Source organism: Scomber scombrus, chromosome 18 (assembly GCF_963691925.1).
Source record: "Scomber scombrus chromosome 18, fScoSco1.1, whole genome shotgun sequence".
NCBI classification, from domain to species: Eukaryota; Metazoa; Chordata; class Actinopteri; order Scombriformes; family Scombridae; genus Scomber; species Scomber scombrus.
In genome coordinates, this window is record NC_084987.1 from 8,092,344 (window position 1) to 8,157,343 (window position 65,000).

General features: G+C 40.6%; 4 protein-coding genes across 5 annotated transcripts; all 4 read right to left on the minus strand.

Moving 5' to 3' along the window:
* Nucleotides 1–11,449: 11,449 nt before the first annotated feature.
* tcap (titin-cap (telethonin)) lies at nt 11,450–12,575 on the minus strand. Its single transcript, XM_062439514.1, has 2 exons — nt 12,312–12,575; nt 11,450–12,008 (listed from the first exon to the last, which is right to left on the minus strand). The coding sequence occupies exons 1-2, from the start codon at nt 12,461–12,463 to the stop codon at nt 11,618–11,620; spliced, it is 543 nt and encodes a 180-aa protein (XP_062295498.1). The 5' UTR covers nt 12,464–12,575; the 3' UTR covers nt 11,450–11,617.
* Nucleotides 12,576–15,885: 3,310 nt separating this feature from the next.
* On the minus strand, nt 15,886–17,879 carry mreg (melanoregulin). The gene is made up of 5 exons (XM_062438510.1): nt 17,785–17,879; nt 17,432–17,594; nt 17,193–17,283; nt 16,947–17,110; nt 15,886–16,098 (listed from the first exon to the last, which is right to left on the minus strand). The coding sequence occupies exons 1-5, from the start codon at nt 17,877–17,879 to the stop codon at nt 15,886–15,888; spliced, it is 726 nt and encodes a 241-aa protein (XP_062294494.1).
* Nucleotides 17,880–20,017: 2,138 nt separating this feature from the next.
* Nucleotides 20,018–30,253, minus strand: stard3 (StAR related lipid transfer domain containing 3). Its single transcript, XM_062439222.1, has 15 exons — nt 30,111–30,253; nt 27,933–28,172; nt 27,717–27,794; nt 27,336–27,413; nt 27,174–27,227; nt 26,281–26,398; nt 25,715–25,816; nt 25,571–25,626; nt 25,364–25,456; nt 24,380–24,442; nt 23,310–23,405; nt 23,132–23,211; nt 22,861–22,965; nt 22,621–22,714; nt 20,018–22,336 (listed from the first exon to the last, which is right to left on the minus strand). Exons 2-15 carry the CDS (start codon nt 28,143–28,145, stop codon nt 22,214–22,216), a joined length of 1,353 nt encoding a protein of 450 aa, XP_062295206.1. The 5' UTR covers nt 28,146–28,172; nt 30,111–30,253; the 3' UTR covers nt 20,018–22,213.
* A 2,486-nt stretch (nt 30,254–32,739) lies between these two features.
* ppp1r1b (protein phosphatase 1, regulatory (inhibitor) subunit 1B) lies at nt 32,740–54,286 on the minus strand. 2 transcript variants are annotated; one of them, XM_062439577.1, is made up of 5 exons: nt 53,627–54,286; nt 40,941–41,030; nt 38,855–38,930; nt 37,263–37,400; nt 32,740–34,906 (listed from the first exon to the last, which is right to left on the minus strand). In XM_062439577.1, exons 1-5 carry the CDS (start codon nt 53,738–53,740, stop codon nt 34,746–34,748), a joined length of 579 nt encoding a protein of 192 aa, XP_062295561.1. In that variant the 5' UTR covers nt 53,741–54,286; the 3' UTR covers nt 32,740–34,745. The 2 variants fall into 2 exon arrangements, with proteins under 2 accessions (XP_062295561.1, XP_062295562.1); XM_062439578.1 differs by having other exon boundaries at nt 40,947–41,030; nt 53,627–54,263.
* Between the last annotated feature and the right edge of the window lie 10,714 nt (nt 54,287–65,000).

The following is a 65,000-nucleotide window of genomic DNA, read 5'->3' on the forward strand; positions in this document are numbered from 1 at the left end:
ATACCATAAGTGAGTGTACATCATGACCTTGTGTCCTTGTGGCCTTGGCTAAAAAACAACTGTTCTATTAATGATGTTAATCTGTATTTTTTCTAATCTGACACATGATGTAATAGGATTAGCAATGTGCAAACTCACATAAAATAATACAACTGGTGTTACATGAAACTTTTATACATTACGTGAGGAAAAAATCTTCACGTGTAAAATGTGTGTCAAAATAAAACATGATGATTCCAGTGATTGGTGATTAATGGTGATATTTAACTATTGTCCAACCTTACCTACTATTGTTAATGATAATTTTATGTGAATATTACTTCAATTGAGATGTGAATTACATTTCTCGGGTGCCACGTGTGCTGCACTTTTCTCTCTTTACTTTTGTGTTGCTATATTTAAAAAAAACCCGAAAAAACAATCAGTTATTCCAAAGCAGTTGATGTGAGGTGCGTAGGCTGTGCTGGATAACAAGATGAGAATTATCTTTATGCCACTCTTGCCAATTAAATATAGTTTATTAGTTTCTTCATCTCTCACAGACTTGGTCCACCTGCTGCTGCGGTTTTTCCTATCCCCCCCTCCGTCTTCCTTCCTCCTCCTCTTTCACCGCTTGATGCTTCCCTTTGTGTCACTTTGCCCACACGATGACAGGGGGCTTTTAAAAATAGAGATGATCCACCCAGATTACAGCGTTTTAATTACAGAGCTGGAGATGCGATGGGGGTGTAGAGGCCCCTTCCACTGACAGGGAGCAGGGAGGGTCGAGGAGGGAGGGAGAGTTGGAAGGCAGAGTGGTACAGTGAATGTAAACTGTGCCCTAATTAGTATAGTCTGCCATAGTGAAGCTCTCTCACTATAACTGTCTATTACACATGCATTGTGGGCTGTGTGGCATTCTGAGCTCTCCATAAATACACACCTGTGGCCACATCACAGTTATTTTAAATATTAATTCAAAAACAAATCACCTGTTGGGAGCCTGTTAACTGTATCAAATTCCTCTCATGTACGCAAAACTCAAAGCTTCAGCGATGACTGATTCTGGGTCTACATGTGCTTGGAGATGTGCTCTGTCCTCCTCAGAAAAACAGCTTGAGGTATGAAAGTTACCTTACAGAGAAGCACATGTTGTTGTTTTTTAAACCTGTTACCTTTATTTCTGCAAGGACGGAGGCCATTGAGAGTATTCTCTCTTTTCGAGGGCCGCTCTGAATACAGAACATACAGAAGAGAAAAATAATATTCACACTATACGAATTCAAAGTAACAAACAACAAGATTCACAGCCGACATATGAGCAGAAACAACATTCAAAGACATTGAACCAAAGACATTCATAGAAAACACGTGTATTCACACTGTACCAAATCTGTACCACAAGATGATTAAAATAAATGTAGGGCATCAGCTCTGAACATTTTAGCAAATTGTTCCACTTGTGTGGAGCGAAAAATGTAAAAGCCAATTCTCCAACCTCAATACTAACCTGATGTTCTTCAAGGACCAAATAATGGTGTGAAAAGGGATCTAAAATTGAGAAGACATGAGATATATGTTCGAATTTTTAATACAATATAACACATTTGGGTTTTGAGTATCTAATTCAATAAAAACTACTCTAGGAATTGCTTACTATTATTTTGGTTTTGTGCAATATTAAGTGATACATCTATAAAATTAATTTTCTATGGAGATTATTCAAATTGTTTATAATTTGGTTAGTTAGTTAGTGAGTGAGTGAGTGAGTGAGTTACTGTGTTAGTTAGTTAGTTAGTTAGTTAGTTAATTAGTTAGTTAGTTAGTTAGTTAGTTAGTTAGTTAGTCAGTCACCAAAATACAGTTGCAGTGGCAGAGAACACAACTTTTTACATTACATTTCAAACAAAAAACTACAAAAACACCTTTTTGAAACACAGCTCAAGTTTTCATGCCTCCAGGGAATTTAATCAGTAGTTGAGAATATTTGACTAAATAGTGTGGTTGTTTTATAATGAGCTATAAATTCATCCTCAGTCTCACCTAAATCACACAGCAAAGAGTATTTTCCTCTCAAGGAGACTTGCCTGTTTCTACAGCTGATGGTGATGAACTGTACCTGAACATAACTGCACACAGAGATCTTTGACTTGTGGATAAATTCTGCTTCACATAAGGTTCCCCACTTTAACAGTTTGTTCTGGCCATCATGAGTATTACACTGCAATCTGCTTTGGACAGTAATAAGAGAATCAATTATGCAAAAGAAGGATTTCACCTCATTAATCCAGGGATGTCCATGCACAATGTCCTAATTAAAAGTCTCTCTAGTGAGCCGCTGTTCAGAATCTGTTTCAAAGTCAAATCATTTCACATTTGTCTCACAATTGGTGACTCCCATCGCATATCCTCAACTTTTTTTATTGGCATTTAAATAGAGTAGTTTAGATTACAGCTATGTTGCATCCATGCATCCATGAACTGGTAAGACACCAGTTGTAAAAGCTTTGTATAAGGAGTTATAGTTGTTAATAGATACACTAATGAGCACCTAATTAGCACCTAATTACTTACATTTGTCTGCTTAAGACAACATTGAAGTGTGTTCTAAAATATGTATGAATTGTTCATGATGATGCTTATAAATGCAAAATGGGAGGGAGGTGAAATAAAGTGTTACATTCATTATATGTTAAAGATTTCAATCTGATTAAATATGTCTTTTATCTCTTATCCCTGTGTTGTTAAATAAGGATGCGGTCCATGTTATCGCATCTTGTAATACTGTAGCCATTGAGCAGCTTATCAATAATTGATCATATTCCTGAGCCACCTGGCCAAATGTAAGCACCGACTCTGTCTGTGATCAGATACTTTCCTGCATATTATTTGATTTAAAAGTTTATACAAAATAAAAAGCACTATATACATGTTCTGTCCTGTTTCCCAGCAGCACGCTACATGTCAGTGCTGGACAAATTACAAATGTGTACATATATGCTTATGTGTATGTATTCATGTGTGTGTTGATCTACACTAATACTTCCAGTCCACATTTTTTTACTTACTGCCAGAATAGTCCACTGTTAATGTCATTAAATAGTCAAAATGTATATTTTATAGTACTAGTAATTAATTGGGACTGTCATTAAAAAAATGTGCCTAAAGTTTAAGGCTTGTTAATCAAATTCAACATAAAAAACTCTAATATGATGCAGTATCATCCTTAAACAATGCTACACAATACTACAATCTCTCTATCTTTAAATATAAGATGTATTTATAACCTTTTTTCCAGCATGTTAAGAGAAAGCGGTGTGATAGATCTTATTACATGTTAATGGATAAACATCTCATTAGCACAATAAAGACGAAGAGCTTATTAGTAATACATTTGAGCAAATTAAGTCTCATTTCAAGCTATTAATATCCAGAAGATGTACCTCCTGCAGTTTTTCATTTAAATGGAATTGTAGGGATGTTTTTTTTACTTTGACATTTAAGATTTTCATTTGCTCACTATCATAAAAATCTTATTACACTGGATTTAATATAGAGAAGTCTAAACGTGGGTGGATTCTTTTTATGGGCAATGTATTATAGTTTTAGTTTTTTGAGTTACCAGCTGCTCTGCTGTTGGCGTTTAAAGTGAATTTACTAATTACACCAGCCTGCACGCATACTGTAGGTCAATGTAGTGATCACAGACGGAGGGTGAGTGTGTGTGTACAATGTATGTGTGTATGTGTTGTGTGTGTGTGTGTGCAGACTGTTTCTTGTGTTTTGGCATCTTGGCAACCTGTTACTGTGTGCCTCTGCACTTCAGCAAACAGGTTAGAAATACATACTGAGTATCTTGTAAATAATATCAGCTGAAGCTCTCACATATGGCGTGGACAGAAGATATTTATCCACACTTTCAGCCGTATGATCCACACGCTTTTCAGATACTTCCAGTAAGTGTTCGTTAATTCAGCCTCTTCTTTGGCAGGTTATTAGAGTGTCAGCTAAAGCTCTTTATCTTCCCGACAATGAACAGATTGCTCTTTGTGTAGCTCAAACGCAAAACCCATCACTGATCCTGAGTCTTGCGTCATAATTCAATGATTTCTAGTATCAGAAGGAGTGATGTTTTTAATATTGTTTGGGTTTGGGAAGATAATCCTCCGATTTTTCCTCCTTCTGTGGAGTGGAGCTTCACCGCCTGTGTATGTAGATACTCCATTTTATTCTCAGCCACTGTGCCTCTAGGCAGAGAGCCTCATTACAGTCCCATCTCCCCTCTCCAGGCTCCTCTGCAGCCCACCATTATCCTGCAGCAGCTCCCAGCACCCATGATGCCTCCCGGCTCCACGCCTTCCATTAGACCTGGTGGTCATGTCAAAAAGGGTATGGCAGGCTGTCACCACACACAAACTGAATCTCAGGATTTCACACTCAGAGCTGTTCTTGCCTGTCTGTCACATTACCAGCTTCTCTGAAAGGACTCAGATATTTTATTTATGGTCTACTCTTCATCTTGGACAATTGTATGAAATGTGATTGTCATAGTTATGAAGGAAAGATGGGTCCAAATGCAGAAGCAACAGGCAAGGAATAGAAACTAAAGAAAAAATGTCTTACCAGATGAAAGCAATAGAACTAGCTGGCTTGAAACACAAGAAGCATAACGTAACATATCAACTGCAAACACTGGGATACATTGACCGAAACAGAACAGGCAGATATAAATACACAAGGAGGTAATCAACGAACAAGACAAAGCTGGAGTGGGGCAGTCACCGGAAAAGGAAGGGAATATAAGGATTAGTGAACAATGAGGACAATGTGGGTGTGGCAAACCATAAACAAGACTAATGACACTTAACAATGAACAGGACTGCTACGGAGGAAGAAAAAACCCAGAAAACACTCAGTCCTCTTCATAATTAACCAACATACCTAAACCTGACTAAGAATAAACATGAATGTTACCTAAATACACAGGTACAATATCACCTGCAAACTCTTATTCACAATTAAATAATGATGCAGTTTAAATGTAGCACACAAAATCTGTAAATGCACATTACTCAAATCTACAAAAACAAATATTAAACTCCTAATCACATTTCACCACTAGTGTGAATGCAAACTTCAGTGTTCTGTACAAGGGTCTTCTCCCACTGAGTCCAGTATAACAAACAAGCAAAACAAGACTGAGGGCCTCTGGAGAACCAGAGATGGCAGCTGGGGACACTGAGTCAGACTGTGAACAGAGAGCAATAACAGTGTGTGCATGAGTTAGAGTGTTGTGAATTCATGTAATCCAGTAGCCTTTAGTTTAGAGACTCAAAGGTTAAAATGGTTTCCCAGTTGCTTTTAGTTGTGGCAAACATCTAATAAACAAGTACACAGTCCCCAAAGTGGATATATATTTTGGGACATATGGTTACCAAAGTCCAATTACATCATCACTTAGAGTTTAGCTCAGTTCATAAACAATTTTGCTCTGACTCAAACTCAGTTAATTAAAAGCCAAGCTGGTGGTTTAGCATGTATCGTAAACTGAACGTGGCACAAGGTTTGAAAAATGGCACATAAAAATGAAGTAATTTGATGGTTTTCCATTGGACTGCATATATCTCAAACTTAAATCTTGTCTACTCAGAATAGTAGAATAAGTGGATGGTTAAAAAAATCCAGGTGCATTACGGTGCTGCTGGAGGAGACATTGCATTCAGATCTGCAGAGTCTCTGCTGCACCCTGATAGATTCAGACTGATAGCCAGTATAATTGAGCCTATTGTAGCTTTTAACACGATTTTTGCTGCCAGTGTTACCGCCGCACTGGCAGGTGTGTGAATTTGTTTATTTCATTTACTTTCATTTGTTGAATTAAAATTCTAGGCTATTAATATGGATCTGTCACTCTGAGCATGTGCTGAATATCAACGGCACAATCAGTTATATTTCTGTGAAGCAGGTGAAAGACAAGAGAAAATAACTGGATGTTATTTCTTCGGAAATCTGTCTGAATTACCATACAGATGTGCCCATGTTCCAGGTTGTAATCCAGTCTAACCAGCCTTCACATGTTTCAGTGATTCACATGTCCTCAGCTGCACAGATACTTTAAAGACTCACATTAGCTCATCGCTATATTATTTATAAAATTGATTCCTTCAAGGCAGAGAAAGTTTTTCAAGTTGCTAAATGTTGCATCACTGTGTTAACAAATACCAGATGACATCGTTCCTTTTGCTCAGAAAACATTTAATTATTCATCACCAGGGTGACATATTATTTGAAGCTTCTGTATGGTCAGCCATGTATACAGAAATGATCATTCTGGTATGGTGGATTTATAAGAACTTGAATAGACTTTCCCAAATGTTCTGCCTGAAACCTTAGTCAAGAAAACGTATTTATATTGCTGGGGAGGAATTAAATAATTTAGTGGGGTGAGTCATTGCCAAACAAATATTGAGTGACAAGGGAGTAAGAAAATTGAGCTTGGCACCTCACATACACCACCTCGGTTTGACACAAAGTGGGTTAATCACAGAGTCACCCAGAGGGAGGAGGACAGAATAGCAGGTTGATGAAATAGATAAGACAATCCTCAGATAGTGGATGAATAAGAGTGTGAGTGTGTGTGTGTGTGTGTGTGTGTGTGTGTGTGTGTGTGTGTGTGTGTGTGTGTGTGTGTGTGTGTGTGTGTGTGTGTGTGTGTGTGTGTGTGTGTGTGTGTGTGTGTGTGTGTGTGTGCGTGTGTGTGTAATGTTCTCAGTATGGAGAGCTTGTGGAGCTGATGATGGTCCAGAACGCCCAGATGCACCCGATCATCATGAACAACATGACCATGCCAACCCTCAGGTCTTTCGGATACTCTGGCTCTCAGCCGGGTTCAGAGATAGTCAGCATCGGTTAAGTTTATGAATCGATTCAAATTTGATTAAAATGAGTTTGGAATGAAAAATGACACCGAAAATGAATGTTATCATAATGAAAATGAGTTTGATCTTGATTCTGATTGCCATTTATCTTTATATACTGAAGAAAAAAGGTGAATTTTATTCTTCTAAGCTTCAAACCAGAATCACGTTCTTCCACTCCATGCATCCAAAATTCACTTCCAGCTCACTGAGTTCAGGGCTGATAGTTTAATCTAATTGTTGCACATTAATGAAGAAAAAGACTACCTATCAGGAGAAATAACTTTAATCTCGCTAGACATTTACCATATTGTTTTATTTAAAAATATAGTCTTTTTTATTTTCATTTCTTACAGTGAGATTATGGTTACTAAATCAAAACTTTCACAAACAGTAATAACTCAGTAATGATCTTAGCCTTGCCCTTACTAATGAAGCCGGGTTGTTTTTCTCCTTCACTTTGTCAGGCGCCCAGACATTTGGTTATGATTCAAGAAAATGAGGCTGACCCGGAGAAATGCCACCACTGTTACCAGCCTGCCCCGTACTTTTCCTACCCTTCATGTCTCCTGCCTCTGGCCACACAGGTCTACCGAGAACCCAACAAACCCACCTCTGCTCCTCCACTTGGAGACAGGGGATCATAGCCCCTGCTTGTCCATTAAATTTCATATGGCACCTCATTACTGCTGGTGCAGACAATCAACTGTCAGATATAGTCAAAAGTCAAATCTCTCATTGTAAAAGAGCAAGAATAATCCTGAAAAGTAATCAGATTTATTTTCCTTCAGGAGGCAGTTTGTATCAAATCATCACCTGCCGGCAGACTGAGAAGTTTTTATAACAGGCGCAAAAATCTAATTTAGACGGACGGAGCAAATCTATGAGATGCTGATTAAAAGAGAAGGGACATTTTCTGTGCAGGATCCCTACTGTGTCAGGCAGTGTATTCTCCCATGAAAATCACACCTAGCACAGCTTCAACTCGTGCTTTGATAACAGCTGCATGTGTGGCAGGGCCGTACTTTAAATGAGGATGTGTGTGATGTTATTTTTTTTATATGAGTTTTTCATAATAATAGAGTGCAAAAATCTATTTTCTATCTACATTTTACATCACTCAAGCATCCAGAGTCACTAATTTAACAATTTGATGAACCTGTGATCAGCAACCGCTTCATTTTCACAAGAATTTGCTGAGAAGATGGATTTTTAGAAAGAATGATATTATCCTTTCCATTAATAACGTAGCGGTTGCAGCTCATGTAAAGTATAGCATGCATTCACAATACGGTCATGACCACACATCTGTAGATTGTGTGTATACATGTAAGCCTATATCAAAGCTCTTTTCATCATTTGATTATGTTTCTTCATATCAGAAAGATAAAAAATACACTAATGCATGACTGTTTTTGGGTGTATGATGTATGATCAGGCCTGCTGTCCCTCCTCCTCTCCCGCCAAGTGCCACCACCGGGTCTGTGTGAGCCTCCGTTGCCCCTGCAGCAGGTACAAAGCGAAGCACAGCAACACCCAGACAACAGCCAATTAACGTGGCCTGCTCCTGTGATGTCACAAGGGCCTCTGAAATGAGGTGATAGAGTAAAAGGTGACTACAGAGAGCGTCGCAGTGTAATTGGGATTAGAAGGGCACTCATTGGGGATGCTGTTAGTGGTTACGGTGCTGTTGATCGTGAATATCTGAAGAAAAGAGTTCATCAGATGTTTTAGATCTGTAAAACGTTTTATCTTCTTTTTTTGTGTGTAGAGTACAACAGAGCTGCCGGGGGGTGGATAGCAGAAGCAGAGAAGAAAGGAGTGGATCAAATAGGTTTCTTCAAAAAAAAACAATCATTATCATTATTCGACACATTTTCTTACTCATCACAATAAATCTCTGTTTTGTCATTTCAACACTGCATTACCAAAGTTATCCAGTTGGGAGCAGCAACAGATGTTTAAGTAGGAGGACCTCTGCTGTGCAAATGAATGTAGGCCACAAGCAAGTATTTCTCTATTGACAAGCATTCACAGTATGCTGAGGCGCTGATGTGGGTCATAACATATTGTACCATTGTGGGTAACACAGCACAAGGATCTACTGCTATGTAACATGGTGTGACCTTGTCTTTAAATACACTCTGATGAGTACTTAAAGGATAACAGGAGACACACCTATCAACCCCCACAGGTGATGACAAATAATGTGTCAAAATGGTGCGTAAAAACTCCAGAGTATTAAAATATACAAATCAAACTGAATACTTTAGATGTGTTTGGGTAAGTGCAACAGGTGAGATACATTTTATTGTTTTTCCACACTGGCTCAAACTCCAGGTATGAGGGACAAGTGTTCAGGTAATGTACAGCACAGTGTGACCCAGTTCTTTAGCTTTACATTAACTTGCTTGCAGCAGCAGCAGCTTTAATTCGCCAAATGGGATAATACAGCTGCAACATACTGCGACAGCTGAGGCATATAGGAACGAATTTCAATGTCGATTTACTGGATTTGCCTGTGACAACACACGCCATCTCAATTCCCCACATTCTTCGGCGCCCACTGGAAATAGTTTCAGGGTTTTGAGGGTTCATTTGGAGTTTGAGAAGTGGATTGTAGCGCAGCAGTGCAGGGTGGGAAGCGTGGCATTTCAGTGGCTGTGTGGGAGGGTAATTTTAAAGATAGGGAGTGAAGGCAGCACGCCCAAATCTCTGATAAAACACTAGGATTAAGAGCTCAAATGGGAGGAACGTGCCAATACGGCTGTCTCTCCACTGTCTCCAGGGCAATGCCAATGTTTACCCAGCTATTAATATCAAACCAACACATGCCGCCTATCACAGGGAGACAAGTGAGAGTGACGAGAGAGGAACAGTAAGTCAGAAGGGGTTAAAAGACACAAATATATTCAGAGGGGGAATAAGACTTCATTAGAGAATGCTGGCTGGTGGCGGAAGTAAAAAAAATTAATAAGTTAAATGAAGTAAATTGTGGATTTAGAGAGTGAATGACTAAAAGGAGGGGGCGCAGTGCATCCATTACAGCTCCGCACAATAACAGGGGAACAGTGCGTACTGTGTTGAGAACGAGCACAAACACAGGAGGTAGAACATGAAAGATAAATGAGGGGATGTAAAGTGGGGAAGTGGGGATTGTTCGGAGGGTGGAGGGTGGAGGGTGGAGGACACTGTTGCTGTACGTGTATATCCAAATTATGGGGGACAGATACTCAGCTATTCATTTCAGCCCATTTGGCAGCTTTTTCTTATCAAGGTATATCGTTATGTTCCTTTCACTAATGTCCTCAGTATGTTCGACTCAAAGATCCTGTTATTTATATATTATCTTTTACATTAATTATCATATATCATATCATGTCATATCACAGCCCTGTTTGGGTTTTAACTAATGTTTGCTGTTTTTTTCTCCTTGTTGTTTATCCTATTCTTTTCTTTCCACAGCCAATAATCCTCAGGAATCAATAAAGTTTAATCCAATCTATCCCACAGCCTTATTCAGTGATTATGTGATATAGTTATGAGAGTTATTACACTGTCCTTTCAGCGTGGCCCAGCTGTTTCTGTGGGTCATAGTTCTTGTAAATCAGGTTAAAATTGATTACTTGTTCATAATCTATCATTATGTTACTTTAATTTGATTAACTAAACTCTTACTGCACCACACCATGAAATGTAAGATGATGTTCATGTTGCGTCGTTGGGAGAAAAACACAGCGAGAGAGGAGCGGAGAGAGTGACTCAGCTTTTATTAGTAAAAATAATAAATATCTAGGAAAACATTTCAGCATCATTGCACACATTTCGAGTTCATTACCAACACTAATGCAGTATCAGTTCTTCTATCAAATATATGAGCTGCCAGTCATCTAAGGTGGCAGTTCAGTTAATACACAGTAAAGAACAAGTTATTAGATTTCCTAAGTCTGCTTGATTAGAGTTGTCAGCCGGCACACACGCGCACACATACACAAGGACACACTCACACACATATATACAGCTGCAGTGTCTGATCACGCCAGAGCATTCTGTACTCTTCACAGAGATCAGAGGCTGTCAAGGGCTTGTGGAAGGCTGGAGGTGGACCAAAACATGTTCCCGGACCCCCTCACCCCCTCCTCTTCCCTTCTGACTCTCCCTCCCTCTGTCCATCCCTCTTTACTGTTTCCTACCTGCCTCTTCCTTGTGCATGTAATTTTCCACTTGTCACTTGCTGCGTCATTGCATGCCTTCACCGCCTGTTACACAATCCATGAATCTGATAACCTCAAGAACACTTTCATTTACAAAATAAAGGCAAAGGTGCTTGCATGCTGTATGGTTATGATGCACCATTGCATGCAGTAGTTGGGTCGCAGTCGTCTGACTGAGAGATCAGCAGATTTGGTAAGGCCAGCCGGCCAGCACAGGCACACATTAGCCCGTAGCATGGCTGAGAACACATTTCCCTACCTCTCCCAATGCCCTCACATAACCAACTACCACCACTAAACACCAACAATGACAAAGCATGACATTTAAATGGTGCTGTGCTCACCACAGATAGTGCTAAAGATCTACAGTAGGTAGGTTTTATGATAAATGTCACTAGGGATAAATGCATATACATCTTGTCAAGCTCTTTTCTGACACGACTATCCTCTCCCATCTGTTATTCTTCTCCCTAACATCCCCTCTTTCTCTCTTTGTCCTTTCGTTTTTCACCCTCTCTGGGCCTCCTGGGACATGGAGCGACCCAGAGCTTTGGGTGCTTTGGAGAACTCCATGAGGGTCGGCTTGACTGGGGGCAGGTCTCTTGTGATGTCGTCGACTGTCCTCTTGCTTGGACAGGCTCCGTCTGGGGTGGGGAAAGGCCGCAGGTCCTCCTCGGTGTGTGGGGCTCCACGACCGAGCCTGACACCCAGCTCTGCGGGGACGAAGATAGGTAAGGGGAGGGTGTTTCTCTTTGGCAGCAGCTGGTGCTCCCTCACCCCTCTTTCCAGAGTGCCCACTCTGAAGACACCGGATGGGCAGTTCTGTACCAGAGAACGAGCATTCCAGAGTCGAGACAGAGTCTCCTTGCGAGAGTCGTCTTTCATGTTCATTGTCTGCCTGCAAGCATCAGAGGAAAATTGAAGTTAGAAATTTTGGGAACACTCAGTCGTCACTGTGATTTACCTTTTTAATTAGACTGCAATTGCCTCGTAATATAAGAATAGTTCTAACAACAATTGTAGATCTCAGGCCATATCCTCAGATGGTATGGAATATTTTAAATCAATGCCACAATGTGATTAATACTTAAAATTAACTTCAGATTAAGAATAGAAACTTTTTCTCTTCACAGTCAGTGGTGACTCATGCAACAATAAGGGGACATGCAAGGTATCATCTAGTTGATGCGTAAGCTCTCACCTGTCCTCAGATCGAGTGTTGAGATTAACACTGTGCCAATCAGCGCTGTAGCTCTCCCTCTGAGCCTTGTTCTCCTCCTTAACACTGCAAGCCAGTTTAGCTGCCACCACCTCACCATTGCACTTCTCCACGACGGTACAGAATGGGATCATCTTTGCTGTTGGAAGATCTATCTGTCTCAAAAGGATTGCTTACAATGGGTCTGGTCTTGTACGTCAATCTTCTGGTTTGGTCTGTGATGCTGTAGTAAACAGGGATGCTCCAGGCTTCTCTCTCTCTGTCTTTGTGTTGTGTATGCCTGGGCTCGGGTCCGTCCACGGCTTTTATAGACGTTCTGTTGCTATTTCTGATCCATGCTGTCACTCTACAATCAGTGTATACTGACATCCGACACCAAGAACTCCATGTCTCATTCCCCCAAGAGCTGGAAGTCACTCTGAGGAGGGGTTAAGGGTAATTGGGCTGAAAACCCCCTGATTCTCAAATTGTGTGCCCAATCACCTCTGTAATCACTCAGCCCAACACTTTCCACTTCAGCTTTGATTGCAGTGTCTTAAGAGGGGAAAAGCATCATGGAGACAACCTGTATAGAGGTTATGTAAACATGAAGACAGACACACACACACACAACAGGTTTGATCTTCAGAGAGGAATCTTAATAAGGATTTGTTCTTGATGTACATGAAGCAGCAAAAAGTGACACCTCACTAATGTGGAAAGAGTGGGATGAATGATGCAGCTGTTTTTCGTACACAAAGGCATATTTCCAGGCATGTAGGTTAAATATATAACTCATCTGTCACTTGGGGATAAAAGGTGAAAAGCTGGAGAAGTTTATGGAGTCACATCCTGCTGACTTTTTATTCATAATACAGTTCAGATGGAACAGCTGTGCCTTCTGATAACATCAAAACCCCTCATTAGATGCCATTACAGTGCTCTACCTGACAGTAGCAGAGTAGAGCTCCATCCCCAGTGATTCATTACCCTGGTGACAGAGCGCCACGCAAGCCATAATCAACTCAGGTTACACACACACACACACATACACACATTCACACACTTGTGACAGTTGTCTGGCGGTATGATGTTACTACTGGTCCCTGTCTCTGACTCATTCAACCACATCAGGTCCTGATATCATCAGATAACAAATATCAGATAACACACATGCAGCATAAAGGCATGATGGTCCCAAGGATAAGACACTTGATCAATCATAATTCATAAATCATTTAATGTGTCTATTTTTTCACATGTATTAACGACAGTAGTAGTCACGGTGCTGAATCGGTGTCAAATTGTGACATTTAATCTGCGTTACTATCATCACTTCCGGCCTAAATGGCTGCCATTCCTTTCCACTGACTAGGCTATACAATTCCAGTATATGTAACGCCACAGTTAAATGCTATTTTCCGTCTGCCTGTCAAATACTGTACAGCAATATTTCAATTTCCTCTCTGCAGCTTCTCAGCAGGGTGACATTGCATGTATAAAATATTGCTTGGTGTCAAAGAGAGAAAAGTGAGGAAGAGCACCTTAGGCATCCCTTAGGTCACACGTTAACTTCTGTTATGACACCATAGCAACTGTGAAATGCCATGTGGGAAACCTAGTAAGTCACTATCCAACATCCCTCAGCGTTGACATCATATCTTTTTAGAATAGACTTGACACCGAGCAGGAGTGATGCAGAGTGATGCGTTTAATTTGTTGTTATTGTTATTGTTTGTAAAGGCACTTGGCTAAAACTGCAGGAGGACATCTGATGGTTTTCACCTCAACCTAGCTGGTTTTGGGTGAGTCACGCAATGCTAATGAGGCCAGGGGATGCAGAGGGTCTGTAAAGGTGAACAGTGATGAGGCGAGTCCCGTCACAGTGGCCACCTCTTGTCCCTCCAAGGCCCGGCCGGGAAGAGCTTTGTGTTGCGTAAGAACACCGCCACAGCTGCTGGGAAGTGACATTTAAATGAGCTGTCACCGAGAAAGAGACAGGGAGTGGGAGGGAGGGAGGGAGGGAACGAGGGAGGAGAAGGGCAATTGCAGGATATAGCCCAGGCCTGTCAGGAGACGGTAAATAAAGGAAAATATTGTGAGAGTGCAAGTTTGAGTAAGTGGGATTGTCTTTTCTGTGACAGACGAGTGAATTTGCGAGGACAGAGAGGAGCCTCCTAGACAGGTCAGTCTGACAGAGTGCTTGCTTAGCAGTGAGAAGAATCTGAGGGAAAGTTAACTTTCTATATTCCTGCTGTGGACACTTGCACACAATCTTCACTAGCACTTAAGATCAGCACCACAAAATCAAGTGTTACAAGGTATTTGCGTGTCTGTGTGCCAGTAGGCTGGTGCCGTGTTCAAGCATGTGCCCTCACCAGAGTGTCTCGCTTACATAACGACAACAACAACAACAAGCAGCTGATCACCAAAACACCATCATTGCCATCCATCTTGAAACCCTCTCTGGTCCCAGCGGGATGGTCAGATGCCGGACAGGCTGTGCCAGGTCAAGATTTGTGGTGCACATGCGGATCAGTGTAAACCATGGGCGCACAGGCGGCAGGCCACGTGAGGGCCATGGAAACAGCCTGAAGAGCCTATTCCACTTTAAGGAATGTTTGCTCCCGTGCCACATTATCTTTGGAAATCACTGAACAATACCCACTTGATTTTCACACGGCATATTCTATTTAAATTTCAGTCTGCAAATCGCCATGCAAATTCTCTTTTTATTCTTTGTCCTTTGTGTACTTTTTTAAGGCTCAGATTACTTCATATGAAACAGCTCCAGGGAAGGCATCATACCAACATGTGACATCTTACCCGCCACGGGCTTCAGGCTGTAACTTTATTTCATCATAAACTAGACACCAGAACACATACACAAACTGCCACATTAGTTTTTCATATTTTCACCCTCACCAACGTCCCATAAGTCTCCTCAATCACACATACATTCAAATTCAGTTCAACATACAGTACAGGTGGCATTATATTTCCATGTGCTTTTTTTCCAAAATCTTTGAAGCCAAATGCAGATTTTTAGGAGTCAAGAGTTTTGATTACACAACACACACATTCTCGTGGATCGGAAATTATATTAGCAGGCTATTTATTTAGTGTTGTTACCGATCATGTGACTGAATGAAATGAGTGCTGATAATCATAGGACAAAATATAAAGAGGCTCTGCTCAAAGGAACATCACTACCCTGAAGGTTCACAACAGCTGAACAATGAACAGGCTAAGAACTTGATAAAACTTTGTGGTAGATGGACAAAAAAAAAGAAAAAAAAGGAACACAGACAGTCAACATCTCTGTAACATTCACCTGGAAATCTGCTAAGCCCTTTTAAGATTTTGACCAGAGTTAACAGTATAAGATACAAGCTGTGCAGTTGGAGGAGAAAAGGAAAAAAAATGTTCAGCTTAAAACTTCCAAGAAACAGCAACAGAACTGTTGAAACCAACATACACTTGAAGGTAAGAGCTACGTAATCCTGTCATCCACATCTCCAGGATTGATGACTACTGCCCCCTGCCTTGTGTCTGTTATTATTGCAGCCAGTTGATATTAGGATCTGTCACTCAAGTTTCCATCATCTCTTTCGCTATCGTTTTCCTCATCGACATGCCCTGCCCCGTTGAAGCGCTCTACCCTGGCAAGTAGCAGCGGTAGGTTTATGGCGAGGCCCGGCGTGTCCTCGTCTGAATCCTCCTTTGGAGGATAGAAGCGCTTTGCCTTTGCCAAGAAATCTTCAGCTATATCTAGATAAATGAGGCGATCCTGTGCAGAGGGAGAAGGAAGTGTGATTATTGTCAGAATATGGATGTTAAAGAGGGCAGCGTTTGCTACTGAACCACAGGGAGGGAGTGTGTCAGTGTCTTCTCTTGGTTGTGATCTTACACAGGTTTTATTCATAAGAGCAGAAAGAATGACACTGCCATAATGATGTCTTTATACCCCGCACCCAACCTTTTGTCAATACACATCCACTCTAAATATAGAGTAAGTCATATCAAGTTGAAAAGGAAAACAGTGGTATACTTTTAAGGACATTACCCCCTATTTTATGTATGCTCCCTTTGAAGAACAGCCTGCAAAGGTGTGGCCTTTCGTAGGCTGGCTCTTCAAATGAAATGTCTACAGAGGATTTATCATAAGTTTATAATGAGTTCATGCTTTTACCTCATAATTAAAGAAAAGAAACACCACTTGTGAACTCCAAACTCAGGCAAATTAATGACTTATTTTAGTTAGTATTCGGAGTAAAACAACCTAGTCAACCTATTCATATAATTGAGACATATTCAGTCTCTGTTAAATGTTGTCATTGATGGAGACAGCCCTTGAAATGGGACACATTATCTGTGTTTTTCACAGGTCAGTACACCCTGTGGTTAGCCTTAGCTGTTAGGACTTGCTGCAGGATTGAGGAAAGTACCCTTTGTTGTGGCCTGGAGCACATAGATGGAGTAAAAACAACCCTATTTTGGGTTAGGTTAAGGTTAAATATATCTTACACCACCCAAGGGTGTTTTTCAACCCCAAGCTCCAGGTCACAGTGAGGACTACCATACTGGAAGAGTTTAAATAACTTTAAACCCTGACAAGCAACAAGCCCCTGCTCTCACCAGAATGAACAGATATCTCTCAGGTGGTGGCTCTCTGCTGAAGAAGACGGAGGTCTCAGTGTGGAGCGTGTTAAGCAGGGCACGTGCTGCTGGGGCGTTGCGCATGCGGTCATGTGAGCCACCAGCAGACACTGTCAGGAGTGAGTCTGCCTCTGCCATAAAACCTAGGAGACAAAGCAAAGTATTTGTGGTTTGTCTGTATGCACGAGCGACACTGTGTCTCACATCCCATACGCCCAGCCTCACCTAGGTTCTCCAGGATCGTCTTCCATTTCTCCCTAACTTCTCGGCGTGTGTCTCTCATGGCCTCGATGTCAACACTCAGACGGCGATAGCCCTAGACAAGAATAAGACATGGGTGTAATTTTTCTCATAGGAGGGGTTCCCCTGATGTATTCTCTTGTAGGTGGATAATTTGATCTATATCTGCTTTGAATCAGTCATCATAGTCATTTTATGGTTGATGAAGTCTTAAGAAAATTTACTGTGGATCCCATGCGGGTCTTATTCCTGGCCTGCAGCAGGGTGTGAAGCACTCGGTCGTCTTCTCTCCCCGAGTGGCTGGGGTCTCCTGGCTCACTCCACAGGTTGGTCTCCTCATCGCGACGCTTCTGGATTTCACGATTGAAATACTCCAACGGGTCCTGACTGTTTGGTTGAACAACACACACAAGCGCCCAGAGGCACAGTTATCACACATTCATACAATTATTAGACTTTACACATTAGAAAGCACATCACAAAATGAGAGAAATGCTCTGTGGATTGTGTTATTCTCTAGGTGTATTAAAAGAACATTAGAAATACTTATGTGGTGAAGAACTGTTTCTGGTCTTACGGTACTAAAGGCTGCTTTTCATCCTCATCGTCTTCGTCACCAGCGCAGCAGCAGCAGCAGAACTGCATGCAGAACTTCTTAAAAGCTGAACCCATCTATTTAGAACAGAGTCAAAGGCTAGCAGGAGTTCACAGATAATCCAGCAGGAAGAACAACTTCCTCAGTTCTTCAAGCAAGGGTTTTTCCAGCTGAGTCTGGCCTGATGTGTATGACTTCAGCTGCTATGCTTAGCTCCCAAATCCTTGTTGTCACTGTAGATGCTGACTCCTTAGTGGCTTCTGAGAAAGGGGACCTTATTCACAACCTAGTTCGAAATAATATTCGGCAAAGTAAGAAAAAGCACAAAACGTGTATGGATCCACAAGTACGAAATCTAATAAATCTGGTTTCACACGCACTAATAAAAATGCTCAAAATCATCAAGAACAACAGGTTAAAAAAAAACAAAAGTCACAAAACTAAAAGTCACTGATCCCAAAACTCTACCTATTTTTCAACTTCCCATTTTCCAGGATCCACAGCTCCACATCCAGTAGAGGTCTGTCCTCCAGGACATTGGCCAGAGCCTGACTGGGTAGAGAAGCTCAGGCAGATGGCAGCCCAAGGACTGTTGCTTCTCATCAGCCAGACATGGAAGACAATGAGAGCAGTGAAACGCTCGCTCTCTCATCGATTCAAAAACACACAGATTCACACACCCATATCCTCAGAAGACAGTCACAGCACAATCATGTGAGCTGCTCCATCTCTTGTCCTTAGCATTGTGTTTTGCCCTGAGGACAACACATCTCCTCTTTAACTGTAGGTCCAATTACACATTCTGGATGCAATCTACCATGGTATTATTGATTTTAGGATTATTTAAATTCATTGTATGTTGTTACCTTTGTGTGGATTGCTTAAGAATCTAGAGGTCTCAATGTTTGTGATTTATCCCATTTTAAGAGGTTATTTTAGAAACAGACACATTTTTTTAGCAAGAGATTGCGATGCAGTGGAATAATAATGACCATGTGGTGGAAGTTGACTCAACCTCCACAAACCAGACTTCAGTTTTGGCCTTTTTAGCGATAATGAGACTCTCCTGCATGTGACATAGGCTCAAGTCACAGGGTATTGCAGTTCATGACATAAACACCCCCAGGATCCAATAATGGAAAATAAGGGGGTAGAAACTACTGTGATAATATGATAAGTGAGTCATTCAGTAACATCAGCTGTGATGCAGTCGAAAAGCAACATCTGTATCATTACATAGATTTCCTGACTGATGTTAAATATAAAATATAATAAGATAAGTTAAAGTTCCTCTAGACATGCATTAAGACATAAAAAGAATCTGCTTTGAATAATAGTTGATAGTGATATGTTTCTACAAATAAAAAGTTTAATTATCTCCTCTTTCTCCGTCACTGAACAAATCCAGAATGAACATGCAATTGTGTTAATTTCCAAAGTTTAAGCACTGGATGCAATATTCTTAGAGATGTCTGTTCTCTGTGTTTGTCTTCAAGTTTCCACATCACACTTGCATAATTTGCATATTGGACCACTACGCGCTTCTAAACTAGATGTGACATCACAAATTTAGCTCTTAGATAGATGTATTAAAGATGTATCATGTTTTTTTGTGATTTTCTGTCATTCTTATGCTGTTGTAGTGTCAGATGTCAAAAATGGTCAAAGCTCCAAAAACCTGAAGAAACTATATGTAAAAACATCAAAAGCCTCTTTGTGATGATGTAACATCGCTATCGTTCATAAGTGCCTACAAATGGCCGCCTGTTTCAAAGCCTTTGTTGCTAAGGTTGTTCTCATATTTCAGATCAGTTACCATTTTGAGTAAAGAACAAGAAAAGAAGTCAAATCCTACCACTCCTCTTAGATTACGAAGCCGTCAGAGCTGCTGGAAGTCTGCTGAGGAGTGGGATTTGGGAGCTGACCAATCAGAACAGAGTGGGCTCGGCAGGAGTGAGGGGGCCCTTAAAAGAGAGAGGCGCTAAAATGGTCTGTTTGAACTGAGGGGCTGCATAAAAGGCCAGTATAAGATAAATCAAGGTTTTTTTTTAAAAACTGTAAATCATGTAAAGATATACAAATAGGAAATGTTGAAATGTGAAAAATATGTCTCCTTTATGGTCTTGAACTCTGTTAAAACATCCAATTAAGTGACAATAGTCAAAACACATTTTTGAGTAGAGGGTGGGACTTTAAATAAGGTTTGAAGCTGTACCACTGTCATGAATTCATTTTATTAGACATAAGACACTGGTTAAGACTCTATAAAAATGGTTGGTCAGTACTCCTGTGATGGCTTTAAATTAAGTCATGACACATACATTCAAAAACGATTACTAAAGAGAAAAAAAAAACAATAACTGAAGCACTTCCAGGCAGGTTTCATACAATATAGCTTTGTTGAAGCGATGATATAACAGCATGTGTTACTTAGAATAAATGCAAAGCAAAAGAAAAGGCTGACGTGTAACGTTGCTGTGATAAAGGCACCAAATTGTTGATATAATTACATCATATGACATTCTCTCTTTACAGTAAGTAGCAATCCAGCTAAATCAAAATAACCTTGCATTTTTGACTAGATGTGATGCAGCACCCACAAATACTTACAAACTGAAAACGCCATAAAGGCTGTAAGCCATGTTGTGACTGTGAAATGGTCATTTACATCACATCACAGTAACTCCCATAAATTATGCTCCTTCAAAGAGTGAACAACAATACTAGTTGTGTCCTTAGTTCTTGAAGTTGAAAAGCACAAGAAGTACAATTTGTTCCATTAGGTTCAACTCAATATTAACTTGAACAAAAGACAAAACCTCAGTTTGTAGCCAGTTTTCATCACTTATGAACAACGATATTTTTTCTTTTTTCCACAGACATCATAACACTGAGTAAAACTTAACAAGCTGGAACTGTCATTTCTAAATGATTAAAAACAAATATATAATTCTCAAAATTATATGAAATGATAGAAAAACTTCATTCAGTGCCACCTTTCAGGGCTTGATGGAGGGACGGGCAGGCAGAACTAAAGTCAATGAAAATCAGCACAGTAATAACTTCTTATGACAAATCATGAGTTCAGCTATTTTTCCACAAGGCCACTTGAGGTTATTGGCACAAAAGCTTTAGTAAGTGCACAAGGTCCTAATTTATGAACATTATCATCATCCTCATTTTTTCTTTAACCAAGCTTGATAAATTATCTGCAACACAAACTGACGACCTCATGATCTGACTCCTTGTTTGACTTCCTGGCCGATCCCAGAATTAAAAACTACAGCTGCAATGATTAGTCGTTTAATCTATTAGTTGATCTAAATTTGTTTTTCATGCAAAAATTTTAAACATTTGAGAATTTCAGCTTCTCTGATGTGAGAGTTTGCTGCTTTTTCCTTGTCTGAACATTATAGTACATTTGGTTTTTTGGGCTGTTGGTAAGAAAAACATGATGTTTATTTGTTGATATCACCTTGGGATCTTGGAAATTATGATGGGTAATGCTCTCCGCTTTCTGTTATTTTATGGATCAACTCAATTATCAAGAAAATAGTTTAATATTTCATTTTAAAAAAAAAATCATTAGTCAATAATTTTTGCACCTTGGGACAGGTGATGAAGTCAAATCAAGAGGCTTTCTCTTAGTGGATCAGTGGTGTCTCCCTCTTGTGGTCATTAGACACCAGAGTGACTTCTCTCCCCCCAATCTATCACAGTGTAAACTAACTGTGTGGAAATCGCTTTAACCCATCCAAATTAAGTGTTTGTTACAGGCATTGTTGTGAAGTGTGGATTAGTTTATGGGTAGGTGCACCAGAGAACCACGTTGAAGCCGGTGCAGTGAAAAAAAAAACACACAAAAAAAATCTCCACAAAAGAAAAAAAAAGAAGCAGCAAATCAATGGCAAGTGATGTGTGCAGTAAGATAAGGCTCAGAGCGACAGCTGCTTGGTAGAAGAAGATTTCAGTCGACCGTCAGATCAGTTCTTTTGTAACAAGTGAGACAGACGTGCACACGGTGAGAATCACTCACATGCAACTGTTCTTGTTTCTTCAAGTTCTCGTTGCATGGTGAGACTGGGCAAAACATTTACAGGTCCAAGCAAAAACACATATATGCGATCAAGCTTAAAAACAACATGGTTGAAGTTTTAAGAACGAGGAGGAGCATCGTATCTCTTTGTGATAACCCAATGACTCCTCTTCTCCAGTGACTGAAATGTGAAAATGTCTCACACCTCCTATGCTTAAGGAAAACAGTCTTCTCAGTTTACGGTAGCTTATCCTTTCAGCTTCGGTGCATCACAAGGGTGCCGCTACGCCGATTTTGGGATTCACAAAAAAACAAAAAGAAAACTGTAGTGACGCCTCCCAACCAGCCTTGGCACAGTTTGTCATCTCTCCTGGTTTAAAGGTGTTGGTGGGTGCGGAGAGACGGCCTCAGGTCAGCGATGCGTTGGCGTAAATGGGACATGAACTCAAACATGGTGGCGGCCAGACTCTGGTGGATGAGGTAGCGGGGCAGTCGGCCCTAATGGGAGAAAACACAGAAAGAATATGTGCATTTTTATTTTTTTAATCTACATTTATGGGTTTTTTTTGCCAATTTGACACTGGATTTATTTTTCATTTGCCTTTACCTTTACCTTCAAACAAATGTATACATTAAATAATTACCAGTTGTGTCATTAAAAGCTACTATTTGCATTTTCTTATGATTCTATTTTTTTAATCTTAAATAATCATACCATTTTGCCTCAAATAACAGAAAACATCACAGTAACAGGACACCAAATTCAACAGGCACATTCTCACCTTCAGGTCTGTGTTGAGGACCCAGATGAAGGTGCAGACGGACGGGTTGCTGCTGGATTTAAGGACCACAAATCCGCCTGGACCGTTCTCTCCCCTGAGGGGGCCAATAAAAACAGCAGAGGAGACAAGACGGAGAAGTTAGAGAGATGAAACTGACACAGCTGCACTTTTATTAAATCAATATGACGGTCTAATTTGCTGGATCGGTGACAAGGAGGCCGGCTGCAGGCACAGTCTGACCTGACGTAGCGGCCGCTCGGAGGTTTGGCATCGTGGTCGGTTGCCATGCCAGCAGACAGGTAGCAGTCTCGTTTGCGTTCAACTCGCCGAACATTAACAAAGTCCCTGAAGGAAGAAAAATCAATCACTCATCAGATAACTCTATTACAGAGCTGTGGTTCATATAAGATTTTTTTTTTTTAAGGAAACAGAAGATGGGAAACATAGATAACAGATAAGAAAAATAAGAAAAAGCAACATATAGAGCACTGAAAATGCAGGTCTGCTGTACCTGGCAGACACAACTCCTCCCGCTGCCCCAGCGGAGACATCGTATGATACTAGAGTGTTGTCGTCAATCCTCTGGAGGATCTGAGGATAAAGGCAGAAATCACCGTTAGGCTACACAAGACCTAAAAATGAGCCCAAAAGGCCAAAAGATGAGTCAATAAAAGAATCTAAGTTGTGACCTGGCAGGCGGAGACAGTTTTGTTCCACTGGACCATCTTCTCCGGCTGCAAAATCACCTCTTGATACACAAGTTCAGCGGTACACTGCATAAGAGCCTGAACGCACCAAAATAACAAACAGCTGTGTGTCATATTTACAAGACATATTGGTGTTATATCAGGTTTGTGGTGAGGCTGTAAGACCCAGTAGAGCATGTAAGAGAAACACAACTGTGGGAAAAAAGTGGAAAATATGACAATAAATATATATAAATGTCCCAAATGTCTGACCTTCTCTGCCAGAACTAAAATAAATCTAACCGCATTTGTTCTGAATTGTTCACATAATCTCCTGAGGCAAAGGTCATAACTATGGACTTAGAAAAAAGACTAATTTTAACCATTACCAAAGATGATGGTCAAATGATCATTGACCTCTTGGAAAACACCATCAAGTTATATTTTCTTCCACATCTTTAACAAGAAGTCTACTGTTCCAAGTCCTTCATTACATCAAACTAATCAATATGTTGTCAACACACAAGCCTTTTAGACACAGCAGAAGTGTGTCTAAAAGTAAAATAAATATAACCAGGCCTTCTTTATTATCTACAGTAATCTATAAATGGCAGCTGCAGCTTCTCAAACAGCCTTCAGTTATAGAGTATCTTGTAAACAGCAGACTTCCTCTGTTTTCCTCTACATGGGGTAATTATTCATGCTTAAGGAACTTCTTTCTAACATGACTTCAGTTCTTCTAAATCCAGTGTGACAGCAACAGGAAGTCTCTTTAACATCGGATTTAATTTAACACCCCATTAGTCTAAATTATTATTATTTTTACCACCGTGCCCTCTACAGGTCGTTTAAATACACACATGCCCAACAGACGCAAAGCAGATTGATTTGGGTTATGGCTAGTCTTAGAAAGGATTGTTAATGCTGCATTGAAATACAGCCTGACCCACTATTTACTGCTTTATTATAGAGCTACAATACTTAGAAAACCACTGCTAAAATCTGTCCTTTTAATGTGATTTCAATGAGGATCATACACAGTTTCACAATGAGCACACAAAGGACAGCTGTACCTTAAGAATGAAAGTCTTGCCGTGGAAGGGAATCTCCAAAGTGTAGACAGAGTCGCCCATGTCCTAAAATGAGACCAAACATTGTTTTTAAATTTCATTTATTTCTTATAAAGCTGCAGTTTCTGATAAAAGAAAAAGATAAGTTAATGCCCAAATCAAAAGTGAAACTATTCCTGTAGACAGTTTCATTTTTGGTTTAGTATTAAGCTGCTAAAATATTTGACTTCATTAAGATCAAAGTGAATGTTTTAGCCTACCGTCTCTCTGCTTTTCTTACAAGCAAATTTCAATTAATAAAACATTTCAATTATCTGTCTTTTTGTTTGTTTTTTAATGCCCTACACTGAATCTATCAGGGATTCAAATTAAACGCATATGCTACAATACTGGATTCAGATTAATTGAATTGCTAACAAACCCAAACCCTTTTAGTTGAAAACAACACAACAATTTAGCATTTTGATGGCTTGCACTGTTTGAGAATGAAGGATAAAGCAGAGTGGACTTAAGGGGGTCAGTATACTCCATCAGAAGAGCTTGTTGGATTGTCAAACAGCTTCAAAAACACACTCCTCCCACATCAATCCAGCATTCATGTCTACCTCATACAATGATTGACGTATGTGGAGCTGAGAAAGTTGGAAAGCCTATTTTTCAGTCTTTACACCACTACTTCTTTCACTTTTTGTGTGTCCAAACAAGTGCAACACTATAAATACCTTCCTGGAGAGTCTGTCTGAGACTGCACCTACTGCACTGTTACCCCCATATGTTAACGTTTATGGCAATCTCGTCCCTTTCTCTGCCGGCTGGCTTTCATCCTGCAGCTATAAACAGGTTTGCCTGGTTTCCAGGACATGTCCAAACCAGTATTTTAAAGTGGACTACTAAGAAGATCTTCAGTCATGTCTGCTGAAATGTCCTTGACCCAGCATCCCAATTAGATCAGAAGAGGAGAAAAATAAAAACCACACACACACTCACATTGTTTTTTTCAAACTTCCAGTTGTCCTCCTGGGTCAGGATCTGCTCTACCACGGACATGGCCTCACGACCCTGTCTGACATACTCCTTCTCCTGGAGCGAGAAGAAGAGGGGAAAGAAATAAAGCAGGAAACCATCAGAGGGATAATCAGGTGAAGAGAAACCAGCAGCAAGGAGAGTAAAGACTCTTCAGAATGATGAGGGTACCTGAGTAGTGACAGCGCGGCGACCGAGACCCTCCTCATCCAGATCTTCTTCAGAGCCTTTAGACACAAGTTCAAGTCCAAAATTAGAACAACATTTAAAACGAACCCAAGACATTCACTCAACTAAATCTTCTTTAGACATCACCTGCGACTGATTCAGGTGGAGAGTAGAACTGTCCGTCTGAAACGGCGCGGGGGTAGATCATGGGGGCTCGCTCGCAGGCTGCGTTCACCGCCGCTAAGTAGGCTGAGTGTCAAAGAAGAGGGGGAAAAAAAAGCAAAGGTTAAAAACAGAGAAACAGATTTTATGTTAAGCCGTGTTCAAACTACTGTGTAAGATAAATCACTCAAGTCCTTGTTCAAAGTTTCAAAGAGCAAATTAAATGGAGGCACTTTACGTACAGTAAGACCAAGGCAGTTAAAAGCAAAGAAACAAATGGCAGAAAGGGAGAGCATTTGCATTCAGACTTTACAGTGTGACACACAGGCAAGTTGTAGGGATAACTTGGTGGGGGGAGCGTCAAAACAGGAGCGTCAAAACAGGAGGAGGGTCTACATTCAGACAAAAGCTATAGATTCAATCATCAGGGGCAGTAATGATCAAGGGCAGTGACGTAAGTAGGTCAAGTTGTTGTTCTCAGACGTCACTTGATTACATCACATCTCAGGCCAAACGTGCATTTCTTCACTTCTCTGACATCTTCCTCTCACCTCTCTCGTCGTCGGCCTCCTGCGTGAGCACCTTGAAGTCGAGGAACCAGGTCTCCAGCCAGGCCACCACGAACGAGGTGATGGGTAAGACGTAACCAAAGGCATTCTGGGACAGGAGCTGTGTATATAAAAGAAGATGGGTCACACTGAGGCTGAGAGGTATTAAAAGAACTTAAAAGGACTTTGACAACTTCCATAACAGAAGTGGTGGTTGCATTTTATACTGTTTTACTTCCCCATTGTAGTATTAAAAGCTCGCCTCAGACTACTCAGAACTGTATTGACCTTTTAAATCATAAAAGTATTGCAGCAAGTTGTTTAGATGTCCAAAAAAAAAAGAAAAATCACATGAACACCCCAAACATAACAATGCCTTTGTTATGTCACAGTCATATCAGAGAGGAGTGCCACTGGTTTTGGATACTGGATTAGCATCTAAATATGCTAGTATTTAAAAGCAGAGCTGTAGACTGTTTTAATAATATAGACTTCACTGAACAAAATAACATTAAGGGAAGCAGTAAGAGCACTTATAATCTGACAAACTGTTTCATTTGTCTCAGATTTACAGTAATTATGTCGTGCAGACGGCCCAGCAGATGTCGCCATTTCAATGCAGTTGCTTCATATTGATTCAGTGCTTTAGGAAGCTTTGATTCCCACATCAGTGGTTAAATGAGCAATCCGCAGTAAATGTCTGTGACACAAAGGATTTAATACTTAAAGGAACTCTGTGCCACATAAAGGAATGGAATCATAAAAACTGTTATCAGCTGATCGTCTGGTTAGACAGCAGATTTCTGCCATTAAAAGCAGAAGTGAAAAAGTTGATGTGGCTTCAAGTGATATTCTTGCACCACTCAAACGTAGATGTGACAGTCAGGGACACTCACATTAGATACGATGACTTTCACAACAAGGAAGACGCTGGTTACTAGAGTGGTGACCTGTGGAGGACGGAAGGTTTAGATTCACGTTATAATCCACTGTGCAGATCTGTAAATATATTCCATGATTTCATCAGTGTGTGTTTCACTGTGATTAAACTCACTTACCGCAATAACCCACCAGTGCTTCAGCCGAAAAGCAGCGTAACCGACTTGTAGACACAGGAAACGAAACAAAGCAAGGAGCTGTGGCAAAAAGGAAGGAACAGAAGACAAAAAATGACCTTAGGCACTTAATGTGATCACACAGTGCAGACATGTTGACTTTGCCGACATTTCTGTAAATAAAAGCGGGCATGTGACCGACCTTCACGGCTCTTTTAGAGCGCATAAATCAGACGACATGACTAATATAAACCCCATCTCTTTGAAACACAAAGCTTTCCAAACATGAACAGGATTACGCACTAATAGAGATCGATTTAAACGCTCTTATTCAACACTTAAACGTAGAGTGAAATGTCCACAGACTTGGATCGACCCACTTACAAAGATGTCAAAGAAGGAAGATCTGTAGTTGTAACGGACGACCTCGTTTTCTAAACTTTCCCAGATTGTGCTGGAGATCTGCAGGAGAACAGAAGAAAAGTCAAACCACTGCTGAAAGTCCGCTTCACAACATACTTACAGGAGGGTCCAAAAGTCTGAGACCACTTTCCCCATTTGGACTCAGATTTTTTGGACCCTATCATCATAAAATCTCACATTCAGCTCAATAATCCACAGGAGGGAGATGAAGAGGAGGTCGAACGTCACGAAGAGACAGAAGGTGCGTCGGACGTCAGAGATGGCCTTGCGCTCCGCAGGTGGTACAAACAGGTACGGGGAATGCAGGGACAGCGTTGTAGAGTAGGAGGCGTTCAGGGAGGCGATGGCGGGGAGGCTGCCCCCGAGCTCCCCGTACTCTCCGCCCGGCATTCCTGCAGTGAGACAGGAAAGTCCCTCCTGCAACAACACAGACAGAGTTGTCGGGACAACGTTAAGTCCTCTTTCTCTCTATTGAAAATGTTGTTCTTAAAGTCCCACTACACTTAAAAATGTGTGTGGATGTTTGATGTATGTGCATGTAGAATTTTGTTTTTTTCAGAGGTGGATCCACGAGTACGACTTGTGACGTCACAACTAGTTTGGAGACATTCCTCAACCCAATGTGCTAACTTCCAACATTTTGATTGTGTAATTGTGTAACCCTCGAGCGCACATAAATGAGAACAGGGGCGTGACGAGATCTCGCGCCATGATATAAAGGCATGACGAAGTTTTGCGTCAAGGTGGAAAGCTGTCTCCTGAAATTTAAACACAAGCGCTATGCTAAGACACCTACAGTTGGGGAAATAAGTATTGAACACGTCAACATTTTTTTTTCAGTAAATATATTTCCAATGGGAATATTAACATGAAATTTTGACATAAATAAAGTTATGTGTAATAAAATGGATTGACACAGGAAAAAAAGTATTAAACATACTAACCTAAATGTATTTAATACTTAGTGGAGAAGCCTTTGTTTTTATTGACAGCTTCAAGACTCAAGACTTTAGTGCTCAGGTGTGATTTTGGCCCATTCTTTTAAACAGATTGTCTTTAAATCCTCTTGTGAACCCTGTTTTCTACTTCCTTCCACAAATGTTGCTCCAATGGTGCTTACCGGAAGATTCAGAAGTTGTGAAATACATCTGTAACCAGTCTCCTGATATGTTATACAACAATAAGGTTGCGAAGGTCTTGGGAGAACCCATCCCGTTTGTTTGGATTTCTTTTGCGACACCTTGGCAACAAAAAATCTTTTTATAGCCCATCAATATGCACTAACCCAGCTGATATTAACTAACACAGATAGGAGGTAGAATTACTTTCTAACTACTTATGGATTTTCAACTGTTTGCCTACCTTTCCTTGGCTTGGTGTGCTGCTTTTTCTTAGCGTGTTCAATACTTTTTTCCTGTGTCATTCCACTTTATTACACATTACTTTATTACATAACTCATCCTGCCAACCCTTATTTGTCATTAACCCATGAACAGTATGTAAGGGTTAACGCTTAAGGTATAAATTATCACCTAACTCTGCGTTTTAGCAAACTTCAGTCCAACTTATCATCACAGGTTTTACACATATTTTCTGGAAATTATGATCAATAGGCCTCATTTAAATGAAACTATACCTCATTTCCACATTTCAGCTACACAGATAAGCTGGCCCTGACTTCTCATTTTGAGATTAATAATTAGTAAAACGTCCACACTTCCAGTTACACACACACACACAATGTGGGTTTATCTATTGTATTTTAGTTTCTACTGAGAGCTGCTTTCACCATGACATCAGTATCAAGAAGACAACCTGTTTTTGTCAACAAGTTTCTAACCATTGTCAACACAGTGACTCACAGTCAGTCAATGCTAAGTGAGTTTCACTGCTTGTAAACAAGATGAATTAAAACTGCTGACATTACTCTATCAAAACTATATGCATCAGTGTTTTGGGAAAATATATATTTAAAAGTTTAAAGTTGCAGATTTAATTTAGTAGTAGTGGTAATGGTGGTTTTAAGACCCTCGCCCCCCCTCTTTCGCTTCTTCTATTAAACCAAACAAACACACAATTGATGCTACTTGATTCTATCTGTAAGGGCAAGCTGAAACAAGACACTCACATAAAGTATTATAGTCATAAAAACCATAAAACTCCTCTGTAAACAAACTAAAACAGAAAGCTAACTTAGCCACTGTTAGCCATAAAATACAAGAGAGACGCCATGACACAAGCGAGCAGCTGCAGAAAACAACTAGCTATGAAACTGCAAACTGGAGTTTAATCTAACTCTATTTTATTATCATCATTTTGAGCACAAACCCGTCATATTTAGGGTATTTAACTTACTTGATTTACCGCATCATCATCATCATCGCCAAGCAACTCTTCTTCCGGGATGGACTGTCAAAGAAGAACAGTCACAACAAGATGAATCCCTGCCGAGGAGGGTTTTGGTTAGTATGGAAGCTCATTACTGCCAATGTGATGAATAAAAGATCCTGTTAGTCAATATAATGAGAAACTATAATGACTTAGTATAGTATAGTAGAAGTGATAATACAATAATGACTAAGTAACTCAAAAATAATGAGATACTATCTCAAAATAATGACTTAGTATCTCAACATAATGAAATACTATCTCAAAATGATTACTTTTTATCTCGAAATGATGATATACTATCTCAAAATAATGACTTAGTATCTCAACATAATGACTTAGTAATTCAAAATAATAAGAAACTAATATATATATTTCCTATATAAATTATATAGGAAATACAACCCACTCCCTTGCTGTTACATTCATGCGTGTGAAACATAATGTTTTGCTTTGAAAGTGCTCACCAGAAGCATTAGTGTGTATTTTTAATATTTCATGAAGATGCATGTTTTATTTTGGGCACAAAAAAGAAAGACAACCTTGTGTTTTACTACAACACACCAGAGGAGGGCAGCCTTTAAACACTTTCATGGCAACCATTAACACAATATTTTCATAGAGTGGTCGAAGAAGTACTCACATCCTTTACTTTAGTAAAAGTACCAGAACAACGATGTAAAATACTCCATTACAAGTCAAAGTCCTGCAAAGTATTATGAGTGATGTAGTTAAAGTATTACAGTAAAAGTACATAAGTATTATGAGCTTGATGTAGTTAAAGTATTACAGTAAAAGTATGTAAGTATTATGAGCTTGATGTAGTTAAAGTATTACAGTAAAAGTATGTAAGTATTATGAGCTCGATGGTATTACAGTAAAAGTACATAAGTATTATGAATGATGTAGTTAAAAAATTGCAGTAAGAGTACATAAGTATTATGAGCTCGATGAAGTTAAAGTATTACAGTAAAATTACTGCAGTATTATGAGTGATGTAGTTAAAGTATTATAGTAAAAGTACTGCAGTATTATGAGTGATGTAGTATGCAGTATTACAGTAAAAGTACTGCAGTATTATGAGTGATGTAGTATGCAGTATTACAGTAAAAGTACTGCAGTATTATGAGTGATGTAGTATGCAGTATTACAGTAAAAGGAGTGGTTTGGTCCCTCTGACTGATATATTATTATATATGACATCATTAGATTTTAAATAGTGAAGCATCAGTGTTAGAGCAGCATGTTACTGTTGTAGCTGCTGGAGGTGGAGCTAGTTTACACTACTTTATATACAGTTAGCTAGTTTAGTCCAGTTGTTCCCAACATAGGGGTGGGGCCCCGCCAAAGGGTCAGCAGATATATGTGAGGGGTGGTGAGATGATTAATGGGAGAGGAAAGAAGAACCACACCACACCACACCACAAGTAGAGGCAGATATAACAAACTCATATTAGTGTTTCCGGTCAGGACTTTTAAAATAAAACTCATGCAGGTGTAGATGTGAAGTGTGATAACAGGAAGACTGAATATTAAACTTCAGACTGGTGAAAACACTGATGATAATTTAAAAGCCAAAAAAGTCTTCAAAACAACACGGTAAAGATCACGTGACCACCGCGAAGTCAGTCAAACAATTCAAGATGATAAACTGTGTACTTCCGGTTTCGCTTTTTTGTGTTAATATGGGATTTTAAAAGAAAAAGCTTGAAAACAAGTTAACTGTATCATAAAGTAGCCCTATAATACACTACATTTCATCGGTGCACTATACTTAATCAGTCAAGAGAAGAATGCTTATGAATAATATAATGAGTTAGTACTACTTTATACAATTATGTTGGGAGTTGTTGTTGTTCTTGTTAGTTAAGTTTTATGAATATAAGGCGTAGTGACTATGTGCAAAGAAAAAAAGAATAATCTACATTTTGATGACAAAATTTGAACTAGAGCTCCAATATTGGCTCATCACAGATATGTATCAGCTTATATGTTGTCCTATATGAGCTGTTATTCTTTTATTTTAAAGTAATATAGAGAGCATTTTATGTATTTTTGATCCTTTTTCTTAATCCAAGTTGAATATATATGTACATATGCCTTTTTTGTTATATGTTTTTTTTAATTTATAGTTAATTATAATTATTGTCATGTTTTCATTACATATCTTTGTCACAAGTGTTTGATAACCACATTTGAAGGATCATTGCAAAAAAAAGTGTGTTTATGTATATATTCTATAATATGATATATGCATTGATATATCAATGTTGGATTTTTTTTTACTCCCTAACATGAGTTAGGTCGGGCCCTAATTTTAACAGACCCCATTTTGTGATGATAATAGAAATTGTTTTAACCAGGAAGCTTTTTATCTAATATCACATGAAAACATTTCATGATTTCATGAGTTATTATCTGTATAAAAAATACACCAAAAATCTTCTGTTGAGCCATTATACATTTTGGTATCCAGCAGAAGATTTAATGTTTGTATTTTATGGAGGATGGTGACTGGAAAGATAAATGAGAAACAATAAAAAATAGACACTCAGATAAATTCCGATATCACACAGACCACAGATGAGGCTACAGATGAAAGGAGGGGGAAGGTATTTATTTTGATATTATATTGATGTTCACTTTAAAACAACCACATCACATTTAGAAACAAGAGAATGGGGAAAAAATAAAAGTAAAGTAAAGACAGATAAGAATAAGAGTTCGTACATGTCTTTCCATGGGGAGGTGGACAGAGAGCGGAGGAGGGAGGATAACATCGGCTGCAGAGCCTCAGCACACACAACCTGCTCACCCAGTCATCCAACAATTTGAACAGGTCAGAGGTTAAAAAAAAAAAGTTTCACACAGTTTATTTTATATACAGACGGCAGCCCAGATGATACATTTATTCATCCTGTGGCACAACTGGGAACCTTCTTGCAACATCAGATCCTGGATCTTCAGTTAAATTGGAAGTTAGATTCGGCAAAGGCTGACAATTTGAGAAGCAAGACAGTAAAACATTTAAAATAGTCATCGACTTGTCATCCACCAACAGAGAGAGACAAAGTGAACATCTAAACTGTGGTAAAAAGACTGACAAAAGTTTATACAGTGATCATTTTGCTCAAATGTCAGTCAAAAACTGACCACGGAGCCTGGTTTAGGCTCCTGGTGCTGAATGCTACTTGAAGGTTTCTTTTAGTATGGTTGTATACAGACAGTAGAAACATCAGCTGAGCTACTCACACACTGAGCATTAGCTTAGAAAAATAGCTCTCACAACAGATCCGTCACATACAAGTCATGAGTGAACAATTAAAAAGATGATGATAGAAAAGTGTTAACATACAAAAGGGAGCCTGCAAACACTCAGAAAGAAGTCGACCGCATTTGGAAAAGATTTGAAATTGAATTACTGATTCCCGAACAGTGCGTCGGTTCACGTTGAATCAAAGGTGTGATGCATCGGGGCAATAGCTGGGTAATTTGAGAAAATTAGAGGTAGCTTCACCCTTTAAAGATTTATTTTTAAAATACTCAAATGAGGAAAAGTACTGATTTAAATGCAATAACTGTACACATACAGTCACTGTGCACACTCCTTAGAGAAACCTTTTGGAGCTTCTTAAAGTGATACTCCCTAAATAATTTGGTATCCATCTTTTTAGTATAGGCTAATTGACCTCGGACTGACTCAAAAATACTCCTAAACATATAGATGGGCAGAAATTAAGTGGATAATAATGCAGCAATTATTTGAAATGTTTCCACAGGCATTTCAAAATTCGTTTAAACCTTGAAAACGAGTCACTATTGAAATGTATTTTTAATTAACTTTAAATTAAAGTTTCTCATGAACTTAAAAAAAGTAGATTTTGGCTGGAATATCACTTTAAACTTCCTCCTTTCTGCCACAAGATGGCAGTAAAAGCACATTTAATTAAAGGAACACACATTAAAAAATATGCTGCGAATCAGAGGATGCAGGCCATGGTTTCAAGATGAAGTGGAACACTGACCGCAACACAGATTGATGGACTTTCAAGTACTTTTAAAAGGGACATATGAGAGACAATCCTTTGTTAGAAAATGTACCCAAGAACATTTAAATGCATGTGAGATTTTGTGTTAGTTGTAGTAATCATTACCCTCTTTAAAAAGGAACATTTAGCTCTGTGCAGAAGCATTAAGGTAGAAGGAGGACTGGTCTTTCAGGGTATTTGGTCATGCTGACCTTGTCCTCTCCACACTCATTATAAAGAAGGGGACATTAGGGCCAAAGTGGCGTCTGTAGTCTGCTCTGTAAGTAGATCTTTCCTCACCTCCTCATAAGGAGCCAACTCCTTAAACACAAACTCACTTTCCCTGTTTCATTTCACTCAGTTACTCATTTTTAATCTCCACCCACAGCTCTCAGACATCCACTAAACAGCACATCCTTTTCTTCAGCTTGTTTGAGTTCTTCAGATTTTAACCTTTTTTTTTTTTAAACAACAAAACTCCTTCACTCTCCCCAATCCTTCCTTCAAATGTTTGCCTCTCTCTCTCTCTTTCACTCACTCTCTCTCTCTGTCTTTCTTTCTTTCTTTCTTTCTCTCAGTTACTCCCCCGACTGTTCTCCTCTGTCGTTTCCCTGATTTTGCCTTCCCCCTCTTCCTCCTCCTCCTCTTCCTCCTGTGCTGCTTGGATCTGCTTGACCGTCTCCCTCACGCTGGAAAGCTTGTCTGATTGGTCGGTGGTGGCTGTCTCGTGGTGATCTAAGGAAACAAAAACTTATGTCAAAAAGCAGCAGGGAATCAGAATACACTTGAGGCTATTTATAAACTTAACTATCATATGGAGTGTCTTTGGTAGAAAAAACAGACTGACTGCACTTAGATGTATAGAAAGTTTGTTTCTGGTCATCTATTATCAATTTAGGAAGGGGTAAGTATTTTAAAAGGTGGACTGAACTGTAAAGCAATGTGTAGCAGTGTCTTAAATTCTTACATCATTACACTTTCATGCACCTTTCTAAGCTGCAGACCCACTGCCGAATTACAAAAGACATTGGATGAGACACGAAGGAGACTATTTGTTCTTTGTCCTTACAGTTGTCAGTCACTAGGATTTCATCAGATGTCAATCATGTCATAAACAGCTACCTAATTAAATAATTTTTATCTTCTGTCCGTCACAGCACGCCAAGCCCTAATTGTGTTGCTCAACCTGAAACAACAGATGAGCTGTAATCAAATGACCCAATTAGGATCTATCAACATCCTGTTTGGGTACTTTGTTTTTTCACCAGGATCCCACAAAGGGATTTATTGACGGAGCCTGTCATCTGGGCTGACAGAGCAATAATTCTCAATGAAAGGCCACTGTTCTCAAGTGATATAATAGAGGTTAAAACCCATAAGTGTGCTGCATAAAATCAAAAACACATACTAAGGCGGTGCATATGCAAAAAAAATATCTTCAAATAAGGATTTACTTCTTAAAAAAATCTTGTTTTTCTAGGTGCAGCTCCTAACTCATCACTTTCAGCAGTTTATGCTCTCTGGTGCATATCGAATAATAGAAGATGAGCTGAAATGGAGGAGAATACAGAGCAGGATCAGAGCTCTCTTTGCACAGACAGCTCTGCTCTCTGTCCTTATTAATCCTGTCTGGCCTCTGTGACTGGTATAGATGTCGGTGCTAGGCCTTTAGTCAGCTTCAGCGTAACCTCTGACAGATTTGGGGCGAGAGGCAGAGGGCTAATATGACACTGGGTCTGTCTCTCAATGCACAGAGCTTCACCTGTCCTGCTGGTCGGCCCCACAGAGGAGCTTACGTTACCTTTCCTCTGAGAACAGCAGCGTTATTTTACTTGGACTAAACGTTTTGGAGCAAATTATTTCAGAGCAGGTTCAAGTGTATAAAAGTTTAGGCCAAGAACAAAACCACCAACCGGTCATACTGTGGTTAACAAAATGCTGTTTGTTCTTGCCAATGTACTTCTGTCTGCGCTTGTTTCTTCCAACTTTGTCATCTTGTATTATGTGAAATTCTTTGAAATTAATTTGTTTTTCATCATTTTTAACATAGTACAAACTCAATAAGGTCGAAAGGTTTCTTCTACTAATTGCCAGGTGATAGCCAGAGTGTTATGCAATGCCTCTCACTGAGTAAAACTCAATCTTAGTACAGTGAACTGATAACAGAAAATTTGACAAAAAAGGGAAGTTTTTCTCACAGTTTAAGGAGTAATTGCAACAGTGGCTTCTTATAATGGAGAAATATTTACCCTGAAATCTCAAATTCTATGCAGACAACACCAGAATATATATTTTTTTAAATAGGGGCAAACTGGATCATTCACACAAACCTGACAGAAAAATACACCCTGAGATTTATCATCAGTTTGTGATTAATGCCTTATATTGTGCTAAAACTAATTTCCTTTATCTTGGATATCTAATATGTGGTGGATATTTGTTTTGGGAACTGTTTAAACCAGCTAAAAGCATTCATGGTACAAAATCAGATTATTCATGTTTTTGACAGTTGAAATTCAGTGTCTCCTATTAAACGTTATCGTTAATGTGCTGTAAATTTCTCCAAGTGGTGCCACATTATAGATCTCAATTATCTAAAGTGATGAGAACAATATACACCACTAGAATTGCAACAATGAATCTATGAAATGATTAGTTGATTGGCAGCTTTTTTTTGATAATTGATTAATCATTTCAATCATTTTTTGAGGAAAAAAAGCTAAATATTTGATAGCTCTCTTAATTGAATATCTCAACATTTTAGACTCTTATTCAAGACAGACCAAGCAATTTGAATCACTGTGGCCTCTTAAAAATTGGGAATGACATTTGTTTTTTTAGCATTTCATCATCTAAATGATTCTTTGACTAAATAAAAATACTCGACAGATGAATTGATGGTGAAAATAATTAGTTGCCCTATACACCATCAAAACAAAGAATATAAAATCAGAGTACAGTTCAGGAGTGTATTTTTCATTTGAAAAATAACAAGAACAACAACAGTGTTATCCTTGCTGCCGCTGTGTGTCATGTTGCCACTGACAGTATGTTACAGTCCCAGCCGGTCGACAGAGAACCTCCCTCTCACCAGCAGCTTTGGTGGGAGATGTGTCCTCTCCCTCCTCTCCCTGCCTGTAGTCCTCATCCTCCTCCCCTTCACAAGGGTCTTCCAAAGGAGGGTAGACACCTAGGTTCTGCATGTGTGCTTCAGCCATCTTCTGCACAGCTACACACACACACATACAAACACAAACACGCACAGGTAGACACAGCACGCACAGGGAGATAGCCACACAAACACACGGACACAGACACAGGGATAGAGGGAGATGTTGTTGTGGTTTTACCACGCTTCAAAACTGTCAGTTTTTATCAAGCCTCACAGGGTTTTTTGAATACATGCCAGGTAGGCAGGAAGCCAATTAAACACATGCACTGACAGACAGACAGGCAAGCCAGCAACTGCAAAATGGTATCCCACACTGATTTTTTATTTTTTTTTAATACAGCAGAGGCTTCGCTGTTGTTTTCTGTCCCTTCTCTCACCCTGTTCTCCCATCTGTTGGTTTGTACCCTCGACTTTCCTCGACTGCCTGCTCTCCTCAGTGCTCTCGGCTGGCAATGCTGACTCACACGTTTCTCTCTCTCTCTCTCTCTCTCTCTCTCTCTCTCTCTCTCTCTCTCTCTCTCTCTCTCTCTCTCTCTCTCTCTCTCTCTCTCTCTCTCTCTCTCTCTCTCTCTCTCTCTCTCTCTCTCTCTCTCTCTCTCTCTTTCTACACCCTCTCTCCCCTTTTGTGATGTTACCTCAACTCCTCCTCTCACTTCCTCTGGGTCACCTTGGCCTCTCTCTCTCTCTCCTCTCTTTCACTCTCTCACACCCTCAGATACACAGTGCGGCACTGAGGCAGGTCACTTATTCTAGCTTAAGGTAGGTTGTGTAATTAGAAATTATTCCGAGGTAGCTCTCTCTCTCTTTTGCTCTCTGCAACTGAGCTGCTGAAGGACAGATTTCTGACGCAAGAGCAAGGCTTCCTGCTTCATTATATCATCACTTGACATGCAACACACACTCAGAAATCCCAGAATAAATGAAGAGCTGCCGATAAGCACCAAAGTGATGAAGATGTGATGAAGATTTTTGCACCTTTAACACCCACATGCAACAAGCAAGAAGCCACATGCATAAAACACACATAAGAGAGTACCTTTGTGTGTTAATGTTTCTATTTCTATTATGTCTTTCCTATATGTGTGTGCTCATATTCTGTTCATGTGTGTGTGTCACAGCTGTATACACAACTGAGTGTAATCCTAGATGATCCAGACTTTCCTAGACTCACACTCAGTGTCTCACAGCTGTCACACTTTAATCTCTCTCTTTCTCCCTTTCTGTCACACACAAATATACGGAGCCTGCTGTTGAGTTTACACTAAGAACCGAAAACACCGAAACAAGCCTATGCATATCAGCCATGCAGAGAAAAAAAAAGAAGAAGGAGTAAAGGCTTTTATTGCGTATCTACCCATCTGTCACATGCATTCTTGCCTATCGTGAAGCATGGAAAACAAGGAGGAAATTGACGGCAGCCGAAGCACGGTGAAACGAGAAGGACTTAAACACCAGGATGAATCACAACACAAACAACCACCACCTGCGGTTTCATTACCGCTCGCACCGACCTTTGAGTGATGGAGGCTGGTACACGTTTGGGTTGACACGTTTTGGTTTGAGCACTCCGTTCTCTCCTACGACCCACTGTGAACACGGAGAAAGAGACATTCATTAGCCTAAATAACCCTTTCAGTACATTTAAGATAAGAAAAAAACACTGTAAAATGATTCATATAAATGTCTTTATTCCAAAACTTTACCATTACTATTAAGAAGAAGTAGACGTAAATTACATAGTAGATCAAGCTTACATTGAGAGAAGTATTCAAACCCAAGATGCTATGTTTTATCAGGATTGCACTATGAAATTAAAATGTTCTATATGTCTTGTACATACAGAACTTTATTCTCTTAAAGGCTCCTAAGCTTCAACTCTCTTTATCCCTATAGCATAGTTACTGCATGTGTTTGCCAGGCATGTAATACCTTCACTTCAGGACATGTTTGGCTTCTCATAAATGCCACCATTTGCCATGAGAGTAGTGTTTCATATTTTTGACATTTTGAGTTTTCCACTAGAGTTAAGAAAAACTTACCAGAAGAAATATGTAACACTGTACTTACCCATTTAGCATTTATAAGCAGTATATACATGTTTAATGTAGTTAAAAGCTTATATAAGGGCATTTTTAAGTGTTAATGAGCAGTATTTGTCAACAATTATAACTCCTGCTATGAAGACATATTTCATATCATGATAAATGTGTTTTACTACACTGTCAATCATTATCTGTTTGTTTCTTATTCTTTAAGTCTGTCTGAAAACAACAGTCACGTGCCCATATAAGCATTGAAACAGGGTTTTCTGGCTGTAATCATTCCTATACTGACCGTTAACAGATCCCCTTTTATTCCCACACTAATCCATTCCAATATCCACAGTCCTTATTTTGTGCAAAAGTATACAAAGAAATTAAGCTAATAAAATAAAGAGCATATCGTCCAAAGTTATAACTTTTTTAGTAGAAAATTCCCTCTTGTTGTTACAATCCTTCCACTACAGCCCAACAAGGAAACAAGGTTAATGTTAAGATAAACTTTTAAATAAATATTTGCACAAAACAAGGACTAGGAATGTGCCCCATAACACTGAAAGTAAATAAGGAAGGGATCTTTTAATGGTCAGTGTGAAAAATGGAAAAATGTCTGTATGCGTACCTAACCTTTGTTTTAAAGGTATAATGTGTAGAATTTAGTGGCATCTAGTGCACCAGACTTTGCACATATTAAATATAATCTCATAAGTATGTTATAATTAGTGAATAATCCCATGCAAATAAGAATTGTTGCATTTTTGTCACCTTAGAATGAGCCATTTATATCTACAGAGGGAGCACCATGTTGCACCGCCATGTTTCTACAGAAGCGCAGAGTGGACAAACCAAACACTGATTATAGAGAGGGCCTTTTGTGTTTTTTGTCATGGCCACTGTAGGTTCTCCTACATGCTTAGAAGAGGAGGGTGAGAGGAGGGGTATTGAGTTCACCACTAGAGGCCAATGCTACACACTGCACCTTTAAGACAGACTTGAAAAATTGAGAACCTATCCTCCTGACTGTTATATGATTATGTTTTTATATTTTTATACTGTCTTGTTTATGTTGTTTGTGTCGCACCACTGAGGGGTTGCATGAGAATTTCGTTGAAACAGTAATGTTCAATGACAATAAAGCATTCTTGGTTACTTGGTTTTTTCAAAGCTTTCAGTCAGAGTTTTTTGTTTGTTTTTTGTCAAACTGTTATCTCTAAGGTCAAGAATAAACCTTCAATCTCAAAGAATTTAGTAAAAAATTAACTTCGAGTTCTTGGGTTTGAACAATGGTTGACCACACAACAACAGATCACAATGATGCACACACTAACAGGGTTGAAAAAGTTAAAATATTTTTATAATATTGTGATATGAAGTAACAGCTGGGAGCTGATTCATGAAACAGTAGATGACACAAAAGCACAATGAAATGTCGGACTCACGACTCCAAAATTGGTATGGGTTCATGGTCAGGTGGGAAAAACAAAAAAAATCCAGATGATGACGATGATGGATGAGGATGCACAGACACTTATTATTTAAAAAACTGTTTTGACTTCACCTTTACCTGATGGGTGGACTGATCATCATCAGGAGATGATTGGTCAGCTACTCTAAACAGCGTGGCAGGTGTTGGCCTCCTGCGTCGGATCTGTAAGCAATCACACACAAGCCACAAACAAATGAATAATTAAACTGGTCAACACTCTATTATTAATCATGCTCACACACTGTCTTAGCAATCAAATGGAAAATGTTGACATTTCATGCTGGGTTGGCCCTCACTGACTTCATTAGTGCTGCTGCCCATCATGGATCAACAGCCAACAGCAAGTTTCGGAGTTCAATACTGGCCAGATCAGAGCACATGCCGCGGTCAGTGGAGCAGAGGAACACTCATTATGCAACATTTAGAATTTATAGACAAATATTGTGCATAATTAAAGTCATATAGTGTTAAACAGATGCTAAATTGATGCCGGCTGCTCAAATTAACCAGCATTTTTAGTAGTGTTAAACCTTTTAATACAGGATTTATTTGAAATCAATGGCCGCCTCAGTGTGTTTGATTGCCTGAGTGTGCCAGCTACAGTTATATACATTAGCACAGACAGAGGGACCATGGAAAAAGGGAGTTTACATTAAATGAGCCCAAGTAATCAGCTCAGATTCTCTCCTCCAATGTCAAGTCTCCCTCTCTATTTTGTTCCCTGCAGGTCTACACTTCACCTCTAGCTAAAGTCATTATATACAATGAACTCTCTGTCCTTTGGAATAAATGCCCAGCTGTGCCCAAACATCCCTCCAGCTCACAAATATTGTGCCCTGAATGAAGACTAGGGCAGAATGGGTGCATTTAGCTGTTTTCTTCCTTCTTTAAAGTCTTTAAAACACTCTCAGTATCCAGCTATACTGTACATTATTAGTCATTTAAATCAAACTGGTGATCAACAGGAAATTTAACAAATTATTAATCAAGCAAAATGCCAAACTGTTGATTTTTTTCTGTTTTAAATTACTATAAATTTAAGTTTATTCCCTTTGACTTTAGGTTCTGGGAATTATGATAGGGATTTCATAGTATTTTCTTATTTTTTTGCGAATTTCACACCGCATTTTATTCTTCCTCTTATTTATTTAAATACAAAACCATAAGAAAATCACATAAAATTAAACCACACATAAAGGACTTAAGCAATAACCCTATTTCACAATATTTTCTGGCAGTTTATAGACTAAATATTTTATCATCTGATAAGAAAAATAATCTCCAGAATAATAAGATTATGCTGAAATCGTGGTTTAAAGCTTCTGTGGGTGCTTTGATGCATTTTTCCACCGTGAAAAACTGGTCACAATTGAAATCAGCTGAAACCGACACAAATCCAACTTGAACACTGCCTCTTTTCCCCATGAAGGAGCAAATATGTTTTACAAGCCGCCTTTTCATGTGAACAGGAAATGAACATGTCATGCTGAGAAGATAAATCTGGGGTGGAGTATCACTTTAATAACTTGGTCATTAAAGGAATGGTCAGAGCACAGTGTGTGGGGCATTTTGTTTTATAAAGAAACATGATCAATGCTTTTCACTCATTTTCTCACAATTTTAAATGATTCATGGCTGGCATCTATAAAACTACCTTTTAGAAAAATGTTGGATGAAATAAAGGGCACTTAGGGGAAAAAAGTAAAGCAGCTAAGTGGATTTGACAGGTCAAACAAGCGAGTTATTGAAAATTGTCCTCTGTGGAGCAGGCCAACCTTGTCCGTGACATGAACCTTGGTGCTGCTGTTTACGGCACCACATAACATCACAGGAAGAGAGTTAAGTAGCCTGGCTCTATTTTGCGTAAAAACTGCTCTGTACAGTGAGGTGTGTTTGTGTTTAGTTCCCCTCCGTCTTATTAAGCAAGCTGTGCGTCATCACAGCAGGGCGAGTGTTGCCAAAGCAGAAGCTTGCAGGCCGCATGTTGGAAATCTGCCGTTGTCAAACGTGGCAAAACGGAGTAATCGAGCGTGGATTTCTCCCTTATTTATGACACCAGACATACATTTTCATCTTGTCACGCAACTTCCAGCTTTCCCGTCTCTCCTGGATCGCTCACAACTATCTGTCTTTCTGTCATTCGCCTCTCGTTTCCATCATACTTGATCCTCTGCTTCCTCTATCCTGTTTACCTCCACATCCATCCGTCATTCCTTGACAGTGACATTACCCTTATCCACTTCAGTTTCCCTCTCCCCTCTCATTCACCAGAGTGCGTCATAGCCAAAATCAAATTATTATCATTTTGCTTTGTCTGCCCTCTCCTCTCTCCTCAATTGATCTCTCTCGCTCCCTCTTTATTGGCAGGGAACATCCACAGGGCTTCCTCTAACACCACTCCACCCCCCTCCGTCTCACCCCTGGCAAGGTGTGGAGGCCTGGGGCTCTGTGCTGCTGTGAACCCCGCTGCCCCTGCCTGCCTGACACCTGCTACCAGCCAGCCACAAGAGAGAGTAGACACCAGATGTTGCCATGAACAAACCCTGTGCCACTAAAGCCATTAAACAGGGAAAACCACTGGATCATTCCTTGTAATTGTAGTCATGCAGATATGTGCTTTTTCGGTTATGTCCAATTTTGAGCTTATGGTTCGGTTGTATTATTGTGGTTTAAGTTAAGGTAAGCTTTGGGTTATGGGTTAAATCAGCAGCTTGTGCTTCTTTTCATACAAATAACATCTTTGCATGTATACATTAGCACATGTTTTCCAGGCTTGATATCTTAATATCATCAATTTTTCCAGTTCCTGCACTGAAAATTATCAAACGAAAGTTTCCAAGTGATGTTCAGATGAAGCGCTTGTCTGAAGTGCTTTTTATGACCCCACCAGAGGAGTCAAAGCTTGTTGAACCTCTAAGAAGGTGTCATTGAAAGAGACAGTTGCCTAATGAAAGCAAAAGATTCAGAACTACAGGTTCATTTACTCAGATTGAGATAAAAATAGGGCTGGTGAGATAAATGGAAGGTAAAATGATTGGGTGGGATAATTGAGGTCACTGAGAAGCGTAATCTGATGATCTATTTACCTGATCGCGTGCTGGCATGCTCTCTCTCTCTGTGTGTGTGTGTGTGTGTGTGTGTGTGTGTGTGTGTGTGTGTGTGTGTGTGTGTGTGTGTGTGTGTGTGTGTGTGTGTGTGTGTGTGTGTGTGTGTGTGTCATCCTGATTTCATCTACATAATAACCATATGTGAGTTTGTGAAATGCTTTGATATAACCTTCTACAGGAACCAGGAAGGGTCCACTTCTCAAATAAACTGTAAAACCGGTTGTAAAATACACTAAATGACACAGAACCAATGACAATAAGTGTAAATGTGTCTGTGAGCAAACACAGGTGTCTCTTTCTCTCTTTCATGTACATTGACGCACACACGCAAAGTGATGGTGGCGATGACGTGCTGCTGTGTGATATTGACATCACCAGATGATATAAACACGCACACTGGCTCTAGTACTTTTCCAGCCTTAAAACCACCACACACGGCCAGAGTTACATAATATGGTATGTGACTTCCTCATTTATGCCAACACTGGGGCGCAGTGTGTGAGATTACACCCGCTATGCTTTATCCCTCCCCCAGTCCCTCCCTCCTTCCTCTGCTTCTCTAAACCCTCCTGCCCCCAATCTCACAAACCCCTCTCGTCTGCTGGCAGCTATTGTTTTTGCACCAAGATCAGTCGAGCTGCTGTGGACTTGCTCTGAAGGGCTCTAAGCCGGCTGCTGCAGTGGCCTTTCGGCTGCTCCACAGGTGTACGCCTGCAGGCTTCCCCAAAAGGCAGCAGCACCTCTCTGCATTCCACAGAAAGCTTTAGTCTCAATAAGAAGAAACGTTGGCTCGTGGATCATAGCATAGAAAAGAAATGTCTTAGTTTATCCAGAGCTGATGGGTAATTTTAGTAATGTGCTGACTTTGCATTGTCTGACAGAGAGAGGAGAGAGAGAAGAAAACCCCTCTAGATTCTGTTTCAAAACTAGACTAATGTGTTTTAGAGCACATTTGGAGCACATAAATGAAAATCCTATAATTAGTTGTATATTTAGACATCTGTCAAGTTTAATTGGAGGTAAAGAGGTTAAGTAGCGGGACTGACTCAAATGCTCCTGACTCATGTACCCCACTCTTCACTCTGTGCTGTGTGGGGTAAATGAGTCATTAGCATATGTTGACTTTCCACATGTGTGTGTACAGGTATGCGTGTTGGTTTGCGTATCAGCCTGGGTTGCAGATCGGCTGATATGGGCCTGCTCCCCAGAGGCCATCCTCTAAGCTGGAGCTCTCGTGGCCAGGCCTATAAAAAGCGGCAGCAGTAGGACAGCATAAACTAGATCAGAGGGGTCTCTTGAGGTTCTGTAGGATGAAACAAAAACTCTGCCCCACACCAGCACTTAACAGTCAAGCATCTCAAGGGGAGTCAGCTTTGCAAAGACAACACACCTCAGATCTCTCATCCCTCGTGGCCAAAAGCATAACATCGGGCCACCCTATCAAGCAGTGTGTGTCAACTATCTCTGATAGAGGTGGAGCATCTACCAGGTCCATATGGAGCTTTTATAACTCTGCCCCTCTCTCTCTCGCTCTCTCTCTCTCTCTCTCACTCTCTCTCTCTCTCTCTCTCTCTCTCTCTCTCTCTCTCTCTCTCTCTCTCTCTCTCTCTCTCTCTCTCTCTCTCTCCTGGCCTGTAACCCAGCTCCGGATGAATAGATATGGATTTGTACAAAATTGATTTGCAGTTATGGCATCTGCCCACGGGCACATGCCGCTACATCATCGGAGAAATAAGTACATGTGTACGTGCATAGCAACATACAGTACAATACAGTACAGTACACCAATGGGAACACACTCATAATGTTAATCCACACACTGTCAAGAGGATTATGGAGTAAATGTGTCCAACAAATGTGGGACCACAAACTAACAGCAATCCAGAACTATTGACAAGATATGACAAAGAGCTAAACTGTGAAGGTGGAAAATCAAAATGTGTTACTTTTAAGTTTGCATTTCTTGCATTTGTGTGTTTCTCAGCTTTTGGCTTTATATTTAAGAGTTTTGGTACCTTTCTGATCTTTGTGTTTATTGCTTTAATGTTCTATAGGTAGGGATTGTGCATGGTGAAGCTCTGCTGCCTTTTCTAGTAATGGTGAATCCCCTTATTGTTGGTTGCTTTGTAATCTTTAATTTCCTCATGTTTCTTTATGTAAATAAAATTACCTACACAGATACAGCTCTTAAACCACTCACCCCAACATTTTCCAACACTTCCTCTTTCTCTGTCTTCCTTGTCTTTCTGTAAACGCCTCCTATTTACAACCTCTACTGAAATACCACTCTCTCCTCTTGAGGCCATTTATCTAATTTCTGTCCATCTCTGGATGAGAGGTGCAGATTTGTTCTCTGCCTCTGCTGTCTTGATCTTTAGCAGATCTGAACTCTGAAGAGCAACTCAATTAAAGTCATCGCGTCGCCCTTTTGTGCCAACCCCCCTCCTCCACACCCACATCACCCTTTTAAAATGAAGTGACTGAACCCCATGTGGTGTTCTAAGTGCAATCTAGCAATGAGTTCAATAACACAATAATGTGAAAAATGATCCCTCTCTGTATGAACTGAGTCGGTTGTATTTTTTCTAGTCCACAAAGTTTCTTGACAAATAACACCTCCCAGATTGAAAATATGGAACAAAATTGTGTTGTATGTGGAAAATATTGCTAGTTTAAGTGTGTAAAAAAAAAAGAAGCACATTTCAAAGGACGCCTATTCAAATATAAGATTGCTGTTTCTGTATCTACTCTGGTAACTATCTACTTTGATCTTGTTGGTGGGAGATAACGCTGCAATCTGTTTTTTAGGCTCCAAGGCTACAAATATCAGCATGGTTAATTAATATCATTATATCTGCCTGTTTTTTGTTTGTGACCATATTCACTTTGGAATTTGAGGAATTTTATTTGGGTTTTGCTCCAAGACCTTTTGGCTTAAGCCTCCTGACAAAGCTGGCAGACAAACTGTTTCCATAAGCTTGACAAACACATAACCAAAGGCCAGTGATCAGATCTATCATGTGATACAAAACTATATCAGATACATTCAGGCTACGCTCAGTCACCACTCACAGTAAGCCACTGAGTAACACCCACTTTTCCAGCTGTTTCAAAGAGAGTCAAGGACGTGGCTGTGCAAATTACACCCTCAACTGCAGCTCGGTGAGGTCTGGGGTCAGTCACATATGCATGCAGCGCTCATTTCTATTCAAATGAACAGTATCACTGAATTCACATTATGTCCTGTGTGTTGCCTCTCAGCGTTCATGTAACACTTGTGCCGTGACCTTTAGCCTCACCACTGGCTAACTGAATAAACAGATGGGCCTGAGATAGCATCTGGAGGGGCTCTCCAATGACCCCCAAATAGGAAATGTAATTACACAGCACCCACTGGCAGAATGATATCATACTCAGACAACCATCCCCCCCTCCTCTCTCTCCCTCTCTCTCTCTCTCCTTCTCTCTCTCTCTCCCCTTCTCCTCTGTACCCCCCAGCATTTACGTAATTAGCTGCTGTTAGCTGTTTGGCCTGTTGTTCCGGAGACTGTTGGAGGAAAGGTTTACCATCACAGCGTAACATAGAGAATATGCCAATGGCTGATGAGTGACAGAAAGCCACCTGCCAGCCCACAGCACACGCTGGAACAACATACAGGGCGAGGCGACAACGGGGAAGGTGCCAATCAAAGCTTTCAAGGAGACGACAGCACGGTTCACAACCTGAAAACACACAGATAATTCTGCTTTCCCTGTTCACTTGTTCAAATTCAGCAGCACTGAGTGGTTTTGCATTGTGCGTCTGACAAAGACATGTTCCAGAGGTCAACAGGCAGGTACAAACAGAGGGAAGAGTAGCTATAGTTACTCATCTGCGATGTCATATGTACCCACAGGTGATAAATGTAAAAACAGGTCACAGTTGATGGTTGCTATGCAGCTTACAGGTCAGTGCTTGGATGCAAAAAGCATGTATAAACACAAGATTATGACCAACATTTACCATCATCTACAAACGCCTCGATTTACCATCTGATAGCATAAATTCCAAATATTAGTTTTGCATTCCAGGCAGACAAACCAGTCACTACAACTTATTTCTGCTTTGGGTAATTTCCTCCTAAACATGACCCGGTGTGCCCCTTGTACAAGCTCATTAAGTTGCAAGCAGCTAAACATGCAAAAAAATATCTCAACGACAATATCAACTGCTATGATGAAAATCAGAGATTACAACAGGCACAGCAGCAATAACATAAAGCCATGTCTTCTCTGTGTTGATGAAACAGGGATAGAGACCAATCCCATTTGTTTTGATTCAGGCCTCAGTGCTTCTGTCAATATGCCATCATCAGTCTGACCATGCTGCAGCTCTTTGGCGAGGGGGACTCCAACTTCAGCTTCCCCTGAACCGGAAAATTAAATCAGGAAGGACAAAGGCAACACAAATTGCAGTTCAGGGTCCGGACAACAGGCAACAACAAGCATACTGATGTCTCATAACATTTGGTGGCAGCAGGTCAGCTCCAGATCCTCTCCAGCCCTTATCCCCCAACCCCCATTTCTCTCTTCACTGTGCTACTGTTGCCCTTCTAATCCTCTCCCTCTCCTCTCATCACAGATATAGCTGCTGCTGTTGTTGCTATAGTCAAGTTTAAAAGATGAAGTGCTTCTGATGCAGTGTGACAGAAAAAAAACCCATGCATGTGCAGTTGGAGATGAACGAATGCACATTAGGGGGATGCATCTCTTCCTGATTTGGTTTGATTAACAATGATCCCCTGAAGCGACAAGTGAGTGATTGAGTAGGATAATGACACCAACTGACAACAGAGGATTTGTTGACCATAATGCTCAAAGGCTAAGAGGGCGTGTTGCAGTGTTGCAGGCCTCCATCAGGTTCTTTTGTGCCACGTGCATGCCTGAGGGCAGTGGGCATTGTGGCGCATTATCAGCTCACTGTGTACAGTGTCATCAGGCACAAATCACTCTACCCATGTTCAATATTTATGTTTTCTAACTGTTTACACATCACACCTCCATGCACACAGGAGCCAGCAGCAGATGATAGATTGTTCTGTTCATGTTGTCACTAAGTCAATGGGATTTTTTTTTAGAATAAATTAAAAGTAACAGGCTTTTTTGCACAGAACTATACCACTGAAATAAAGTGTGGAAAAATACATGAAGGGAAACTTTGTGTGAAATTGCTGCAGACAGATACAGTCCATGAACATGATGCATAGAGTCATTAACTAACCAAAACTCCTGGACTGTCAAAAACAGGGAGGAACAAATAAACAGAAGAAAGAGAACCATTGATTGTGTCCAAAATGTGTTTACAATCTGCGGTTTCAAGCAGAGCAATTCATCTTTTTTCTTTTTTCTTATTTCTTTAAAGATGAATTTGGTTTTGCCTATACAAACATCATCAAATTGCTCTGGGCAGGTTACTTAAAAATAACATTAAAAATAATTTTCATGAGACTGACAGATTACGTCATCGGGCAAACTGAGTCAGACCACTACAGTGACATTTCTGACGTGGCCAAATGCAAGGAAAGATCACTGTACCCTCTTGCCCAGTCCCAGCATGCTTTGTGCCATCTAACAAGATGTTCTTTCTGGGAGTGCATGTTGACAGTCCCCCAGACTGCTAATGTTTACCCACAAACACTCACTGCATCAAAGGTCGCTGTTTGACGTTTAACCCAGAGGAGACCGGACCAGGTAGGACGACAGAAAGGGTTGGAGAGTGGTGGTGGTTGAGGAGTGAGTGGTGCAAGAAACCCTAAAGTATGTCTGAGGGCTTTAGATGGATGCTCTTTGCTGCCCTTTTGACATTCCCTTGATATCGTGAGTTTGAATTCAAAGGATCGAAATGAGCTGATCAAATCAGGCGGAGTCGAAGGAGGAGAAACACAGAGAGATGTCTGCTTGTCCAGGCCACAGGGAGGCAGACTTGTAGGGAATCAGGGATGCAGGGTTTGCAGCATGACCCTAATCTCTGTCCATTATGCACATTACCCTACATCACTTGCAAAGCACGTAGGATTGGTGTGTGTGGGTGTGTGTGTGGAGTGGGGGTAGGGATGGTAAACACAGCCATGTGCTTTCTCTGTGTTTTTGCGGACAAGCACAACTTTCTTCCTTACCCCTCAATGTGAAGATTACTGAAGAATGATCATCTTAAAAAGCTGTTCATTCTAGGAGGATTTGAAGGAGATGGCAGAACATAACTCCAGTCATTAAAAAAAAAGATGTCAAGGATGCCACTGGGGAGCCAGAAAGAAAATATTATGATGACAAATGTGTTGTTGCGGTTTTAAAAATTACAGTCCGGGCACTTTAGGGCTTGGAGGAGGATAACTTGGACAGGGCTTACACAGTAATTTAGTGGTGAGCCTGAGGCCTGCCAAAATGTTCTTAGAACAAGTAGAAAAGTCTGTCAGTGAAGAGAGACACTTCACTTGTGAACAACCATGTGACATTTAGGTCACCTTGAATACAGAGCCCGTTGTGGACAGTTGTTGGTAGAAAACAGCTGCTGATTATCTACAAATAGCTGGCTTTGTTTATCTAAAAACAGTATATTGTGACACATTTATATTATGATTTTATTTTCAATGCTTTGACCACCACAAGTTAATTGTTATTCATCTCTATGCACTGGGGTGGTTGTAGATGATTCAAGCGACAAATGTCTCAAAACTTGGCCAAATAGAACCAGAATAATTTGCATTGCTAAATACTGCTAAGGGTAAGTGAGAAATGAGTTTTTGTTGCTATGTAGATAAACCGAGCCTATTTTTAAAGGTCGACCTTGCAGACATTCAAGCAGAATTCCTTCAGAGCAAATATTCAAAAACAGGTGAGAAGTGTCTACATATCTTGCGCCTTTGAGGCATGTATACGAGTAGCTGCTGTTTTCTCACACAATGTACAATATTTCACTGAGTGGGAGGTATGGTAGTGTCTCACACATCAACAACCAACCCATCACAGAGCATTCATGCATACATATCTACAAACATGTAACAGCACCAATGGAAAAAAAACTATCTAGAAATACAGAGCTGTCTATTAAAGTTGACCTTTTCGATGCTAACTGTGGGGGAGCTTTGGGGCGACATAGTTGTTCAGCCTGTCTCCATGGTAACTAGGCCCCGTCGGTTCAGTCGATAGCGTTTTTGTGATATAAATGCCACCGGAAACGACAGTAAGGATTTGCTGGTTGTATAACAAGTTGGAGAAGAATGGTATAGTCATTGCAACTCATTAGCAAAGACGCACTCGTGGGTCAGCAGTAATTGCTGTGGGAGGGGGAAGGGAATGAAATGAGTAGCGTTAACCGTTAAACTCTGCCCACCCACACGTCCCTGGAGACTCCCATCAGCCTTGTGTAGACGCTATCTGCTGTTTAACACACATAAACACATCCTCTCCTGAACATCCGCCCCTTCTCTTTTCCTTACACCCCCCCCCCCCCATCCATAAGTGCATTTGTTGCTTTTATTGCCTGCAAACATACTCAGATATATAGAATATAGTATCATCAACAACCAACTTGAGACTTTACAGTTTTCTGCTCTTGAAGCATCTCTGTGACATGGATGATTGAATGAGCTGGTGTCCTGAGCGGCAGCATCAAGCCAACAAGCTGATGCAGAAGCTTGAGCACACACAACCTATCTAGAGGTAAAGGCCAAGGCTGGAGGGGAGCCAGCCAACGTGTCCTAAATATAGCTGATCACTGTTTGTCCATAAGGTGATTGAGCAATAAGGTCCACCCCAAAACAGAAGGAAGTGAATTTTTTTTTTTTTTTTTAATAAACGCACAGCTCACATATGGTACATAGATATCCTGTCGATTCTTGGAAGAGATGATAGGCATCAAAGTGTGATGATAGAACATGAGAGATAGAGAAAATAAGAGGGGGAGGAAGAGAGCAGGGGTTTTTTTTATATGTAAATGTGAGTGAAATATTGCAAAATAATTTCCACTTTAGCCCATAATTCTGTGTTACTGTCTCGAATGAGAATTTGAGCTGAGGCAACTTATGTCATAAATTTTCCGGTGACAAGAATGATCTAAAAGGATAGTTCTACAATTTCACAAGTCTGTCTTACACAGTCAGAAGCCAAAATGAACACTGACAAATGATGAGACTGAGACTAAAGTGGAAATCCTCCACTGTTACTGTCTTTTTGGTAGAAAATGTTCAAAGAAGCATTAAAATATGTTTTTGCATCCATCACTTACATTGGAAATACATTATGGAGAGATCTCCTGCTGGTCAATAAGAAAAGGAGTTACTGATTACAGAAAGAAAACGTATTAATGTTTGTTTGATCGCCTAAATGTGGTTTTAGGACAGACTTGAAAAATTGTGAACCTATCCTTTAAAAGCTGGTAGAGGAAGGCCAGAAAATCCCATTTGATTCAAGTCTTGAAGAGGGAAGATTTGCTTTAGAAAAATGATTATTCTCAGAACTGAAGAAGCCTTCTGAATAAGTCTTCATGAACATAACACAAGCCACTCTTATTTCCTTTTGATATGCAGCTACCAGATTTTCTTCGCTATGCAGAAAATACAAATAAACGTATTATGAGAGTATGATGATGAGTTAAGAGATGAGATGGAGCATGATCGCAGGCCACTCAAGTTCATTTAAAGTCTCCCTCATGGAAGATGTGAAATAGGGACAGTCCCTAAGGGAGCTGACCCCAGACAGGTGTGAGAGATCAGGTTGTGGGGCATTCTCACTGCTTTCCTTTATATGGCACATCTCTCTCTTGCTTTCCCGCCTCATCTCTCTCAAGCTCTCGGGAGGGATGAGCCATTGGCCTCGATCTACCTTGGCATCAACCGATTCCTACTTTGGCCCACTTTCTCCTGCTCTAAAATAGAGCCACCAGCAGCATTAGGGCGAAAAAAGAGAGAAAGATCTGAGTCGTCCCATCAAAAAACGAGTGTACAAAGTTCACAGAATGATACAAAGCCATGCTGAGTCAGTCATAAGATATTTTGTGTAGCTGCAGGGCTGAGGGATTGTACTAACAAAAGTGTGACAGAGGTCAGTCACTTACATGCAGTGAGAAAGACAAGCTGCCAAAAAAACCCCAAAAAAGGAGTAATTATTAACACTGTCAGTTGTGTGACCACCAACAAAATGTCAAGGGCTCGCTGTTGCTTTGCTAGAAAGTTACAAAAGAGAGAGCTGGATACGTAGGCAAGATAATGGCTTTCATGTCAATGTCACATTGTTAAACAGGTCAAGATGAGATGAGACAGCAAGGCAGTAATCTCATGAGGAAACAGAGAAAGGGAAATGTCATCATAATTTCTCAATCGAGTGGCGTACAGAGCCAGAAGATCCAGCCCTGTATGAAAAACTTGTCAAAAATGAAACACAGCAGAGAGAAAAGGTGATGCAGACAAGATGTTCTAAAGTGGAGACATTTGGCCAGTAGTGGTACGTCGTTTACACAATAAACAGAGCTACCCCTGCCTTGAATAACTAGGTGAGAGCTAGAGGAGGAATTAGTCAGTAAGAAATTGAGCTGTGAAACACAAATAAGAAAACAAGTCAGAGCTGAAAACTAAACTGAATTCTCTGAAACTCTAATCTACCCAACCGCCTGCTCACCATCTCAACTTGCCGAGGGTCCAGGTTGGGGGGTGCATTGGAAGGAACAGCAAATTGGATCTTCTTCCTCTCCTTGGGCTCCCCCTCGACCTCGGTCGTGACGGAGGGCTCCATGGCTCTGGATCCTGGGGGTCTGACTCCCAGCGGACAGGAGGTAGTTACTGCCGAAGATCACTATAAACTTCCTGGAGGAACCTCCCACTGCTGGTTAGTCCCAACTCCTGAAGACTTGTCCAACCTTCTCCTGCCTCACTCCTTCACACCCTGACACCCTCTTCTTCTCTCAGCAAAAACCCCAAACTGGAAAGACTCTCTTTCTTTTTCACCTCCTGTCCTTCTTTCTCTCTTCAGCAGTTGCTTATATTCTCCTCTACCTCTCTGGTTCTCTCTCTCTCTGTATCTCTCTCTCTCTCTTTCTCTCACTCCTTCTCTGATTCCCCTCCCTTACAACCTGTGCAGCAGGAGTGAATGAGGCATGTCCTTAGATGTGGCTGTGAGGGAGAGAAGTGGGTGGGTAGGAGGGGAGGTGCCAAGGGCCAAAAGAAGGTGGAGATATCAGGGGAGATGGGAGGAGTCAGAGTGAATAGGGGAGGAGAAAAAAAGAGGATGTAACAGGGGATAGAGGAGGGGGGGCGGCTGCTGTGTTTTTCTATCTATCTAAGCTGTGGTTGATTTGTAATCAGAAAAAAAAATAATAATCTCATCACATCAGCTGAGCCTCTTTTGGCCTCTATTTGTGAATGAGAGATTTATGTTGAGAGAGGGAGGGAGAGAGGGAGCAGGGAGTGCAAGGAGAGATAAACAAGAAGAGAGAGATGCATTGTGGAGAATGTAGGGGGAACGTACATGAGATTCCAGCAGCTAAGCCAATGCCACTGACATCACTAGATTTATTAGGTTGGGTGTTGTTATATATGCCGCTATTGACCAATAACTTTCAATGAAAGCCCAGCTCAGCACGCCTGAGACAAATCCATTAAAAATGGAACAATTTTTAACCTGCAAAACAGCACGACTGAATCTAACAAGAGATGAGATGACAAAAAAAAGCATAAAAGACGTCAAAACACTTGTTTCAAGAATACAAAGAGACCATCACAATGGAAGAGAGGAAGGAGACGAAACAGGACAACAAGAATTGAAATAGATCACGTTTAAAAATAGAGACAGAGGATGGTGGAAGTAGAGGTGAGGCAGATTGTTGTTGGTGAAGTAGAAGAAGAGGGAGAAAAAGGGCAGCTCCGTTGCTATTTTCAGGGCCTTGCTGTTATTTCACTCACATGGCAGAGGGATTTGGACAGTGGAGAGCAATGGATTTGGCCTCGGGGCAGAGTTGAGCTTTGGCATGGGCTGGAATAAAGGAGATAGCGGCTGTGGTGGTAGATGAGGAGGAGGAGGAGGAGGAGGAGCAGGAAGACATTGGTGGCTGTAGGGACTTGGGGGCAGAACAAAGAGGAAGGTCAAGGTGTATGTGGCGTTTTGGGAGCACAACTGAGTCCAGAAACACATTAAACAAACTGTTTATCCGGCTGGTAAGAGAAAGTCCAACATGCCAGCCCGTTATTTATTCACTGTTTCCATGTGGGGGCGGACAAATGGGCTCGGGATTTGATTTTTAAAGGGTTTGTCTGGGTGTTTGACTCCGCAACAAAGCCACTTCTGTCTTCAACAAAGAATGACCTCCTCAAGCCTGCAAGTAGCGACTCATTATTCCATCTCTTTGTATTTTGTGGTTTATGTTCATGACAAGTTTGACAAGTTCAACAAAATAATTGTCCAAGCAGTTGCTAAATGTTTCTGAAGAACTTCACTCACTGCCATTTGATTTTATTCCACAGTGGTTACGTAAGTTGTGATGCATTCGGCAGGAATTGTGCAATATTTCACGAGGAATGTTTAATAGGCTCTGTTCAAGAGGTTGGCTCACTACAAGCTGCAGGATTCCAGTATTTAATGAAACTTGTGATTGAGTAATTTTATTGTCAAATGATAAACAAATAACCAAGGGTTAGATTTGATTTAAGAGGCCGAAGAATCAGGAGGAGTAGCTTCATTTTAGGAATCTGTGTCTGAGCAGGATGTGATTAACACGGGTGCACCACAGTGCTAATTCAAACAAATAAGATGCTGATTCTGGACTCAACTTGATCTCTGCAAAATTAAAAAAAAAAAAAAAAAAAAAATTCTTAACACTTGTTTGGTTTGAGGGCAGGTCTCGCAGAGCGCTTTGATATTAACAGCATGTGAAAGAGCTTGATTAGCTGGTGTCAGGTCAGCAATGTGGTCATTAAAGGGCCCCCTCTTCTCTTATCCCCCTGCAGTCACGGAGAACCTGCAAGGGGTAGAGGCTGAAGATTTTAAATGTCTGGGCACTTTATTAGTCCGGAAACTGGGTTTTACAGCAATGAGATCAGTAAAACATTCAACTGTTTCACATTAGTGGAAAACATCATGCCTTTTCACATGGAGCAATCTTTAGTCTTAAAACAAGAGAAAATTGGCAAAAGTTGGAAAGACATCCAATAAAATTATGGCTAAGCTGCATGTAAATATGACACCTATGAGTGCTTTCTTACACCTGTAAGCAATAGTGATGTCACAAGGTCCTGGAGGACATGTGTACGTTACTGCAGCGGGTGAGAAGTCAAACCACTGGGGGTCAGCAAAAACAAGATTTACAGAGGATGTTAAGTCACTCTTTTGCAAGGAAATACGCCAACTGCTATTTCATTACTGAATTCATTTTCTTAATATGTTTAAGCTATTTTATTGGGACATAGCGTACTGTCTGCGTCTGGGCCATGGCAATTTTCCACATGTTTTGTCAAGTAAGTTTCTATTCTATTCGATCCAACAAGCTGTTTGGAAAGAGTTTACTGTGTAACCCTGATGAGCAAACCCAGGAGAGCCATGATAAACTGGAAAGAACATGAAAACAGTTAAAACGCAGACTAAAAAACAAGTTCAAGGCTGGCACAGTAAACCCAAACAAGATGATTATCTTTGATCTGAGACTCTAATATAAGATGAGGCGTTTAATCTCCAAAAATAATCACAATTCTCCAGTAAAGTAAAAATGTTTCTTTAAGCCTTGGTTTGCAGATTTAGTAAATTGCAAATAACTACAAACATGTGAGACCAAGTAGGGTTATAATCACAAAAAGGAGAACAAAATTGTGGCTTAGAAACAAAGTTAAATTGCAGGTTATGTGCTCCACTGCAGTACAGTTAACAGATTAGAAATGATCGATGCACAAGTTCGATGCACATAAAATCAATCATAGAAAGGATATGAACACATAAAAATCTATTGTATTTTACTCAATGTTGATTGAGAACAGTCACACTGCATACATAATGGCTGCATGGATTAGAGCACCAGGAAATCAGATTTAGGTCACCAGTAAATCAGTTTTTTTTTTTTTAATTCAAATAACACATTCTGTTTTTGGGTAAATCCAACAATATTTACTCCTAGGAGTTGCTTTGCCCAGTCTGCTTGTTGTCTACAGTTTCACAAGTGCAGTCGCTGCTCTGCTTGAATAAAAATGTGAAGCTGGCTGTGTGAAATATGACCAAAAAGGTAAAAACTTCAATCAACACCATATCAAAGCAATAAACAATAACAAAAATGTGTGAAATCTTGCATCACAAACATGAGTAGACGTTACCTGGATTACTGGAAAGACAGATTGTCAGGTAAGCTTTCAAACCTATGAACGCAGAAGTATCAGAGCAGCCAGGCATTACAAAATCCCCAGGCCTTCTGTCATATTAACAAAATTACTCCACACTGACAAGTAGAACAAATTGCTCTAATTGGGAACCAAACGGACATTCCTCAGCATATAAACTAATTAGCACGAAACCAATTGCATTCTTCATTCTCTTGATTTTGATCTCCTGTGTATATCTCAGCTCATGTTGATATTTGTAAAGTCCTGACACTGCTCTGTAATTCATTTGTTAATATTTGATCACTTATTTATACACTGGTTATGTAACAACCTCTCTACAATGTGTCTGTGAGTTTGATACCCCTGGGAGTGTCTGAATTAGTTTGTACCTCTAATTAAGTAGTTGCTTTACATTTGCTTTACTCATCTTCAGTAGACCCACATGTGTCTGCCTCTATTTTTATTGCACTTCACTGTGTTTATACATGCAATATTTTTTCAGGCACGTCATTAAATCTCCACACTGTCACAACCAGAGGAAAAACCTCTTGAAAATAGATTACACTTGCAGCTGCCCAAGAAAACCAAGCTTGATAATGACTCCAGTAGGAAGCAGGGACACGCTGTACAAAATGTGTGACCTGTACACTCACACTACACACACACACACACACACACACATATACTGGAGACTCTCCAAGCTAGCTCCAAAGACAGATTGGAGAAAAGTGTGTAATTCTATCTCCTATTAAACAGGGCATCTTGTACCATGTGACAATGAGGGGACAAAAACCTCCCTGTTATGACATTAATTCACAGGCCCCTCAGACCTCCTATAGATGACATATAATAGATGAAGATGATAAAGATAAAGAATGAAGTATTGCTTAAAACAAAACAAAAAAAGAACAAAGAATCATCCTGAAAAAAGTCGATGGAGACATATAATCTATGCACTCTTCAACCCCTCTCTCTCAGGCTGCCTAATTCTCTCTACCTGCCAGGTGCTCTTGCAGTAATAAGCCGATACCTTCACTGGGGATTTCAGGGACAAACATTGCTGTAAAAGGTGAAATATTCCATTAATCAGGATCACAGAGAGGCTTTGTGCCGGCATAGCAGGTGTCCTGGTAATTCTGTTGAGGGGCACTGCCTGTCAGTCAACGCCTGACTTGACACCTCGCTCATCCCCCCTCCATCTGGTTATATAACATGCCATCACACAATAAACAGGTACCACCTGAACAGCCATAGACAGAGACACCTGGGAAAGCTGCAGTGTCAGTAACATAGAGCTGTGCTGCCTGGCTGGTCCTGGAGGATACAAGAGTACCATCTGCTGTTCCGTTGGTGTAATTACACTTTAGATGGCATTTAGATCATGATATTTTATACATTTTGTTTTTTTCCCCGTCCATACAGACATTAGAGATCAGACACAGATAAAGACATTTTGTGTGTGTTTCAAGTCACCATATTTTTCCGCTTGCTTGACCTGAATTGCTCCTGTACTTTTTATTTTAAATAAACCCTAACCCTAACCCTAACCCTAACCCTTTTTAAGAGGTCAGAATGAGAAGTGATCCTGAAAATATTTTAAATAAATTTTAAATAAATAAATTTTTAACACTCCATCTTGCCCTCGATTTATATACATACAGTACATATATGCACAAAGGGATTTTCTTTAGATTCCTTATTTCTTTTTCGATTAGGATCCCCATAAGCATCAGTCTTACATACATTTATACATGCACACTATAACCACATAAACTTAACAACCAAACCAGCTCATCTCATAGGATTAACAGTAAAGTACATACAAAACACACACACTAAATTATAAATCATTGACAATTCTTCAATAAGTCATTGCAAACGTACAATTTCTTCATACAAATACAACAACTCTAGATAAACACAAATCCTTTCCCAATTTTCCTTAATTTTTTTTTTGCATGCTAATTTTATCTGTGCTGCATATTATTGTCTTTTATTGCATGTAGGCCTACTGATTTTCTTTATTTGGAACAGTGAAGCACTTTGTAACCCAGTGCTTTTAACCTACTATTTCAGCAAATTGGAAGTTTGACTTTAAGCCAGATTGTCTACTACTACTACTAGGTCCCCTCTGCTGCTGCACTTCAACCAAGAGAAAGACATACTCCTAAAATCATACAGCACACACTGTAAATGAAAATGTGACACAAAAACAAATGGACAGGAAGGGGTTACCTCATTGTTACTGTTGCAACATCAGACACCCAGGACCCAACATCCACCTGGAATCTGTTAGAGCAGCAGAGCACATGACGGGATAATCTCTGAGAAATAAGACAGAGAAACTATGAGGGGTGGGAAACATGAAGTTGGGTTTCTGGACAAAAATTAGATCCTTAAGACAACAAAGAAGAAAATGGAAAAATGAGCAGCACACAACATCAGTGTTACTTTTTATGTAAAGAATAATGTCAGAATATGTACAACTATTCTGTTTGAAGGTTTCAGTCTCTCAAAAAGTTGTATATGCACTTTTAGTTAGATGGCAAAAAATATTACAGAGGTGGAAATGGAACAAATCCTTCAGATGTAAAATAGACTTTAGTGATATTTTACATTGAAAAATGGCTGACCGGAAAAAGCGGTGTAACTCCTGCATAATGCAAATCACTTTACACTGTAGCTCCTCATGACAAGTACACTTTATAAATACAGTCTGACGTTTAGGACCAAAATGGTATAAAAGGTTTTTCATTTCACGTTAGAACACACTGGCATTATATCACCGGTTACTGCCTGTCAAAATCATGGAAAAACAAACAGTTTTGAGGTCTGAAATACTGGGGCTATGTCTGCTGATGCCGGACTCCCCCTTCAGTAGATTTTAGACCAACTTTACACACCAACGAACACTTCAGCTGGATTTGAGATAACTCCTTGAGTACTACCATTGACCAAAAAAGGCCCCATTCACCAGTAACTATGGTACCGGTGGTTATCAACCCAGCTCTGCCGGTTAAGGATCATGCTAGTCACCCCCTTATGTCTTGGTGCAGCTGTTTTTAGGCCCGCCGAAAAAATCCTGAACATACAGTAGAATTGGCAAGAAACAGTTACAGTCAGAAATGGTCTTACTCCACAAGTCAGTACTACATAGTTCACAGTCTTTCACATGTTTTCAGCAATCATATTTTAACATGTAAAATGTGTTTCAAAAGAAATCCTTTATTTTCCTTTACATGGAATTTAATGTGACATAAAGGGGAAAGAGGTGTCATTTTTGGTAATGCTTAAATACTGATAACCCAGACAGCGCTTCTTACTGGGCCATTGATTGTGTACAAGTGACAGCAGATGGCAGTAAATTCCAGTAGATGGCAGCCTTTTGTTACATTTGACTCTATAAAAAAAATTGTTGTTTAAAGAGCATCCCTAATGGGGGTTGAAATTGAAACTGAGGTGCTAATTTAGGATTAAAGCAAATTTAAAACATGTCACCACTGGGGGATACTAAATGTATGGATAAAATGTATAAATCACTGTTAACAGGATGTGGCAGCGTGCAAATCGAGATACTATGGTGGCAGAGAGGAAACCCCCTGAGACACAACTGAGACACAGGAAGGTGAAGGAAACACTGCATGGATGGCAGATTCCTAAAAAGTTAAAGATGTTTTTGGCGATGGAAGATATTCTTTAACTTTTATTTGGAAGTTTTTGGTGAGGCAGAGCTGTGGGAAGCGAAGACAGACGTGGAAAAATGACAACAGAGGTCTGAGTGTTTTGTGTGAGTGATGATATATGTGTGGATGGGTGAGAGGACTAACTTAGGGTGGGGTGCTGGAGATGTAGCAGGTGGAAGACATGGTGGAGGCAGAGACGGAGGAGGACGTGGCAGTAGGGCAGTGATTTAATTAGCACCCTCTACCCCCTCCAGCCTTTCACTCATAGCATCAATAATGCATGGCCCCTTGTTTCCACTGCCATAATTAATCCTCTCTTACTATAATTAAAAGCCAAAAATCCCACAAGATGGTTCAGCTTGGCCAGGCACGAGTTGGGTTGGCACAGGAACTGATGAAAAACTCCAGAGCCTCACACACACCCTGTGGACCGACAGATCGACAGACAGACAGACATGTTGACAGAGAGTTCAATAGAGAGATCAATAGCCAAGCCAGCTCCAACACAGGCAGAGTGAATGAGGCATGAAGGCAAAGCTGAAATACATGTAAAATGTGACATGCAGGCAAATTAAATGAATGAATTTGACTGAACCGGTCCTTGAAAATGTGCCTTTGGTCACAGTGTTTGAGAATGAGTGATAAAGTGAGGGAAGAGCGAGCCAAACACAAATCTACCAAAACCGGTTCCACTCCCAAGAAAAGAGGATGGATGTACAAACACACACACACACACACACACATACTTACACAGGCATCCTGGTCCCAGGTGAGGATTGTCTCCGCTGCAGCCAAGCCAGACGAGAAGGAGAGGTGGAGCTTTCTGATGCTGCAATTAGGACCACACTGTCTGGGCGAGCAAACAAGAATGAATATTTCAGTCCGGAGATCTCCATGGGTACCTATGGTGGGGGCCTGGCACACCTACAGGCACACACACACATACAGACAGACACCCACACACACTTAGACAGATACACAGGCTTACCAGGGCTGCCAGAATTATTCACCTCCCAATCACAGATGCCACAATTATCACATCCGTTTCACTGCGTAGGCTAAATGATGCCAACTGTTATGCTCATTGAACTATTGTACATGGTTTACAATATCAGTATAAATATGCATCAGTAGGAACAGTCGTAGTATGTAGCTGATGGTTTCTCCTTTGTGAAGTAGGTGTGATGAGCATTCGCGCTTGGCAACGCGCCAGGAGACAACACAGTTGGTGGAGCAGAGGTCATATCTCATATGCAATCTAAATTACATCTCTCCTCTCTCTCTCTCTTTCAATATATTCCTCACCTCCTCTTTCAGACAGAGAGTACTCACCTCGCTCGCTCACCTCTTCAGCATTTTTAACCGGTGCTTCACTTGGGAGGCTCCGGTGTGCACCACCTCCCTCTTCACCAGCACACTTGTACAGTAGGAGCATTCCCCCTGGTGTGGGTTCATTGTCGATGCTTGGCGCGGCCCTCCTCCTGCTCCGCCGTCCTCGGCCCCATCTCCACTTGATTTATCGCTCTAAAATACCACTGCACTAATTAGTCAAGTAATTAATTAATAGGCATTTGCATTTGTGCATATGCAATTAGAAGGCTGGAGAGAGGAGAGTGCAGATGGGGTCCGGGAGTCTGGTGGGGGGTGGTAGGGTATGTGTATGTGTGTGTGTGTGTGTGTGTGTGTGTGTGTGTGTGTGTGTGTGTGTGTGTGTGCTGTATTTTATATTTGTGCCAACAGAAGTTTGCAATTCCAGAAAGACAAGTGAAGTGCAGGTCATCACCTCACATGTCTGACAGTGAGGAAAGGAAAGGAGGAAGGGAGGGTGAAGATGACAAAGGTAGGAGGTGTGGCTTGATGACTTTGAAAGGCTTATTGGGTGTCATTTGTCCACTAAGAGGAAAAAAGTGGTAGAGAATCTGATATCTTAAAGGGAAAAGGCTTCAATTTTTGCATTTTGATTACATTCATTTAGCCTATGAAAAAGCACAGCAGGTGGCCCTTACTTAAGACTAATCCTCATACAAACAGGATGCAAAGTCATTCTAAAATATTATAATTCCAAACAAGCTCTCCTCCGGCGTTTCAATATCAGATCAAAGCCTCCCTGATTGGAGTCGCCTTGAGCCCGGTGCTGGCTAAAGCCACGCTGTTGACATTTAGCATTTATTTTGGCAAGGTGACCCGAAGGTTGTTTAGGACTTGTTGAGAAGCATCAGCCCCCCATGGCCGCAGCAATCGAACCCAACCCCCCTTCTTTCCCCCCACTGCAGCTGAGGTAGGATAGGGCACCGATTTGGCTGGCAGGGAAGCTCCATGCCCCTCTATTCCCCCTCCACACACAAACACACACGCACACACAAACACTGACACAATCACCCCACCATGGTTTGGGGCAGTGCCAGGTTACCATCCCCTCATCCCATAAGGGATGAGACACATTAGTGAATGTGCAGCATCACGGCTCCCTAGCCACAGCTGCCACACTACCGTTGACCCCAGGGATGACCCCTGCAACCCTCCCAAACACTCTTTCAGTTGTGGTTGCAGAGGAGACGTAGGGGTGAACCAGGCCCAAGGACATGATGAGCTTCTATCAGCTATTTTTCAGCCTCCAGGTCCCTGTTCCCTCAGCCCGACGGGTCTCTCTGTGCCAAATTGGACTTGGTGGTCATCAAACTCATTTCTCCCACATTAACTCCACTAATATGTGCTAAATAGAGAGATCTCCGGGCTGGGATGGACACAATGCAGCTAAGCAGACACGCTAGAGGGACTGGGATGCTGGTAGAGAGGAATTCTTGCATCTAAGCCACTGATGTGCCAACATGCCTCCTCCTAAATCTTGGGCACCTCTGCCAGCTCCTAGCAGCACCAAATCCCTGTCATCTCCAGCTACACCCCCACTCCCCCCACTCTTCCTCCTCATTTTTCATACATCCCCAGTGAGCCTGCACACCTGGGTCTCACTCCCTCTCTCTCTCTCCCCCTCTCTCTCTCTCACCGTTCCTCTCGCTGTGACTGTTTCCCGCTTTCTCTGATGCTCGCCCCTGAAGGCACCCCCCTTGCTCAGCTTTGCACCCTGGAAAACACCAGCAGCAGCTCTGGCAAACCGCACACATTCGGACACAGCTTACCAGGACACATTTGATCCTCACACTTCACCACATGAGCACCAGTCCCCCCCCCCCACACACACACACACACACACACTATGCATACACCAGAAGCCTATGTAACATTATACCTTTAAATCTGACTCCTTTGCAGCTTTGGCAAGTGGGTCATCTGTGCCCGGTGTTGTGCCCACAAGAGTCAGAGCAAATCACAATTGGTTTTGGTTGTTGTTCCTCTGAATACATGGAAGCATAATTTGATCCAATTAGGTAAATAAATAAACAATATGCCTTCTGTTCCACGGCCTTAATGCACTTATAATGCATCCCCATCCCCCTACCACCCGCCGGAGATGTGGTGGAGGGTAAACCGTGCAACTAAACCCACTTTACCCACCTTTCATTTGCTGAGGCGTTAATTGATGTCATTTTCATAACAGGCTGCATACAGCATTATTGTATTATCCTCTCAAATTCCTTTAAAAAAGCAGCTCATTGCTTGTGTAGATATGATTTTATAGCAGCAGTAGGTCACAGTTGCTTACTGTATTATCACATTAACACTATTAAACACTTCATAGGCGACCCTGTGGAGTAATCACTACAACACCCCTATAGGGAATTACTATGGCTAAGATTATGCACTAACCCTATCATTAACTGCACTGTATATTCACTTCCTGTACTATGATCTTCCTCGTGGTGATTGCCCGGATATGTGTGCAGCTCATCATCTTCTATGGTAAATTGCATTAAACATTGACTGGAGTTTGGCAGGTGAATGGGAAAATACACAGATTTGATAAGAAAAATAGCCTACATCTCTTGAAGCAGCAGCAGTAGCACAGGTCAATAATGATGAGTTTTGTTGTTCTACGATTTTATTCTCTCTCTCTCT

What these genes read in the sequence shown, in the direction of transcription:
- tcap (XM_062439514.1), bottom strand. Translation starts at nt 12,463, where the DNA reads ATGATCCCATTCTGTACCGTCGTGGAGAAGTGCAATGGTGAGGTGGTG. An exon ending in AACACTCGATCTGAGGACAG is followed by an intron (nt 12,009 to 12,311) that starts GTGAGAGCTTAC and finishes TGATGCTTGCAG; the next exon opens with GCAGACAATGAACATGAAAG.
- mreg (XM_062438510.1), bottom strand. Translation starts at nt 17,879, where the DNA reads ATGGGTTCAGCTTTTAAGAAGTTCTGCATGCAGTTCTGCTGCTGCTGC. An exon ending in AGACCCGCATGGGATCCACA is followed by an intron (nt 17,284 to 17,431) that starts GTAAATTTTCTT and finishes ATTCTTGTCTAG; the next exon opens with GGCTATCGCCGTCTGAGTGT. An exon ending in GACGATCCTGGAGAACCTAG is followed by an intron (nt 17,111 to 17,192) that starts GTGAGGCTGGGC and finishes TTTGTCTCCTAG; the next exon opens with GTTTTATGGCAGAGGCAGAC.
- stard3 (XM_062439222.1), bottom strand. Translation starts at nt 28,145, where the DNA reads ATGCCGGGCGGAGAGTACGGGGAGCTCGGGGGCAGCCTCCCCGCCATC. An exon ending in GGAGGCCGACGACGAGAGAG is followed by an intron (nt 25,817 to 26,280) that starts GTGAGAGGAAGA and finishes TTTGACACTCAG; the next exon opens with CCTACTTAGCGGCGGTGAAC. An exon ending in AAACTGTCTCCGCCTGCCAG is followed by an intron (nt 23,212 to 23,309) that starts GTCACAACTTAG and finishes CTTTATCCTCAG; the next exon opens with ATCCTCCAGAGGATTGACGA.
- ppp1r1b (XM_062439577.1), bottom strand. Translation starts at nt 53,740, where the DNA reads ATGGAGCCCTCCGTCACGACCGAGGTCGAGGGGGAGCCCAAGGAGAGG. An exon ending in CCAGCCTCCATCACTCAAAG is followed by an intron (nt 37,401 to 38,854) that starts GTCGGTGCGAGC and finishes GTGTGTGTGTAG; the next exon opens with CTGTGCAGAAGATGGCTGAA. An exon ending in ATCTCCCACCAAAGCTGCTG is followed by an intron (nt 34,907 to 37,262) that starts GTGAGAGGGAGG and finishes TTGTTTCCTTAG; the next exon opens with ATCACCACGAGACAGCCACC.